General features: G+C 45.9%; 1 protein-coding gene across 2 annotated transcripts; it reads right to left on the minus strand.

The window, feature by feature from the left end:
* Positions 1-27796: 27796 nt before the first annotated feature.
* SLC22A2 (solute carrier family 22 member 2) lies at positions 27797-60185 on the minus strand. Of its 2 annotated transcripts, none has more exons than XM_058735830.1 (11): positions 59449-60182; positions 57517-57620; positions 52340-52494; positions 49784-49952; positions 45447-45561; positions 43513-43619; positions 41954-42168; positions 40963-41071; positions 40296-40408; positions 36917-37016; positions 27797-30073 (listed from the first exon to the last, which is right to left on the minus strand). In XM_058735830.1, the coding sequence occupies exons 1-11, from the start codon at positions 59857-59859 to the stop codon at positions 30007-30009; spliced, it is 1665 nt and encodes a 554-aa protein (XP_058591813.1). In that variant the 5' UTR covers positions 59860-60182; the 3' UTR covers positions 27797-30006. The 2 variants fall into 2 exon arrangements, with proteins under 2 accessions (XP_058591813.1, XP_058591814.1); XM_058735831.1 differs by lacking the exon at positions 27797-30073 and adding an exon at positions 32603-33448 and having other exon boundaries at positions 59449-60185.
* Between the last annotated feature and the right edge of the window lie 763 nt (positions 60186-60948).

The following is a 60948-nucleotide window of genomic DNA, read 5'->3' on the forward strand; positions in this document are numbered from 1 at the left end:
CGGAAGTAGTTCCCACATCTCCATCTATTGATTTTATGGCTCCTTAACCATCCGAGCATCCGTGACCTCCTGGCACCCACCTCCAGGTGGGTCCTTGGGATACAGAAGCTGCAGATCACCCAGGAACGTCACACCAGCCTCCATGCCACGTGGTCCCCACATCTGTCGTGCACGTGGGTGTCAACCATCTCCACTCCACCAGCTCACTCCCTGCATCTGCTTGTGAAGGGCAATGTGTCCTATTGTCTGTCTTACCTCTGCCTCCTCTGTGCAGCTAAAGGCTGAATGACTGATGTTTCAAGATGTCACTGGAGCAAATCAGAGACCTATTAGGCTTACTAAACAAAGACACTTTTCAAAGGCCATCCCGAGACACATTCGTAGACAGGAACTCCCTCAGTCACGGCAACATCTTAAAGCCGATATTATCATCTCCATTTCAAAGCTTCGAGAAAGCTAAATTCAGAGACGGTAAGTGGCTCGTGCTGCCGAAGCAAGGAACTGGGCCTTGTATTTAGCTCTTCTGGACCAGATCGCAGGAGAGATTACGAGCTTCCATTCTAAACATAAAAAATGAAGAGGGGGGACTATTCTAAGAGGCGTGGTCTCTTACGAATGAGTTTCTTGGTCTTAGAGACTTCCATTCCTGGCTTTTCTGATTATCCATTTGTCCCCTGCCACAGGCCTATGGGTTGAATGGAAGGACAGAGGGAAGTCCTGAACGTGCTCTGGGCAGTGGTCTTAAGGTCCTGTTCCCAGGGCCCGTTCTTCGCAGTCCCCGCTTGTTCACTGACTTCTTCAGCCTTGTGGGTGGCATTAACCTTGTTCTGGGTTCCTGTCCGAGTGAAGTGTGTTACCTTTTTCCCCCACTTGTGAGAAAGATGTGCACATTTAAACTGCATGCGTGTCACGGTTGGTTTTTGGAGATGTTGGGTCGGACTAATCCCAAATCTCTCCCTGCAGCACCTGCTGCTTTCTTGGGCAAATCTGATTTGGGGGTGAAAGAACTATGAAAATCTGGTTTCTTGGGAGTTCGGAGAAACAACAAGACTATTAAAAACTATAGTTCGGATTTATCCAGAACTTGCTCCGTACCAGGTACCATCCCAAGCATTTTTAAAATTTTTATTTATTTGAGAGAGAGAGAGAGAGAGAGAGCGCAAGTGCATGAGTAGGGGAGGGGCAGAGAGAGAGAGAGAGAGAATCCCAAACAGGCTCCATGCTGTCAGCACAGAGCGCAGCACGGGTCTTGAACACACAAACCATGAGATTATGAGCTGAGCCAAGATCAAGAGTCAGATGCTTAAAACGACTGAGCCACCCGGGTGCCTCCCATCCCAAGCATTTTATATTATCTCATGAAACCCTCACAGCACCTCCATGACACTGGGTAATATTCCCTAAGTGCAGAGAAAGGGAAATGGAGACAAAGAGAGGTTAACCAGCATGTCCAAGGTCAGTAGGTAGTAAGCGGAGGACCTGAGGTCTCTCCCCCAAATCCACATTTAAAAAAACTTTTTTTAAATGTTTATTTATTTTTGAGAGAGAGAAAGAGTGCAAGCAGGGGAGGGGCAGAGAGAGAGGGAGACGCAGAATCCGAGGCAGGCTCCAGGCCCTGAGCTGTCAGCACAGAGCCTGACGCAGGGCTCGAACCCACGAACTGCGAGATCATGATCTGAGCCGAAGTCAGACGCTTAACCGACAGAGCCACCCAGGCGCCCCTCCCAAATCCGCATTTTTAACCAGATGCTGTACTTCCTCCTGAGGTCCAGGCAATAGTAGGCTCATTAATTATTTATAGAAAACCCAGAAACAGTAAAGCCATTCTTCTGTGGGGAAGACTGAGGCCTCTCCTGGTTGGTCTGAGCTGGAAGTTCTCAGGCGCTGCTCTGGGGCCACCCCGAGAGGGGCACTGTCCTTAGAACGGCAACATTGGGCACCTCTCTGCAGCTGGGGAGTGGGTTCTCTGCGGTTCTCAGACTGCACCTTCCTGACTCTGGCCTCTTGATGTTTGAAGTTTAAAACCACCAAGAAACACACAAAATGAAAATCATGTCAAAACCCACCGCGTGACGGAATCCCGTAGAGGGAGCGTCAGCTGGTCACCCCCCACCGGGTCTCGCCCCCAGGGGGCGCGTCTCCGTCCTTCCTCTGAACCCGGGGCCACGGTGAATATGGGGCAGGCTGAGTTCTGGAGCACCGAGAACGTGCACGTCCCCCCGCTCTCCTTTCGAACCCCAACTCTGGCCACCACATGAACAGCAGCTGTTGTCCCACGCTGAGCGGTCACAGTAAAGCCAGAAAGCGGACGACGCACATCTTGGCACCGGGCGGCCCACTAGCGAGGGCAGAGATTCAGGACAGGAGAAAGGCCGTCTTCCACCCGCCGACGGGAGAGACACACGTGCCCTGGGCCGGGCAGAGACCAGGAGAAAAGCCGAGGACTCAGGTACCGGTCTTTGAGAACACGTCCTGGGCCCCAACCGTCTTCCTCTGCCCTGGCTCCCGAGGGGGTGAAGTCTGGGCGAAGTTGGCCTGTGAGTTACCAGAGTCTCCCAAATATCAGGGGCTCGGATAAGATATTTTTGTCTCATCTTCAAGAATTTCAAGGGCACCGTGCCCCAGAGCTGGTGGGGTGGCACAGGGCGGGGCCCAGGTGCCCCCCCACGGCTGTGCTAGGCAGGACTTCCCTCTGCGGCCGGGACCCCCGGTCACATCCATCCCCACCGCATGCGCCCGCACCATGGGAGACAGGGCCCAGATGAGAAGGACGGTCTTCCTTTAGGGGCACTTTCTGGACGTGGCACACGGCTCTGTGTCCCACTGGCCAGCATATCGAGAGAGAACGGGACACGGGGGGCTGTGGCCCTCACATACCACTGGGGTTCCATCACTGAGGCAGCGGTGGGACTGGATATTGGAGGACAACCAGCTGTCCGTGCTGTAGCTGGCGGGCGGCCCGACCCTTCAACACAAATCTGAGGGTCTGGGAGGAGGGCCCTGCCCCAGTGCCCCAGGGGCCACAACACCCATAGGGCACTGTCCACACCACCATGGCGTGGAGGGCTGGGCGTCGGTGGCCGACGAGGCGGCAGCCGCACAGATCCCTCGTGCGGCCGTGTGAGGAGCCCCCGACGGCTTCCCATTTGGTGAAAGGAGCGTGATGTGACTCACGTACGGCCATCGTGTCACGGGGCTGGGTGTGCACTGTCAGCTGGCCCCGCGAGGGGAGAGAGACCCTGGGAACGCCAGCAGGGACACAGGCTGACCAGTGACCGGCTCCCTCCGCACCACGACACGAAGGAGGCCTCCAGAGCCCAACGTGCCGCCCTCTAGGGAGACTGGGCAAGGGGAAAGCTTAAATCCCCCGCTTTACCTGAATTCTCCGAGAGAAACCAGAAGGGGTCAAGTCTCCCTCGACGTGGCTAGATGGAGTTTCCCACTGCCTGCCGGGGTGGGGGCTGGAGAAGACTCAGTCACAGACACACAAGGCCCCGCGTCTCGCACTTTACATTTTGCGGCCCCTGGGAACTCATGGGGACAGGCCATCCCCTTCGGGCGGCAACTCGCTTTATTGAGTTAACATTTTGTCCATTTCTGGGAACACAGATCTGACTTTTCGATAGTGGCTTCATGGTAATGAGCTGAGCCACGCACGTTATTCAAGGACCAAACACCACCTTGGGGCCTTCTGTCTCGTGTTTGTCACAATGTCGGGACCGTGCAGGACCCACTGCTGTGCCTCCAAGCATTTTGTGTAGAAGGCGTATATTCTACTCGCCAAACCAAATCCTATTTGTCTTATGAATTTATTTCATTCTCTCTCTCTCTCTACACACACACACACACACACACATACACATATATATTACATTTCACATTGGACACTGCATTACATACAAAATCATCCCAAATGTGCATGACTGCATTTGAAATCTCTCAATAGGTACATTTGCCAAACATAGGAGTTAAAAATTGTGCTCCATTTTAATTCAAGAACTCCCCTCTCCACTAGGGACTGTACTTAACCCTCAAATGCAAGAGAAAGGGTTCTTACCTTCTGCCCCTTCGGAAGCTTGAATGGAGGGGAATGGTCTGTGTCTCCAACGCTGCTGTCCCCCTGGGGAGTGACATAATTGATTCCAGGGACCGGATGGCCTTTTGTTTAGCTAATGTGCCCCACTAGGACCTTTCGGGAAGGCAGAGGTAGGAAGGGGACAAGGAAACAAAGAGCCAGTTGGCTGCCCCGATTTATGTAAAGCTCAAAGCTTCTTTCTAGATTAAGATGGGGGGACAACGGGAGATAGAAGGAGGATGTGGGAATAAGGCGCCCGTTTGGTCAGGTGAGCCCTCACAGGTCAGGTTCCCACGCCTGAGCCGTCGTGTCCTTCAGTCGCCAAGAAAGAAGTGAGGACGTGGAAGATGGACAGGTGTCCTGCGGCTGGCACAGCTCACCTGTGGCAATGGCGGGTGCGGTTGGGTGGGGTCTAGAACATCCTCTCAACAAACTGACAAAGTCCTTCACTGTGTGTCCTCCCCACACCTGAAAACAAAAGGGATCACAATAGCCACGCGGCCCCAAAGAAATTTACTGCGTGTGTGGGTGGCTCGCTGTCACACAGACCCTGGCTGGTGACATCAGATGGAGTCTTTGCTGGGCCCAGGAGGGTCATGATGGGGTCTTTGAAGAGCCAGAGGGCAGCTGGGAAGAGAAGTTAGTAAGGCATGGTCCTGTCCCCCACCCTTCACGTCAGACTCTAGTTGTGTTTCTAGTCGTGAGGCCCGGAGGGAGGGTCGGGACTATTTAGAGGACCATGCTCGGTCACCCCATTACCCTAATTTTGAGAAAGCCTGTCAGCTTGCGCCTATGCCTTGGGCACCCTCCAATCATGATGAAAATGTTACCTCTGCCTGGTCCAGATATCAGTCAGCTCTGTGTCTCCCCGCCTCCCAGCGCTGTGACTTCCTTCTCGGGTGCTGATGTCACTTCTGATTCCGAACGCCGGTGCTCACAGACACCCTCTGTGACTTACCATCCGGCTCAAAGCTCCAGGTTGTTTGGTTTCCATCTGCTCTGGTATCCCAGCCATTAATATCATTAGTACAACGTGGATCAGTCTTCTTTAAACGGCTGGTAGTCGGCCTGTGGAAAGTAAGGCTTTTGTGGTCTGATTTTTGTGTCACTTCCAATTGATACTTTCAGTCAAGTGTCTCAAAACTGCTCGTAATTTCACTCCGTGGCTGAGGCTCCCTCTGGTACCGCTCTGCCTGCTGCAAGGGCCCGTGGAGCCGTGTCATCATGCTGCAGAAGTCCAGATTTTAGTCCCTCCCTTGTAATTTGCTTAAATAAATTAATTTAATTAAATTTAGTTTTCAAAATCCGGATTCTGCCAAGGGTTGCCATGCGAGGCTTAGGAACGAGAAAATTCAAAATTCAAGAAAAGAAAGGACATTTTTTTTGGCCAAAGGCCCTCAGAATGGCTAAGGTAAGTGTTAAAAAGACAGATGGCTAGGAGCACCTGGGTGGTTCCATCAGTTTAAGCATCTGGTTCTTGACTTCAGCTCAGGTCATGATCTCACAGCTCGTGGGTTTGAGCCTTGTGTCAGGCTCCCAGCTGACAGTGCAGAGCCTACTTGGGATTCTCTTTCTCCCCCCGCCCCCCCCCCCCAATAAATAAATAAACTTAAAAAAGAAAACACGACTAAATACAGAGGATTCACACTGGCCAAACAGGGACAATTTTAACATCACGGGAACAGTAATTATGGTCCAATGGAACAGTTGGAGCCTATGAAGAGTCAGAAGTCCATAATAATAATCGAATGAAATGAATAATAGGAATTGTGCCAAGAAAAAGCACACGTGAGTTTCTAATAGAGTTTACAAGACCCTCTGTTAATTGCTGGAAACAACTAATGGGAGTTCCCTGCTCGAGGTTAGATGAACACCAAGGTTAACAGTCCTAGAAAAGAGGCAGATGGAGACAAGAGACGAAACACGCTTAAAGTATCTAATGTCCATGGTTTGATCATTTTACGTTAAAATATGTTGGCCATGCAGAATTACGGGACCTGGAAAGCAAGGTCACATCTTTCAGGAGTCAGGCTGCAGACTGGAAGGTTAGGGATAGGAAACATTGACCTGCTTGGTGCACGCAGGGGACGACGACTTGTGCGGCGTGGAGGGCAGGCAGGGGGGCCGTGGGGCCCATGGGGTGCTGCCCTCACCGTGACCCACGCTGGCAAGGAGCTGCGGCTCTGGGCCTGGCTGCCCGCCGTGCCGCCACATCGCGCCCTGGGCAGAAATCGTCACAGAACTGTTTATCGCCTTGAAACATTTTTCAGAATGATATTTCAAAATGATACACCTTCTTAATTTAAACTGAAGAATCAGAAATTATGAGAGTTCCTTCCTACCTTATCTATTCCATGCTCCACGGTAATTATATGCAAACCTTCAAATGGCACGATGAACCCAGGCCAGAACCGTCAAAAATGGAGGGATTTTTTGCAGGCGCAGGTGCTCCCCCCCTCCTCCTGCTGTTTCGGACAGGCTCTGGGGGGTGAGGATGGGTGATGGTCAGACAGCGAAGGGGCCGAGGCCCAGAGAGACCTGGAGAAGCCCTCCATGAAGGGACCACATGGCACGCCACTGAGGAAGAAGGCAAAACACTTGCCTTGATTGTTGAATTAGAAGGTCACAGTCAGATGTATGCACTTAACACTATATGAACTCTTTTTTTCTAATTTGAGGGAATCAAGTGATGATCATCTACTGATTACAGTGAGCCAGAAGCCTAGTGAAAAGATAAAAACCCTCTAACCATTGGTTGCTGGTGGGGGAAAGGGCAAAATAAGGTGAAATACCCACGAACCGAACTAAGGGCACAGAGAAATATTGTCTGGGATTTGGGAGATAAAACTTACGATCCACCGTTATTTGCAATTGGGAACTTCCAGAATATTCTTCCGTGTTCAGTGTGGTTCCTATGGACCAGCTGCTCCTAACGTGATTGTTGCTGTTCAGAGTTGGAGACATAGCCCACAGTGTCTAGCCGCTGGTATTCCAGGGCCCATACCAAAGGCTGCTTGCTCTCTTGAGACAAGGAAAATAGATTCCAGTAAAAATGAGACTATCCCACCCCAAAGACTCATGTGAAACATACAAAGGGCCCTTGCAATCTTGCTCTATGCTGGCTTTGTTCTAAAGAACAGTTGTGCAATATCGGACCACTCCTATTCATGGGAAAAGGGTGGGTATTTTGAATATTTGATGCAAGAATCCTGGTTAATTTAGTTAAAGTAGCATATTTTCTGCCAGTGCCTCTGTGGGAGCCACTGGACAGAAAGATGCAGAGACCCTAATTGATGGCAAGTTACAGGAAAATGCCGTACTTGATAATGACAAAAAATCAACACCAAGGCAATATAGTGAATGAATTAATGACTAATGGATGGTAGTATCCTGATGGAGACAGTAAAAAATACTCTTGTCTGGATATTGTTGTTGAATTATTACAGGATTCATCATCATTGTTGGGTTACACAACCAGACACCTCTCCCTCCCACCTCCTATACTTTTATTTTATCCTTGGGTAGAAGCCAAAATCAAGGGATACTATGCCTCCATCCACCGATAGATCCATTGACCCAGTTCCCCACCATTAACTCATTTAGCGAGTATTAATTGACCATCTATTACGTGCCAGCACAGGCTTAGGTACTGGGGACTCAGAGAGGAAGATAGGCAAGATTTCTTGCTCTTACAGAGCTAACATTCTAGTTGGGGGAGACAGGTGAAAACCAAACAGACGATTGAAGTAATTTCAGTACGAAATACATTCACACAGGATGATGGGATACAAAAAGACTTGAATGGATCCTACCCTCACCTCAGGGCTAATTTAGTTTAAGTAATTTCGTACTAATATTTCCTTTCTTCTCAAATAGAGAATACAACTACATTTATACATGGTTCCTGAATGAGTGTATAATCCCCTTTTCCTATTGAGGAAGAATTAATAACATATGGAAATTCTTTTCTGTGATGCTCTTTTCTTAGAGGTCTTTCTGGCTTTTGGTTACAACATCAAAACCATTTAGGGAGAGGTGTGTGTCTTACTTTAAGGCTGTGTTCTTGATCAGTAAGATTTATGGACGTTAAACCGCAGGGATGCTACGAGTGAATTTCTTTATCCAACTTCAATTTCTACCTTCTTAACTTTCAATTGTTGGAGGAGAATGGCCCTTGAAATCCCAAATTTCAACCCCAGGCACATTTTCCCATTTGTCTGCCTCTGATGAGAACAACCGCTCAGGGTCCATACCTGCTCAGAGTCTTGTGGTTTTCCAATCCCCACACAGAAGGCTGGGAGCAGTAGTAGTGAGTAGTACTGAGTAGTACTGAGATATTGTTTGGGCATTGTGTTTAATCAGGAAAAGTGAGTGGGTGGAATCCTTTACCCAACCTCAGACTCTCGATGTCAGGACATCCCATTATAAGCAAAAGAATCCAAGAGAAATCTGGCCAGAGATGGGGGTACAAATCCAGTCTCCAGCAAGTCTCAAACTAGATGGCAAAGGAAAGCTGCAGTGAGTCTAAACTATGCTAATACCCACTTGTCCGAATCCAAAAGCTTTGAAGTGTGACCCACACATTCTGTGTGTGTGTGTGTGTGTGTGTGTGTGTTCATGGATGACAGTGATAATTACCCTTCCATGTAATAGCCCCTAAGCCTTGTACAGAATCCTCATGATTCATCAAGAAACACATTCCAGGAAAGTATCTCATCTACCAATTCTGGTGGGGGGTGGGGAGTGAATGTAGATTTCACCTGAGAAAAAGGAATGAGTAGAGAAAGCAGAGCCAAACATGAAGAAGATTCGGGAATTCAAGACAAACTGACAAACTTGAGATATCCTAGCAAATATTTCCTTTTAGAAGAGCTTGCCCCCCACCACCAAAAAGGAGAAAACATAAGGAAGATCTCCAATCCATGTTCTCTCCAAGTTTGTAGAAGATGATGAGGTCATGGAAAGGGAAAACATTTGTTAATGGATATATTACTTGTAACATTGTCATTTATTTATTTACTTATTTATTTTAAAGTTTACTTTATTTATTTTGAGAGAGAGCAAGCACACGCGCAGGTGGGGGAGAGGCAGAGAGAGAGAGAGAGAGAATCCCAAGAAGGCTCTGAGCTGTCAGCACAGAGCCTGATGCGGGGCTCGATCCCATGAACACGTGAGATCATGACCTGAGCCGAAATCAAGAGTCGGTTGGTTGACTGACTGAACCACCCAGGTGCCCCATTAGTGGATATATTACTTAGAGGAAGAACACATCTGGAGAAGCAACAGGGGCGCCAAAGAACAGGCTGGAATTGACAGGAAATCGAATTAGTGAGCCAGAGGAGGAGCTTGAGGAATTGTGCGAGAACACGGAGGAGAGGGCAACGTGGACGTGCTGAGCAAAAAGACAAAAGACACGGAACGTAGACGCAGTGGGCGCACCGCGCATAGGAAAGGGTGCAGCGGGTGATTCTCAACTTCCTCTTGCGTCACCCCAGGCTTCAGGCCGCGTCCAAGTCCACAGGGCAGTGCGGAGCGCGGTGTCTGGGAACAGAACCGGAAAGGCGCAGCACTGGAGGAGGGAGGGAGGCCGGGGAGGAGCAGAGCCACCGAAGAAGCACCGTTTCACCCATCGGCCCAGACAGACCACGAAGACCCAAGATCTTGTAATCTAATCATGGCAACTTACCCCTGGCGCCTGGAGACAGCTGTGAGCGCTCACGGAGGCGGGAGAACCCAGTTTACATCAAGTACCTTCTGGTTGAATTATTTCAATGTGGAAAATAGAACCGTTTGACCTACGAGAAGCTGATAATAAATAGGTCAGCATTTGGACCTTCCGAACACAATAGCAGTTAAGAAACCATAAAGGGAACACGTACAGATTTGTTCGTTTAGGTTTAGACAAAAAAATTCTCTACGGGAAAAAGACCCGATAAAAAACTAAAAGGCCAATGACCCACAGGAAAACAATTTGAGGGTTACATGTCAGTCAAACGGTTAATATTCTTTTTTTTTTTTTTTTTTTTTCCAACGTTTTTATTTTATTTTTTGGGACAGAGAGAGACAGAGCATGAACGGGGGAGGGACAGAGAGAGAGGGAGACACAGAATTGGAAACAGGCTCCAGGCTCTGAGCCATCAGCCCAGAGCCCGACGCGGGGCTCGAACTCACGGACCGTGAGATCGTGACCTGGCTGAAGTCGGACGCTTAACCGACTGCGCCACCCAGGCGCCCCTCAAACGGTTAATATTCTTAATGCATCAAAGGCTCTTACCCATGAATAAGGGCAAGTGGAACATCCCAAAAGGGAAATGGGCAAAAGACAAAAGCAGTCCTTTGATAATAAAAAGAAAATTGCCAGTAAACAAGAAGCACGTTCAACTGCTCTCTTCACAGAGATGCCGATAAAACAGCCATGAGATACTATCTTGTGCTGACTGGTTTTGCGAAGCTGTGCGTGTGGGCAGAACACGTGTGTTTGGGGGGGGGGCTGTGTGTGTGTGGGGGGGTCTGGGTGTGACAAGGACACAGAAAAACGACATTCTAGCAGTGGGTTGTGGAATTCATTTGTAACACATTCTGAAGGACCATTTGAAGTATATAGCAGAAGTCTTAAAAGGTGCCAGTTACAGAAAAAACTCGAATCTCCACGCTGTGTCTGCTCTCAACCCCTTCTCTCTACCATCTCAGAAGCTGACCGCACCTGCAGACACAAGGTAACAGCATTAAAGACAGTTCGTCTCTCTCAGGCCTTCCTGGCATCCCTCTGGCACTTTTTTTATATGTATAATTTTTTAAAGTTTTTATTTATTTATTTTGGGAGAGAGGGAGAGAGTGGGGGTTGGGCAGAGAGAGAATTCCAAGCAGGCTTTGTGCCATCAGCACAGGGCCCCGTGCAGGACTCGAACCCCCAAACCGTGACGTCGTGACCTGAGTGGAAGTCAAGAGGTAGACCCTCAACAGACCGAGCCGCCCAGGCCCCCCTCTCTGGCCCTCTCTTACCTTTTCGCCTACTCTCTCGTTCACCACCGCACAGTGATTTACCTACTTCGTTCTGTTGAAGAACCCGTTTAATTGGCTTAATGGGCCTTCACTTCATTAGGGACACTTGGCCTTTATTAATCCCTTCTTCTCCAAGATGCTTTAGGAAGCATCTGCCTGAGCCAAATTTTAAGGAAGGGAGGGGGAATCTCTTAAGAGTTTTCCTCCAAGTTTCATTAAGAAGTTTCAGTAAGAGTTTCATTAAGTTAATTACTAATCCCTGCAGCTCTTCACATTGAACAGCATCCTCCTGTCCCTAGAACAGAGAACACCTTTATTTGAAAATGTGTTTGAGTTGGGATAATGATGTGTCAGGGTCTGACCTTGAGCAGTCGTTTCCTGCTTAGGGAAATTAGAGGCGGCCGGGCTTGCTCTTGGAGGAGTCCCCTGAAAACAGCAGTGGCTGATTTCCCCGGAAGACCCGGCACGGACGTGTTCCTGGCCTCCCAACCCGCTATGGCTAAAAGAAAAAAATGACCTGCATTGTCAGCTGCGAGAATACATTTTTGTGCATTTTATGCCACCCCATGTTGTTTAGGGCCCTAAATAGAGGGCCCGTGGGGCTGGATGGAGCATTAGGACTGTCTCTCATTAAGCCCTGAGTATGAGGAGCAGCTAGGGGACATGGGGACATGGGGACATGGGGACACAGCGATACGGGGATGTGGGGACACGGGGACACAGGGACACAAGGACACAGGGACACAAGGACATGGGGACATGGGGACATGGGGACATGGAGACATGGGGACGTGGGGATGTGGGGACATGGGGACACAGGGGCATGGGGACACAGGGACATGGGGACACAAGGACACAGGGGCATGGGGACACAGGGACACAAGGACATGGGGACACGGGGACATGGGGACATGGAGACATGGGGACATGGGGACACGGGGATGTGGGGACATGGGGACACAGGGACATGGGGACATGAGGACACGGGCATGGGGACACAGGGACACGGGGACGTGGGGACACAGGGACACGGGGATGTGGGGACACAGGGACACAGGGACACAGGGACAGGGGACACAGGGACATGGGGACACAAGGACACAGGGGCATGGGGACACAGGGACACAAGGACATGGGGACACGGGGACACAGGGACAGGGGGACATGGGGCACGTTTCCCAGGGCGGGAGCAGCCTCCCAGACAAGAGTCAGCCAACATCATGGTGCTTAGAGTCAAAATGGTTTTTGCCCAAAGATCATTGCAAAACACATATAGACAAATACTGTAAAATAAAATAATGAGCATGTTTGTGGCTTCTATGAGTATGAACAGAAAACCAAAGAAAAATATGATTTATTAAAAACAAATTTTAAGCAAAAGCCTCTGCCTTTTCTGGAGTGTGTTTCTTAATGACACAAAGTGATTCTGTATGAGGTAGGTGAGCTATCAAATAAAGAGGCTATCGCCTCAGTCACACACATGAAAACGCGCCCATCTGAGAAAGCAGAAATCTCGCGGACCGTTGGTGGGAATGTCAAACAGTGCAGCCACCGTGGAAGAAAAAATATGTGGGTCCTCAAAAGATTAAACATAGAATTAAATTGTTTTTGATGTTTTATTTTATTTTTGAGAGATGGAGAGAGGCAGAGCATGAGCAGGGGAGGAGCAGAGAGAAGGGGAAACACAGGATCTGAAGCCCCGACGGCGGCTCAAACCCACGAACCGCGAGATCATGACCTGAGCTGAAGTCAGACGTTTAACCGACTGAGCCACCCGGGCGCCCCTAATGTTTATTTATTTTTAAGAGAGGGAGAGAGAGACAGAGCCCCAGCGGAGGAAGGGTAGAGAGAGAGGAAGACAGAATCTGAAGCAGGCTCCGGGGTCCGAGCTATCAACACAGAGCCCGACGCGGGGCTCGAACCCACGAGCAGTGAGATCATGACCTGAGCTGAAGTCAATGCTTAACTGACTGAGCCACCCAGGCGCCCCAAACATAGAATTACTGTAAGATCTAGCAATGAGCTTCTGGGTATACACCCCAAAGAGCTGAAAGCAGTGTCTCGAAGAGACATTTGCACCCTCACGTCCAGAGCAGCATTGTTTACACTAGCCCAAAGTGGGGCGACTCAAGTGTCCATTGATGGATGAATGGATGAACAAAATGTGGTATAGACATGCCACGGAATATTATTCAGCCTCAAAAAGGAAAGACCTTCTGACGCCTGCTACAATATGGATGAACCTGAGGACATTATGCCAACTAAATAAAATAAACCCGGCACAAAAAGACAAATACGCTTTGATTCCACTTACACGAGGTGCTAGGGTGGTCAACTTTACAGGGATGGGAAGTAGAAGAGTGGGAGCCGGGGACGGGGTGGGGGGGGGGAAGGAAAACAGGGAGTTAGAGTTTGGTGGGTACCGAGTTTGAGTTTGGGAAGATGTAAAGTGTTCTGGAGACGGAGGGCCGTGGTGGTGACACAGCACTGGGAACGTACTCGATGCCTTTGAACTTACAAATGGCGAAGACCGTAAGCGTTTTGTGTGTCTTACCACAATTTAAAACAAAAATGTGTCCAGGAAATACACCACACTCAGCGACTTTTCCCCACATATGGCAAAACAGTCCCAAGTGAGGGATGGAGTTAGGTTGCCTTCTGCACCTTTGACTCCCGTCAGGGCATTTCTCGGTCACCCTCAGATCACCACGGAAGTCCCTCTTGGCTCCCAGACTAGATCAGGCCTCCCTGTGACGCTCGCTCCTCCTTCCGGGCTGCCGTTGGTCAAGCACATTCTCTCTACAAGTCACTGAGCTGGATGAGTGTGTTCAGTCACCATGTCAACCTGGAACCGTAACTCCCTGTTTAATGTTGTCTCTTCTCCTACAAGAACCCACGGCCCAAGAATAACATCTCCCATTCCATGTGGAATCTCCATGCCCAGTGTAGAGCATGCACACAGTAGACACTTAATAAGTGTTGGTCGAATAAACACTACTGTGAATCTCCATACAACGTCTAATACTGCTTTTAGCCTGTAGATTTTAATTTTTTTTCTCTCGTCAATTGTGATTGGCAGATGCTCTTCAAAAATTCGTACAGACAACATTGAAAGTAGCAGGCCCCAACCCAGAATCTCTTAAATTATTCACAGCAAATCCCAATTAGCCACTCTTGGTATTACCAGAATCCCCAACACACATCCTTAGCAGGCCCTGCTGTGTTTCTTCGAGGCTTCCCAGGAGCTAAATAGCAAACGACCACTGATGTCCTTCCAGATGTTTTGTTACAATATCCTTCTCCAAGGAGAGCGAAGGCTCAAACCTTGGACTGCATGATAGCCAAAGGTAGGTTGTGTTCATTTAGACTGATCTCTAGAGGGGGCCACGAAGTCTGGTGTTGCCAGACTTCCCGAAGTCCCCAGAGTTAGGCAGCACTGATGTTTCTCCCAGGGCATTTCTTTTACTTCCCTCTTGTAGCTGCTGTACCAGAGATCCCATCTGGATGACAGCTAAGTCTCCACCCACAGGGAACCCTGCAAGACATCAAATAGTTAAGGGATGTTTATCTTCGTGAGGCTTTCACCTCCACAGTCAGCTGTCACAATATTTATTAGTTTCGTTCATCAAAGCTGGCCCTTTAAAACTTCGTTGGCTAATGCTTGCTTTTTTTTAACAGTGTCTGAGGTTGGGGAGAAACATTCTTACCCTCTTGTTTAATCCCACTGGCTGGTGAGATTGCAACATATGTGCCCCATATTTCCTTTCCATTCTAAATACTAGAACGTTTGGGTTTTCGAAGGGTGTCAGAGAAATAAGATATTATTCTAAGTCACATCTTCAAGTAATTTTACCAGATTTTTTACTGTCATCATCTGGTGTGAAAGAATAAAAAAACAAATCGTCCATTTAATCTGATTGCTTTTGAATTTTTAAAGAGTATTGGGTCAAATGATTTAACATTGTTTCCTAGCACATCAAAAGAGCTTGAATCTTCAATAACCAAAGAAACCTCAAATATACCCATGTGTTTCTTTTTTCCAGATAAACACTAAGTTACCACTGTTTATTTGCTTTTTAGAACAGGAACTTGCAACATCTTTCCTTGGCTACTACCTGGCTGGATTGGTAATTAAATCATATTTTATCCTGGTTAGAAAAGTACATTTTTTCTTTAACAAAATGGAATGGTAACTACTTGCCACAGTTACTGGACCAAACATGGTCAAGAAAGACTCACCATTATGTGTAAGTGCAGTTACGAATACGCCATGAAGCGTGTAACCTGAGAAATAGTGCTTTAGGGGGTTAAGACTCCAAGTGATGAATTGTGATGGAAAGATAAACTTTGCAAATGATAGAGACACTGAACTAAAAATGAAATCGTATTCTTTTGTGTGTTCTATTTTTCTGAGCACAAATACTTGATACACAGGGAAGACGTTGGCTTTGAGCCATTTGAAATAGAGAATTAGCAAGGGAATCACAGAACGAACCCAAGTGAGAAAAATGGAGATAAACATAAGAACAGAAACTATAAATATAAAACAGAAATGAAAACAAGGTAGAGGTGCGCACAGACATACGTGACTCTGTGTGTGTGTGTGTGTGTGTGTGTGTGTGTGTGTGTTAAACGTAAAAGCCAGGAAATGAGATAGACAAAATCCAGAATAGTTGTGGACAAAAGGGAACCTTCATGCACTGTTGGTGGGGGTGTAAACTGGTGTAGCCACTATGCAAAATAGTGTGGAGGTTTCCTTTAACAATTAAAACTAGACCTACCATACCATCCGGTGATTCCACTTGTGGATATTTACCTGAAGAAAATGAAAACACCGATTCAAAGAGATATGTGCACCACTGTGTTCCCTGTATCTATTGCTGGGTGAGTGGACACAGGAGCTGTGGTATACACACACACACACACACACACACACACACACACACACATGCACACACTGGAATATTACTCAGCCACACACACAAAAAAACAAGGAAACCCTGCCATTTGTGACAACATGAGTGGACCCAGGGGGCATTATGGGAAGTGAAATCAATCAGAGAGAGAAAGACAAATGATTACACTTCAATGTGGAATCTGAAAACCAAAACAAACGAATGAAACAAAATAGAAACAGACTCACAGACACAGAAAACAAAATGTTGGTTACCAGAGTGGGGAGGGGTTGCCGGAGGGCAAAATTGGTGAAGGAGATTAAAAGGTACAAACGTCCGGTTATAAAATAAATGTCATGGGCTATAATGTACAGCATAGGAAACAACAGTCCGTAATACTGAAATAACTTTGTGTAGTACACAAACTTATTTGATAATGTGTAAAAATATTGAAACATTGTTATGTACTCCTGAAACGAATTGGATATTGTTTGTCACTTGTACTTCAATTTGAAAACAAGAAAAATCATCTCACACACAAAACAAACTTGGAAGAGTTGTTACTTTTGGTGGGATAGAGGTGGACCAGGGAATAATTAAGGAAGGAAGGCTTAGAGACAACTCACGCAATGCATCTGTGCTCTCGTGTGCATCACATATCGCCTAACAAATATATTTTATAAAATACAGTCATCACAGGGGCGCCCGGGTGGCTCAGTCAGGTAAGCGTCCGACTGTTGATTTCAGTTCAGGTCATGATCTCAACGGTTCGTGAGTTCGAGCCCTGCGTTGGGCTCTCTGCTGTCAGCACAGAACCTGCTTCAGAGCCTCTGTCCCTCTCTTTCGCTCTCTGCCCCTCCCCCGCTGGTGCTCTGCCTTTTTGAGAGAGAGACAGAGACACAGCACGAGCGGGGGAGGGGCAGAGAGAGAGGGGGAGACAACAGAATCAGAAGCAGGCTCCAGGCTCCGAGCTGTCAGCACGGAACCTGATGAGGGGCTCAAACCCGTGAACTGTGAGATCACGACCCGTGAACTGTGAACTGTGAGATCATGACCTGAGCCGAAGTTGGACGCTTAACCGACTGAGCTACCCAGGTTCCAAGCTTCTCTTGAAAATAAATATTACAAAATATATTATTAACCATCTATTTCTCTTAACCATTTTGGGTGAAACCATTTCTGAAATCTTTTTTTTTTTCCCCCTTCTGAAAGTACTTCGAATGTACTCAAAGCTGTTTGTATGAATTCGGGTTATTTTGTGTACAAAACTTACTGTATCGTGCTCGAAGTCACCGGTGGTCTCGGGACTGACAGAGCTGTCCCCGGGTGTTTGTCCCTGTGTGAAATGTCACTGCTGAGGATTTAATGAGCTTCCAGTTTGCTTGTTTTCTGTTAGACTGTTACGGGACAGTTCTTCTTGCTATACTCACTCAGATTCCTCGCTTAACCTCTGGCCCCACGTTGCATCAACCTCTTTGTTGGTTCCCTCCCTGAACCCCCTGTCAGCCACCCCCTTCTCATGCCCTTTGAGGCTCAGCCCTGGGCTGCGCCTGACCTTCTGCTGCCTGTCCCTCTCTTCCTAGCCCTCCTCCGACAAGGTCAAGGGTCCGTACACCCTCCTGCTCTTCCGGACTTTCCCCTCCTGCATGTGCAGTACCACAACCACACAGTACCTTCCAAACCTGCTACTATCTCCGCAGAGGACACCCTCCCTCCTCCGTCTGGCAAATCCGGGGAGCCAGGCCATTAATTAATTACCACGGATTCTACAATTAGCTAGAACTGTGGCTAAGCGTCAGGGAAACTTGTCCCCACCCAGTGAGCAGGAAGCAGTGACTGCGAGGCCAGCTGCTTCCTTCCTGTTTGTTCCCAGGCTCACTTTCCACACTGGGCTGCCCTTGCCTCCTCTGTCGCCCCCTGACAACAAAACCCACATCCATCTTGTTCACCTTGTCCCGATGCCTAGCGAGATGCTGGCATTATTTACTCCAGAGCCAGCACTGACTGAGTGGGGCAGGTCCCCCCGCTTGGCTCTGTGGTTAGCGGTCTGGGAGTCTTTGCACACACAGCCCAGGCCTAGTGACAGCACCTCATGGTGGCTTGTTGTGACCCATCTGTGGCCCCTGTTAGGTCGTGAGCTCCAGGGGCTCAGGGACTGGGCTTTCCTCTTCCTGGTGGCCTGACCTTAGTAGTTCTGCCTGACATGGAAATAGTCACTGAACATCTACTTTTTGGGTAGATACGTGGTGACATTCCCCAAGTAGTCCCGGGGGTGAGAGAGGGCTTAGGAAATGTACATGCAAGATACAAATACGGGCTTTTCCAGAATTCTTCTTTTCAAGATCTAAAGATAATACCATTTCAGTACTGGCAGTAAAATCTCAGGGAGAATCGCTGTCTACAAGAAACCCTCTGGACGGGTAAGTGGCGATGTCTGGAGCTGGAAGAGAGTTCTGGGCTAGAGCCACTGATGTGGGAGCCCTAGCTGGTGCCTGGTGGTGGGAGCTGTGCTCTTTTGGAGCCTCTGGGAACACAAGCACTTACGGGATTGAAGGCCCAGGGACAGGGATGGAGACCAGTAGTGACCAGAGTGCAGCCGGACTGGTTTCCAGGACCAAGGTCCTCTGCCCTCACACATGGTTCAGTGCCAGAGTCCTAAGATTCTGGGTCATAGAGCCTGTTTCTTCAGATGAGGGGCTGGAGGGGAGACTGTCTGGCTTCAAGGGACCCTGGATGAGGCAGTGGGCCTGGGCGAGGGGAGAAGGAGAGGCGAGGGCACCAGAGGACCTGGAAGGTGGGACCTCAGTTTTGCCAGGACTCGTCCTGATAGAAGCTGCATCCCATGTGCTCCACACTTGAGGAGAAGCGTTCATGGTGTAGGATTTGTTATATTCTAGGCCAGGCAGGGCGGACACGGAGTGAGGGCACGTGGGTGTCACACAACCACATCTCACACTCACATCCTACGTTGATGCCCTGTTCCACATCTTCCTGCCTTGAAGCAATTGTTGCTTGTGATGTCTGAATGTGAACTTGAGCCCAAGACTCATTTGTCTGATGACACAGAGCAGAGTAGTTGCCAGGAAGAAGTCTTTGCCAAGTCACTTTTGATTCCAGGACTTAATGGGGGTCACTGAGGCTCACATTTTCAGAGTCCTTGTTAATCATAGATGGTATGCTAAGATTGACCAAACAAGGAAAAGGGAAAAGAGTTTTATTCTTGACGTTTGCTCGGGCTGGTTATTATACACACTGTCCTACTCATGGAGGCTTGCATGAGAAAAATAAAGAAAATTCTATGTTTTGTTTGAAATGTCAGCATTGGGCTTAGGAGAAGCTTGAAACCAGCCTCTACTGAACCAGCTCACAGGATCTCCCCTCCGTGATGATGGTTAATTTTGTGTCGCACTGATTGGGCCCTGGGCGGCCCAGATTCAACGTGATTTCTGAGTGTGTCCTCGAGGGTGTTTGTGGGTGACATTAGCATGTGGAGCAGTGAACTCGGTAGACTGCCCCCTCCCCAATCTGTCAAGGCCCCGAATGGAACAAAAAGTGGAGGAAGGGAGGACCATTCCCTTCCTGCCATCCTTGCACTGGGAGTGACATCCTCGGCTCCCCTGGTTCTCGGGCCTCCAGACTTGGACTGAATGAATGACACTGGCTTTTCCGGGCCTCTTGTTTGCAGACAGCAGATGTGGGACTTCTCAGACTCCATAATGCTGTGAGCCCATATTTCCTTTTATGTACGTATATAAAATACATGATCTCTTTGGTTTATCCTGCATACACACATCCTATTAGTTCTGTTTCTCTGCAGAACCCCGACTGACACGTTTCCCTCTGTACAACCGGCTGACGAACCCTCAGCTCTGGCCAGGTGGCACATTCTAGAATGTTCACCCATCTGCACCTACCAGTTGAGTCACAAGCTGACCAAGAGTCAGTTACGTTCCTCTCTACATCTCTTTTTTCGCATTGAACTTGGTGTTGCAATGGCCTAACTTGATGACATTATGTAACCTGATGAAATAGGGGTATAAGAAATGAACTATGTTTTTATTATAGTGTGATTAAAGTAAACCAATGCCTTCTTGATATTCGATAAAAATGAGTCACCAAAAACGTCTAAATGTGGGTGAGTCAAATATAAAAGAAAGAGTATGGTAAGAATCTGGGACTTTGGATTCAGATTGTTTCCAAGTGTTTTGAGTACAGGCTCAACTTTAAAGAAATTAGAATTGCAAATTATAAACAATGCATTACAAATGTGGTCTGTGCAACAAAGAGCATGGAGGAGTCCTATCAGGAGACGTGTGTTTAAAGAAAAGGTCTTCACTCTTCATGAAAAGATATAAGTACATTCTTTTTGTTTTAAGTTAATTTTTTTTTAAATAAATGGGATATTAAGTGATGGAGATTCTACTAAGCATGTCTTAAACAATATGGATAGAGTGGTCTGCCAGTCCTCCATTCACAAGCCTCTCAGCCTGCATGGACACCCCATTTCTTTTCTTGAGTATGGGGGCCTGCTGGGGTCACCTCGCTCTCAACACACCCTGAGGTCACTGGTCCTGGGAAGGGGCAGCCCTACCCACCTCAGGGTCGTAGGGAGGATTCCACACAAGAGGCCTCATTCCCAAGAGCGCTGAGCACGGCCCACGCACAAAGGTACTCCATAAATGTTAGCTGTTCTTTCCTTTTGTAAAACAAAATTTTAATGTTTATTTATTTTTGAGAGAGAGAGGAACAGAGTGGGGGGAGGGCAGAGAGAGAGAGGGAGTCACAGAACCCGAAGCAGGCTCCAGGGTCTGAGCTGCCAGCACAGAGCCCGACGTGGGGCTCGAACCCATGGGGCATCATGACCTGAGCCCAAGTCGGACGCTTAACCGACTGAGCCACCCAGGCGCCCCTGTTCTTCTTTTTTAATTGCCACCTTTTTATCTGACTACCTGAATGCTTACCTGCCTACAGAAAATGGTGTTTAATTCCAGGCACACAGAAAAAGACATGCAAAGTTTGGAGTGTTAATAGTCTTGCCTTCTCTGTGCTCTTATTATTAATTTTTTATTTCAGTGTTCTTTCCAGCTCCCAGAGGTGGAATTCTACCCAGAGGTTGGCAAACTTTCTGCATAAAGGGCCAGGTAGTAAATGTGTTAAGATTCACGGGCCAGAGAGTATAGAAACTATTCACTCTGCTGCAGTGGTTATGAAGCAGCCATAGACAGTATAGAAATGGATGGACGTGCTTTTGTGTCAATGAAACTCTGCTTAAAAAACAGGCAGCAGGGGGCGCCTGGGTGGCGCAGTCGGTTAAGCGTCCGACTTCAGCCAGGTCACGATCTCGCGGTCCGTGAGTTCGAGCCCCGCGTCAGGCTCTGGGCTGACGGCTCGGAGCCTGGAGCCTGTTTCCGATTCTGTGTCTCCCTCTCTCTCTGCCCCTCCCCCGTTCATGCTCTGTCTCTCTCTGTCCCAAAAATAAATAAAAAACGTTGAAAAAAAAATTAAAAAAAAAAAAAAAAAAACAGGCAGCAGGTTGGATTTGGCCTATGGGCCATAGTTTGCTGAGCCTTGTGTCTATCACAAGAGTTTTTAACTGAATGAGAGATCAGTAAACCTGGAGAAGTATATGCAGATTTGGGGTATGTGTTTTTCTGGACAGAGGAGTCATGATTTTCTTCAGATTTCAAAAGCACCTCGATTAATAACTTTAAGAAACATTGCTTTAAAGAAACGGCATCGGGGCGCCTGGGTGGCGCAGTCGGTTGAGCGTCCGACTTCAGCCAGGTCACGATCTCGCGGTCCGTGAGTTCGAGCCCCGCGTCGGGCTCTGGGCTGACGGCTCGGAGCCTGGAGCCTGTTTCCGATTCTGTGTCTCCCTCTCTCTCTGCCCCTCCCCCGTTCATGCTCTGCCTCTCTCTGTCCCAAAAATAAATTAAAAAAAAAAAAAAAAAAAAAAAAAAAAACGTTGAAAAAAAAAAAAAGAAACGGCATCTTCTGAGCCCCCATGACATTTCATTTTTTTAAATATTGTAATTGTTTTGAAGGTATGTCTGTTCATGTCTTCTGCCCATTTCTTCACTGGATTATTTATTTTTGGGGTGTTGACTTTGATAAGTTCTTTATAGATTTTGGATACTAAGCCTTTATCTGATATGTCATTTGCAAATATCTTCTCCCACTTCATTGGTTGCCCTTTAGTTTTGTTGGTTGTTTCCTTCGCTGTGCAGAAGCTTTTTATCTTGATGAGGTCCCAATAGTTCATGTTTGCTTTTGTTTTCCTTGCCTCCTGTCAGAGTGGCTAAAATTAACAACTGAGGAAACAACAGATGTTGGTGAGGATGTGGAGAAAGGGGAACCATCTTACACTGTTGGTGGGAAGGCAAACTAGTACAGCCACTCTGGAAAACAGGAAAACTCAAAATGTTAAACATAGAGCTACCTTATGACCCAGCAATTGCACTACTAGGTTTTTATCCAAAGGATACAAAAATACTGATTCAAGGGAGCACACACACCCCAATGTTTATAGCAGCACTATTAGTAATAGCCAAATTATGGAAAGAGCCTAAATGTTCATGGACTGATGAGTGGATAAAGAAGATGTGGCACACACACACACACACACACACACACAGGAATATTACTCAGCCATCAAAAAGAATGAAATCTTGCCATTTGCAAAGACATGGATAGAGCTGGAAGGTATTGTGTTAAGCGAAGTAAGTCAGTCAGAGAAAGACAAATACCGTATGATTTCACTCATGTGTGGAATTTAAGATGCAAAACAGATGAACATAGGGGAAGGGAAGAAAAAATCAAATAAGGTAAAAACAGAGAGGGAGGCAAACCATAAAAGAATCTTAACTATTGAGAACAAACTGAGGGCTGATGGAGGGAGGAGGGTGGGGGTGGGCTAAATGAGTGATGGGGATTAAGGAGGGCACCTGCTGTGATGAGCACTGGGTATTATAGGTGAGTGGTGAATCATTAAATTCTACTCCTGACACCAAAAAATAATATGTAAAAATAAAAAAATAAATAAATTGCAAATTATAAGATAAAAAAATACTGCGATTTTAAAGATTTATTTTTAAAACTTTATGTTGAAATAGCTATAGATTCACAAAACGTAGTACAGAAAAGCCCTGGGTCCCATTCACTAGTTTCTCCCCATCGTTACATTTTACATAATTATAGTACGATATTAAAACCATGGCATTTGTGTGGCACCTGGGTGGCTCAGTTGGTTGGGCGTCCGACTTCAGCTCAGGTCATGATCTCACAGCCTGTGAGCTCGAGCCCCGCGTCGGGCTCTGTGCTGACAGCTCGGAGCCTGGAGCCTGCTTCGGATTCTGTGTCTCTCTCTCTCTGCCCCTCCCCTGCTTGTGCTCTCTCTCTCTCTCTGTCTCAAAAATAAATAAAAACATTAAAAAAAAAAAACTATGGCATTTGTACAATATGTGAGTATAGTTCTCCGACATTTTATAACATGTAGATTTATGTAACCACTACTGTAATCAACCACTAATCTATCTTCCATCTGTACAGATATTTTTCCTTTCATGAATGACCTTGTGAGATTTGAATTTTATAACTCTGCATGATACCCTTGAGATCCATTCAAGTCGTGTAGCATTAATTTGTTCCTTTTTCTTGCTGAGTAGCATTCCTTGGCATGGATATACCACTGCTTATTTAACCATTCACTCCTTGAGTAACATTTTGGTTATTTCCAGACTTTTGGCTGTTACATCTAAAGCTGCCATGAAAAATTGTAAGATTTTGCGTGGACATATATTTTCCTCCCTCTGGGATAAATGCCAGGAGTACAATGCTGAGTCATATGGTAATTGCATACTTAACTTTTTAAGAAAGTGCCAAACCGTTTGCCAGAGTTAATCATTTATTTTAAAAAATAGCATGAATATATGCCATGCACATGCATAGAAAACATAAAAATGCAAGCATTACTGAAAAATCTAGAATCTCCTTGTGCACTGCCCAGTCCCGGACTTCCTCCTCCTCGATCTTTAGTCAGGTGTACATCCCATTATTCCTACATTATTATTCCAAAACTCACCTTTGTCCTTTGTTGTGGGCATCTTTCTATGGAGCAGCTATAAATTTTTGTCACTCCTTTTTAACTGATGAGTAGATATACCCTAGTTTATGTAAGCATTCCTCATATTTGAAGACTGGTTATTTCCAGTTTTCACCAGCATTAAGAAATGATGAAACAAGTCTCTCTGAGATGCTTCTGTGTTTACATTTATGTGTCTCAAAAACAGCTAGGGGTGAAATTGTGACACATTTCTGATATTTATGGACACTTCCAAATTGCCTTCCTACAGAATATACCAATCAATACTCCTGCCAACAATGTATGTTTCTTCACACACACATCCACACTGGATATCAACTTTATTAATTTTTATTAACTTTATTGATTTCTCAGAGTGCAGAATATTTTATTGTTACTTGTATTTCCCTGATTAACAATGAGGCTGGGGCGCCTGGGTGGCTCAGCTGGTTAAGCATCCAACTCTTCATTTCAGCTCAGGTCACGATCTCATGATTCATGAGTTCAAGCCCCACATCAGGCTCTGCTCTGACAGTGCGGAGCCTGCTTGAGATATTCTCTCTCCCACTCTCTCTGTTCCTCCTCTGCTCACTCTCTCTCTCAGCGAAACAAAACAAAACAATGAGGTTGCACATTTCCTCTTCATGATTTAACCATTTTATTTAATTATTTTTATTTTTATTTTTATTATTTATTTATATATTTTAAAATTTACATCCAAGTTAGTTAGCATATAGTGCGACAATAATTTACCCAATAGCCCATCCCCCTCCCACAACCCCTCCAGTAACCCTCTGTCCTCCATATTTAAGAGTTTCTTATGTTTTGTCCCCCTCCTTGTTTTTATATTATTTTTGCTTCCCTTCCCTTGTGTTCATCTGTTCTGTGTCTTAAAGTCCTCATAGGAGTGAAGTCATATGATATTTGTCTTTCTCTGACTAATTTCACTTAGCATAATACCCTCCAGTTCCATCCATGTAGTTGCAAATGGCAAGATTTCATTCTTTTTGATTACCAAGTAATACTCCATTGTGTGTGTGTGTGTGTGTGTGTGTGTGTGTGTGTGTATACCACATCTTCTTTATCTCTTTATCCATTCATCCATCGATGGACATTTGGGCTCTTTCCATACTTTGGCTATTGTTGATAGTTCTGCTATAAACATTGGGGTGCATGTGCCCCTTTGAAATAGCGCACCTGTATCCTGTGGATAAATACCTAGTAGTGCAATTGCTGGGTCATAGGGTAGTTCTATTTTTAGTTTTTGAGGAACCTCCATACTGTTTTCCAGAGTGGCTGCACCCGTTTGCATTCCCAGCAACAATGCAAAAGAGATCCTCTTTCTCCGCATCCTCGCCAACATCTGTTGTTGCCTGAGTTGTTAATGTTGCCATTCTGACAGGCATGAGGTGGTATCTTATTGTGGTTTTGATTTGTATTTCCCTGATGATGAGTGATATAGAGCATTTTTCATGTGTCAGTTGGCGATCTGGATGTCTTCTTTGGAGAAGTGTCTATTCATGGTTTTTGCCCACTTCTTCACTGGATTATTTGTTTTTTGGATGTTGAGTTTGATAAGTTCTTTATACATTTTGGATACTACCCCTTTATCTGATATGCCATTTGCAAATATCTTCTCCCATTCCATCAGTTGCCTTTTAGTTTTGCTGATTGTTTCCTTCTCTGTGCAGAAGGTTTTTATTTTGATGAGGTCCCAATAGTTTACTTTTATTTTTGTTTCCTTTGCCTCTGGAGACGTGTTGAATAAGAAGTTGCTGCGGCCAAGATCAAAGAGGTTTTTGCCTGATTTCTCCTCGAGGATTTTGATGGCTTCCTGTCTTACATCTAGGTCTTTCATCCATTTTGAGTCTATTTTTGTGTAATGTTTAAGGAAGTGGTTCAGGTTCACTCTTCTGCATGTCGCTGTCCAGTTTTCCCAGAACCATTTTCTGAAGAGACTGTCTTTATTCCATTGGATATTCTTTCCTGCTTTGTCAAAGATTCGTTGGCCATATGTTTGTCCATTTCTGGGTTCTCTATTCTGTTCTGTTGATCTGAGTGTCTGTTTTTGTGCCATAATTAACCATTTTAATGTTACTTCTGTGAATAACTATTTGTATTCTTAGACCATTATTTTTTCTCTTTTACTGTCTTTTCCATATTGGACTTTTAAAAAGTAGGCTTCACATCCAGTGTGGAGCCCAACGTGGAGCTTGAACTCACAACCCTGAGATCAAGACCTGAGTTGAGATCAAGACTCAGATGCTTAACTGACTAAGCCACTCAGGTCCCCCTCTTATCAATTTTTAGTAGCTTTTTATTTCTTTTGGATATTAGCCCTTTGGAAATTTTATATACATTGCAAATATTTCCCCAGATCTGTCACTCATGTAGTGAAATTTTTTTTGGTGTGTGTGTGCGTGTGTGTGTGTGTGTGTGTACACATGTGCCTGTGCATGTGTGTGTATGTGTATTACACAGCTAGCCTTAACTAGTTTAGTCTTGTTTTGCATAGTCACATTGATTAATCTTTCATTTTATATCTCTTAGATTTTATTTTTGCCTAAGTAGCCCTCCTTATTTCAAATTATGGAAAAACTCCTTTGTATCTTCTCTAATGTTTCTGGTCTACAAACTACTGGAAAGAACACCAAGTTTTTCAGCTGGCACATTATATCTGGAATTTTGGATTAGAGCACCCGTCTCCACAAATTGGACCTGATCCAACACTGTTTCATCTTCTTGGGCCTAGCATCATTACAATTCATTCCTAAATTAATCCCTAGATTTCTGCTGATATGTTACAAAATCTTGAAATTCTTTTCATGTGTAAGCTCTTTCCCAGAAACATTTCTTCCTTTTCCCCTTGAGACATGCTGTAATCTCCTCTAGGCATATCTGGGTACAACATGAGGAAGTAGGGGGTGTTGTCTTAGGAGTCCTATCATCCCCTTTTAAGGTAAGATGAGGTCATGAAAAGTCTTCAAGCAAGGGAAAGTATGTTGTTTTTGTTTTTGTTTTCCAAAAAGGGAGAAAGGGGATGCTTCTTTTGGCCAAGGAGGTTCAGAGGTTCTGGGGGTTACAGATATTCAGATTCATTTGAATCTATAACTATAACTATAAGTGGTTCTAGTTTCCATCTTATTTCTCAGGAGTCAACTCTTTCCCACCCATTCTGTAATTTATATTTAAGAGGCATGGCTAGGCTGTGAATTCAATCTAGGATGTAACTCTTAACCCACAGGCTCAAATTTTGAGTTTGCTTGTCCGTGATACCAGCCTTGCCTCTACAAAACTCAAGAATGTCTTTTAGGGCCATTATAAGGAGCTCCCAATTTCTCTGACAATGCCTCAACTTGATATTTGAAAGCCTAAGGTTCTTATTTTCTTTTTGTAATTTCTCCAGTGGAGTCAGAATCAATCAACTCTACTCCAGAAATTCTGTGGTTATAGCTTCCACTGCAGTGATCAGATTCAACAGTCCCTTGACCTCCCAAAGTCTTGTTTTAAATAGGTACTTCATTTCAGGTAGTTGCAGCTTAAGTTTAAGGAACTGTTTTGCAACTGTCGTAAGTAGATACTATCAGTATCCCACTTTTTTCTGACAACAGTGCCATCAATGCATTTGATCCCAAACATAATTGCAGATTTTCTATCTGGGCATCTATTTCCTGGGTGTGGTCTACTCATGGTCCCAAGTAGAATATTAATTTGTGTTTAATCAGCAAAACAGAAACCGCTGCAGGTATTTCAAAGAGAAGGAATTTAATACAGGCACTCGTTTACAAAATTGTTGAACAAACAGGAGAAAGGTATGCTAGAGAGAGAAAAGGGTGTTGACGTAAGACCAGCAAACAGTGATTGCTTCTGGCTGGGGCCTGAGATCCTGTTCTTGCTGGAAGTCAGTGAGGCACTTCTGCTGCTGCTGCTGCTGTTGCCGTTAAAACTGCACCTGTGCCATCGAGAAGTGACCAGGAGCCCCATTCCTTTGGCTGAGGTCGCCAGCAGCTCTTCTTGCAGCTGCCCAAGATTCCCTCATGGTACAGGGGAAAATGGCTTCTCTCTTGTGCTTATCTTCCTATCTGGCCAATGCTGCCCATTGGGAGAGGCTTATAAGAAGCCAGGTGGCACAGGGCCAGGAACATGTCATGTGTTAGTGTCAACTCTTGATGTGACAGAGGAGAATTTAGAAGGACACGTGTGTGCTCTTTCTCAGGACAATACTGGGAGATGTGCTTCTTCAAAACGAGGGAGAAAAGTAAGGATGAGGAAGACTTTGGATCTAGCAGACAGAGGTACACAAAACAGAGGCACTGGACATGCTCAGGAGGTGGGGAAAGGAGAGCCCAGGGCAACAGCTGTGCAGTAGGGCTCAATGGCATCCAGGCTCACCGGACCAGGAGAACTGCAGGCTCCAGGTGGGAAGGCTCTCTGGAAAAAGGAGCTGTGTTTGAAAGCAATGAGATATTTATAGTTTTATCAAAGAGTTGGGGGGTGGGGAGGAAATTAATGGTGAATATATAGAAAACAGCAACAAAAACCAAGGCTCAACAGGAACAAAATGCTGTGAAAAGAGTGGAAGAGTGATCATAGTACCCTATGTGGCTCAGCTGTTGGTAATAGTTACACAGCCCAAATTATGCAAATGTTAACTATTTATTGAATAAAAATGTGATAACACAGAGTTTGAAGAGAAAAACTGTGTGTTGGATTGAGGACAGAGATGAAGAGAGCTAAATCTTCATATTTTATACCAAAAAGTCAATAGGTAATATAATATTTATTTAAATTTTTTTTTGTTTTTATTTTATTTTTGAGAGAGTGAGAGAGCGAGAGAGAGCAGGGGAGGGGCAGAGAGAGAAAGGGAGACACAGAATCCGAAGCAGGCTCCAGGCTCTGAGCTGTCAGCCCAGAGCCCAACGCAGGGCTCAAACTCATGAACCACGAGATCATGACCTGAGCCGAAGTCAGATGCTTAACTGACTGAGCCACCCAGGCACCCCAGTAATGTAATATTTAAAGTTAAAAAGGCAAGAGATATCAATATAAAGCAGGTTATTTAGATATATAAATATAAATCACAAGAGAAAGAAACAGCTGCAATAGTTGAAAATTATTCTGGAGGCATTGGTAGAGGTGGAATGGGGCAAGGAACTTTTGTTTTCATTATAGGTCTTGAAGTATTTGGCTTCTAAATATTAATTTACTATATTACCATGGTAAAATATTAATATAATTTTTTTTAAACCACAAATTTAGAGAAATTTTTATCAGGGTGAGACATTACCACATCGGTTTAGTAGGCCAAATTCAACACTGCTCCCTATCAAAGTCTTCTCCAGATTTTTTTGTGGAAAGCACACATTTGTATTCAACTCGTCTAAATGGAGAAGACTTACCGATTACTCATGTTGTATTTCTGATTCTTTATTTTAGTTTCCTTTAAAAAATCTAACCCAGAGAATAATGTATTTAAAAATTTTGTCACCCATGTCACTTGAAAGGCCAATTTAAATTTCTTGACATACATTCTGGACAACTTGATATTACTTTACATGTATCATTTCTTTAAGAAAACAGGCTCTCTGCTCTACTTAGTTTTCCAGATCTTCTCTGTTCTGTTTCCCTGGCCCACGATTCTCCTATGTGTTTTGGTTTGATATCATTGTGGAGAAAAGAATAAAATAAAATAAAGATAAAGACAATTCCTAGCACACCAATAGCATTGTCTTGGGAATGCTGGGAATGGAGTGAGCTGGTGGGGCTTGGTAGGATTTAGTCCCCTGGGTAGATTTTAATAAGTAGGACAACAAACTCTATTTGGCTATAGATTTAGGTTCGTAGGGTTCAAAAGGAGGTAAGGTTGAATTATATGGGCTTTGTGGTGGATGGAGAAATCTCTGGTCTGGACTTGTATCATCAGAGCAAGGCCATAGCAAGAGTGGTCTCTCTTCTTAGTTTAGCGGATTGTCTACTTTCTTGACTTGGAGGTAAATCATCTTTTCTTTATTTTTTCTTGGTCTGCAGTAATAAAGAAAATGGAGAGGAGATAAAGAAATAATAAGGAAGCTATAAACCAAAATAAAGTGGGCAGTAAATGAATGGGACAAAAAATTGATGTAAGTTCTGTCCAGGATTAGTTTTGCAGTGTGTTCTGAGTGATGATTCCTGAAAAGAAAATTGACGGGGCTTGGTGAACAACTAATGTGGTGGGGTGGTTCCAAAAATGCTCTTCTGGGACTGGCCTATGTTCCTTCTTTTAGGTGTTCACTTTTCTATGTAATGGAGGATGTGGGTGGTGACTTATTTAATCTTATATTGGTAAAAAATGATTATTGCAAAATCTAGACAGCTATCATTTCTTGCAAATACAATTTTAGAAACTTTTTACCAAAGCTCATTTATTTTTCAACAGTTGCACAAGTGAAAAATCAACTATAAATTTGTTCGAATTGCACATTTTCTCAGTCATCTTATCTTCATGAATACCAGGATGTTGCTGACACTCATTGTAGAGATGCTGGTTTCTTCGTTCTGCTGCTCCCAGACATGCCCTTTGATAGTAAGGCTGAAATCTGCAGTGGGGCGACCCCTGGTTCCCCCGGCTCCTTGCGGAATTTGCCCTGCTCGGGGATGCCTAGTCTTGCCTCAGCTTCTGGGCCAGTCTGAGACAGGGAGGGTAGCAGAAGCTCACCCGAATCCCCTGGCAGTGCTGGAGTTCTCTCAGACCCCAGGCATTGGGGCCCAAGGAAGTCAGCTGCACTCCCGGGGTCTCTGTGCCAACAACAGTAATGGCAAAAGCAGCGGCAGCAACAACAGAAACAACAGTGCCATCAGGAGCGGGAACACCAGCAACAACAACAGCCACACTAGCAACAGCGGCAACAGCAGCAGTGATAATAGTGACAACGGCAACAACAGGAACAACAGCAACAGCAAAAGCAACAGCAGTAACAATAGCAACAGCAGCAATAGGAACCACCACGGTAGCAATAGGAACCACAGCAGCAATAATAGCAACAACAGCAACAACAGGAAGCACAGCAGCAACAACAGCAGCCATGACAGCAGCATCAGTAGCAGCCGTGGCAACGACAGGAACGACAGCGGCAACAACGGCAGCAACAATAGTGACAGTGGCGGCAACGGCAACAGTAGGAACAACAACAATAATAGGAGCCACAGCAGCAACAATGGTAACAACAGCAACAACAGCAGCAAGAGTAACTATGGCAACAGCAGTAATAATAATGGCAAGAACAGCAGGAACGGCAGCAACGATAGTAACAATGGCAACAACAGGAACCACAGCAGCAACAATAGTAACAACAACAAGAACAAGAACCACAGCAGCAACAACAGTAACAGTAGTAACAATGGCAACAACAGCAGCCGTGACAGCAGCATCAGTAGTAGCAGCGGCAACACCAGGAACCACAGCAGCAATAACAGTAACAACGGCAACAACCACAGCGGCAACAATAGTGGCCACAACAATAATAGGAACCACAGCGACAACGATAGCAGCCGCAGGAACCGCTGCAGCAACGGTAATAATGGCAACAGCAGCTGCGATGATAGCAACAATGGCACCAACAGGAACCACGGCAGCAACAATATTAACAGCAACAGCAACAACAACAATCGTAGTAACAATGGCAACAACAGCAGCAGCAACAGTAGTGACAACAACAATAACAGGAACCACAGCAGCAACAGCAGCAACAGTAGTAACAATGGCAACGACAGCCATGACAGCAGCATCAGTAGTAGCAGTGGCGACAGCAGGAACCACGCCAGCAACAATATTAACAGCAACAGCAACAACAAGAGCAATAACAGTAACAATGACAGCCACCACAGCAGCAGCAGTAGTGACAACAACAATAACAGGAACCACAGCAGCAACAATAGCAACAACAATGAAAACCACAACGTCAGCAATAGTAACAACGGCAACAGCAGCAGCAGCAAGAGTAACGATGGCAATGACAGTAGTAATAGTGGCAAGAACAGCAACAACAGCAGCAACAATAGGAACAACGGCGACAACCACAGCAGCAACAACAGTGGCGACGGCAACAATGGGAACCACAGCGACAACGATAGTCACCGCAGGAACCTCTGCAGTAGCTGGAGTAACCACGGCAGCAACAGTAGCAACTGGAGCAACAATGGCAACAACAGCAGCCGTGACGGCAGCATCAATAATAACAGTGGCAACAACAGGAACCACAGCAGCAACTATAGTAACAATGAGAACCTCAGCATCAGCGATATAAACAACAGCAACAACGGCAGCAAGAGTAACCACGGCAGCAGCGACAGTAACGATGGCAAGAACAGCAACAACAGCAGCGATGACAGTAACAGTGGCAACAACAGGAACCACAGCAGCAACGGCAGCAGCAACAATACTAACAACAACGATAGGAACCGCAGCAGCAACGATAGTAACGAGAACAGCAACCATAGCGGCAGCAACAGTAGCCACAGCAACAAGAGCGACAACAGTAACCACGGCAACAGCAACAACCGCAGCAGCAACCGCAGCCACAATAGTAACCACGGCAACAACGACAGCAACAACAGCGACCACGGCAACAGCAGCAGGTACAGCAGCAGCGGCGGCGGCACCGCTGTGCCGACTGACTGGTGAGGAGCCCCAGCCCGCTCTGGACCCTCACTGCATTCTTCCGCTTGTGAGCCCGGCCGTCTGGGACCTGGGTGCCAGGACTAGCCTGGCTTTGTCACTTACTGGCCTCATGGACGAATCCTTCCATCTGTCTTGCCTTCATTTTTTTCAGTTGTCCAATGGGGCCAATAATAATAATGATAATACCTGTGCCATAGGGTTGGTGCCAGGATCAAAGGAGGCAACACACGGGAAGGGCTTGGAAAGCACTAGCTAAAAGCTCGGAGTAAACGTTAGCCACTGTTACCCAATTTTACAGGAAAGGAAACAAGTGTCAGGGATGAAATAAGGTGGATATTAGGAAATCCCTAGGGCCGTCTTTGTAACCAGGATGGGCTCAGGGCCCTCGGGAGCCCAGTGACTCGATGGGGGTGGAGGGAGTCCCGCCCTACCCTGTTCGTGCGCCTCTCCCGCAGTGTCTGGGACACCGGACCTGGGTCGGCTCTCCTGACGGAGGCAGCCTGCCTGCCCCCCAGGGCCAGCGTGGGGTGCCCCTACTCCCGGCCATCTACGCGTCCTGTGGGCGGCCCCTGCTTGTCTTTCCCCACAGGGGGGCCCTTTGTCCAGCCCTGCCTCGGCGTCCACGTCCTCACTCCCTTGTGCAGCCCTCAAGCCTCACACAGTTCTGCCTTCCTTCTTCGAAAGGTGAGCCGGAGGACGTAATACAGAAAGCAGAAAAGCGCAAACCTTCGCAGACGTATTTGTGGGTCACGTGAAGAGAAGGCGTGTAAAGCAACAGCAGGAATGATCTCCGCGATCCCCCTTTAGCCTGACCAACCGGCCTGACGAAAACGAAAGCCTCCTTCGAGGGGATGTGGATGTGTACGTCGCTGGGCTGAACTTCCCTGCCTCAACACCGTTCCGAATATATTTTAAAATTTGATCCCCAGTCAGTGATCTAGGTACATATTTACGTATTTTATAGAAGAGCCATGGAAACTTCTGTGAACGATATCGGTGGTTATTGGGCATCCACAAAGGGCCAGCCTCTTTACATGCATGTATCTCGTCACAAAAATCCAATGAGTAGAAACTGTTGTCCCCATTTACAGATGAAGACACTGAGGCTTAGAAGAGTTAAGGCCACACGGTAGGAAATGTCAAGACCTCGCCTATCAGACTCCACAGCCCCTGTCCTCCCCCACCACATATCCTTCCCACCTCTGGAGCTGGCTGGGAGAGCCTGGAGAAACCACAGTCAGAGATGCTCTAGAAGGAACTCAGCATGGGTCCCACAGCTATTTGGCGGGCACCCGCTCTGTGTGTGTGCCAGGTACTGTGCTAAGCTCTAGGGCTGTGGCAGTCAATGGGGTACGATCTGTCTTCAAGGGGACAGTCGTGTGCATGGGAAGCTTCACTGAGACGGGGGTACAGAGGGGACAGTTGGTCTAGATCAGGGACCTCGACTCAAATGTCTGCATGTACCAGGCAGAAGATACAAATGTAGCGGGCACAGGACAGTCGGGCCTGCTGGCACCGTGGCCTACACCAGCGGGCGTGCCCTTCAAAATGCCGAGCTGTCTCTCAGCTCCGACGAATCATCGACAAGAGGAAATGCCTGCTCCGTGTTACCAAATCCTCTGAATTTGTTTTCTTGAACAGATCCTGGGAATCCACTTTATGTGGAATTTCCCACTTAAAAAATACCCACGTGGGCCAAGCAAAGCACTCGAGACCCTAGTGTCCTGTTGGCTGCCAGTGTGTGACCTCTGCTCAATTCAAAGGCCTCTTCTAATGCTGGCCTTCAAGCTCGGGGGATAGCCTCCGACCACGGTGATTTCTTCTGCAGCAACATCTGCATAAGTACTGAACGTGTTAAAAGGGAACATCGTGGAGAATGGATAAAATTCTGTTCAGTTCTCGGCATCAGCGGGCCAAAACTGTACTACAAATAAAATGCGTAAGAACATCTAAGCACACTGCATAAACAAACCTGTGGGGAGTGTGTCCTATGTTTATCTTTATTAGATTTTCTTGTTTTTTTTTTTTTAAGTTTATTTATTTTTCTCGAGAGAGATAGAGAGTGAGTAGGGGAGGGGCAGAGAGAGAGAGAGGGAGACAGAAGCCCAAGCAGGCTCCGTGCTGTCGGCACAGAACCGGATGTGGGGTTTGAACTCACAAACTGTGAGATCGTGACCTGAGCCAAAATCAAGAGTCAGATGCTTAACCAACGGAGCCACCCAGGCGCCCCTCTTTATTAGGTTTTCTTAAGTTTACTTTTTGAATAGGTTCATGTGGTTCAAAATTCAGAAAGTACAAAAAGGTATGCGTTGAAAATCCCTCCCGGGGCTCCTGGGTGGCTCAGTTGGTTAAGTGCTCAATTCTTGGTTTCAGCTCAGGTCATGATCTCGTGGTTCGTGAGTTCGAGCCCCGTGTCAGGCTGTGTTGACCGTGTGGAGCCTGCTTGGGATTCTCTCTCTCCCCTCTCTGTTCCTACCCTCTGCTCACACTCTCTCTCTCTCTCTCTCTCTCTCTCAGAATGGGTACATAAAAACTTAAAAAAAAAAAAGAAAATCTCTCCCACCTACGTTCTCCGCCCACCAATTCCACAGATGGCCAATGTTACAGCTTTTCCATCTTCTTTCAGAGATACAGTAAATACACATATATATGTATATGTATATAGATATTTAACATGGATATGTATTTATTCATTCTTTTTTTAAAATGTGTATTTATTTTTGAAAGAGAGAGAGAGAGAGAGACAGAGCATGAGAGGGGGAGAGGCAGAGAGAGAGGGAGACACAGAATCCGAAGCAGGTTCCGGGTGCTGAGCTGTCAGCACAGAGCCCGACGTGGGACTCGAACTCATGAACCGTGAGATCATGACCTGAGCCGACGTCGGACACTTAACCGACTGAGCCACCTGGGTGCCCCTATTTGTTCATTCTTTTTACAGAAATGGTAGAATATTTACTTTCTATATTTCCCTTTTTAAAATTAATAATATATCTGAGAGAACTTTCCTTACCAGTGCATGTAAAGCTGCCTCATTCTTTTTATTTTTATTTTTAAAAAAAAAATTTTAATCTTTATTTATTTTTGAGAGAGAGAGAGAGAGAGAGAGAGAGAGAGAGAGAGAAGCAGAGCTCCAGCGGGGGTGGAACAGAGAGAGAGGGAGACACAGAATCCGAAGCAGGCTCCAGGCTCCGAGGTGTCAGCACAGAGCCCGACGCGGGGCTTGAACTCACGAGCTGTGAGTTCATGACCTGAGCCGAAGTCAGACACCTAAACGACTGAGCCATCCAGGTGCCCCTGCCTCATTCTTTTTAATGGCTGCAGAGTATTTTATTGAATGACCTACCATAATTTATATAATCAGTGGGCATTTAGGCTGTTTCCAATCTTTTCTTACATAAAACACTGTCTTAAATAGTAATCCTATGCCCCCCTAATCTTGTACATATATTCTCCTAGAAGGGTGGAAATTTCCGGGTAAAAAGAAATGCACATTTTTGATACTATTGCCATCACAGAGAGTTCAGGTTTCTACTCCCACTGACAACACAGGGTGCCTTTTCCCCACGGTCCTTCCCAACATGATACGTTAACGAGCAGTTTAATCTTCGACAACCTCAGCTGTGAGTAGTGTGGTGTTCCTTTATACCTGTCTTACTATGGGAGATCTGAGCATATTTTCATACCTTTAAGAGCTGCTTTTCTTTTCTTTTCCCTGAACTACCTATTCAAGTCCTTAGCCCATTTTTTTTTTTTTTTCATTTTGGGTGGTTCCTCTAATGGATTTGTCAGAGCCCTTTATATAGTGGGAAAACCAGCCCCTTGTCGAGGAGTAAATATTTTCTCCACATTTGTTATTATTATTTTTTAGATGATGTTGGTTTTTCAATGCAGAATTCTTTATTCAGAAAGGCACACTTACTGATCTTCTTTTCAAAGGGATCTGGATTTTTTGCCCTACTTACAGAGACCTTCCCCGTTCTGAAAGTATCAGGGTATCTCCTAGCGTGTGTTCATTATTTTACTGTTTCTTTGTGTTTTATTTTGTTTTGCTTTGCTTTGTTTTGTTTTTACTCTTCAGTCTTTGATTTCGTGTGACTTGATCTCAACGTACGGCATGAGCTATAAATTCAACCTCCTCTTTTTTTTCCACCTGGCCTCAGAACTGGCCCAGACACGCACACACAGAAGAATTTCAGCTCCTTCCTTACCTCTGCATGTTCTCGGCTTCATCTATAGTCTCAGGCAAAGCCTTCCCTTTGGTCTCCGGAAGCAGCAACACCAGTACCCCAGCAACCAAGCCAATCACAGCTAAAGGTCAAACAGATGCAAATCACATTAAGAACTAAAACGCACAGGTTGGTTGTTTTTGCTGTTGGCCAGGAGCCTGACGTGGGGCTCGATCCCACGAACCGCGAGATCATGACCTGAGCTGAAATCAAGAGTCAGATGCTCAACCAACTAAACTCCTCAGGGGCCCCAAACATTCAGGTTTTATAATTAGAACTCCACTAATTTCTTCAAAAAAACGTTTGTGTGTGATTTTCTATAGTTACGGGTTTCTTTGCTCTCTCTGACTGTCCTATAAATATTTTGCTGATTCCAAACTCCGTTGGATTGTAATTCCTTATAGGGAGATGAAATACTTAACATTTTGAGTCAAGGTTATTCTAGGCTAGAGAACATTGCCACGATATTAAGATACATGGGAGTTAGAAAATAACTCTGAAAAAAAAATCAACTCCGAGGAAAGGAAGAACATAACCCTGCCAACATAAAGCACTTAGTAATGAAAATGAGTCAGAAACTTGGACCACTGTGAGCAGAGGTAATGAATCATGTACTACTGTATCGCAGTATGAAAAAGTATAGCCAGGCCTATGCTTTTAGTTTTAATTCGGGGGGTTGATAGAGTCTTTTTGTCGTTCCTTTTTCCCTTGTCTCTAGCTCTAATTTTTTGCACACGCTAGGGGGTAATCGTAAACATTAGGGTGTTTATGCTTCCTTAAATCCCTGCTAACATTTTGGGATTCTAAGGTCACATTTTATGGTTTGCTACAGTAGACTGCAGGAAGTAGGTGGGGGTTCTTCGCTGGTTTGGAGTTTCAAAAGAAGGGCACACTGGACTCCGTTTTGACATCTTTGCAAAATGGCAGGAGTAGAGGCCACCACGGTTCAGGACGCCAGCTGTAGCTTCGGGTCCCTGGGCTCCACTTGGGAGCCTCCACTCACTGGTCTCAGAGCCCTGGGAAGTTCTGTTCTGAACCTCAGCCATGAAGTGGGGTGACATCTCCACATCACATGCTTGTTGTGTGACTCAAGTGGCTTCCTGCCTGTTAAGTGGCTGTGCCCGCCACAGCGTATGAACGAGGTAGCTCTCCCCTCGGAGTCTCACCAAACCACGAACGATTCACTTGGTTGTAACTCGTGCAAGCAATAAACATATTCCGCGGGCTTTGATCCTCTGAAGTAAGTGAATTATGTAGAGAATATAATAGATGGCTCAAATTGTCATCCCTTTAGCATTTTATATTTGCAAAGATAGGCTTAATGAACCAGATTATTGCTTTTAAAAAAATTTTTTTTTTTTAATTTATTTTTGAGCGGGGGGAATGAGAGAGAGAGGGAGTGAGAGAAAATCCCAAGCAGGCTCTAAACTGCCAGCACAGAGCCCGGTGTGGGGATCGAACTCACAAACCATGAGCTCGTGACCTGAGCTGAAATCAAGAGTTGTGTGCTTAACCGACTGAGCCACCCAGGCGCCCCTGAACCAGGTTATTTCTTAAATCAGTTTTTTTTTCCCAGTGCTCTTCCAGTTGGGGTTTTCCCAGCTTTGGATGTGTTGAGTTTCAGGCTTCTGGAGAATCGCTTCCGGCGATTTCAAGACCACAGTTGGCGCACCATTAATGTGTGCAAAAGAAACGCAAAGGAATAAAAATGTCAAAGTGTTAGTTTCGCTTCCCAATAAAAATGGGAGTTGTCTTCGAGTTTACTGGAAACGGTGACATGCAGCTAAAATCCTTTATCTTTTCAAGGGGAAGGTGAATCCTGAGGGAGGGTTAACAGAGGCTCCTCTAGGTCTGGACCTTACGTTGCTCTGGTAAATGAAGTCTCTGTTCTTGACCCACAAATGTCTCGCTGACCCATAGTCACTCACTGCCCACCTAAGGGAGGGGCCGAGATTGAGGCGGTTCCACCTTCCTCCCTGGAAGGAAGGAGTCCACAGGGGCTTCTGGGACTCCTCTAAGTCGGAAAGTAGGCTCCGTGCGGATCCCTCAACTGGTGTGGGGAGAGGAAGGCGCCTGGGGCATGTAGGCCCCATAGGTAAGTGGTACCAGCCACTCTGTGGCCAAATCATGCTTATCTCAGGGTAAAGAGCTCGTGTTCTCGCAACTTTGGCCATCTTGCTGTTATTACGTTGCAACATAGAAGACTTCTTTGGGTCTATTCCGAGGGGAAGTTCTATTAGCGGCGTGGGGCATTTGCCGGCAGATGCACAGCAGTGGAAAACCCCCCTCCCCCCTTCCCGGATCCCTTGAGAAGAGGCAGGAGCGGAGATGTTTGTGTGCAACAATGCGCAGCATTAGGGGAAAAGCCATTTGGGTGTTCGTCCAATGTGCAGAGGGTCTTGTCCTCCCTCCCTCCAGTTAAGTGAGTGTTGGAGGCCCATGGGGGAAAATGTTACATTTTTTGTCAGATTAAAAGTGGTTCCCAATGGGTCTAAAAGAAGATGAAAATGAGTGCATTGAGGCCTCCTGGCTAATGTGAGAAGGTGAATGCTGTGTGCGTGAATCTGGACACCTCTCTGCGTGGTGCCCAGGAGAGGGTCGGTCTCACAGTCCCCAGCTGCGGGGAAGGGCAATGGCCATGAGTGAACGGAAGTGCCCAGGATTCCCAGAGCCCTTTGATATCCTGAAGACCTTCAACACTGGTCACTGTGTGCGAATTGCTGATAATTAGATTTGTCTCTGTCACTTTCCAGGCTGCAGGCTGGTCGGGGAGGGGAAGGCTCAGCACTGGTGCATTCCTTCAGTGTTGGAAGGAAGCACTGAGCCAATCCTCCTTAACTCTAACTGTCCAAGGAATCCGAAGAAGGGGTGCCCGCCACCAGCACACGTGCACCGTTAAGCCAACGCATTTCCTTAATGGTGGTCTTTGTTTCCCCTGTATTTTGAAAACACTCTTTGCAAAACCATAACTGCCTTTCTTTGAAGTAATGTAGCGAAGAGTTGTGTATCTTCTCACATGTGGCCACAGAGGAGGCAGAGTGAGCTCTTTGACAAAGAGACCCAAGGAGGGGTGGAAATCGGTGACGAGAGTTAGGGGTTTTCTTCAGGCAAATGTCTTTCCATCTTACTCCCTCTTGAACTTTGTACCACAAAGGCCGTGAGTCCTAGTGGGCTCCCATGCCTGGGTCTTAGTAGCTACTAATAGTATTACCAATACTAGTCTTATTAACGCTAAGAGTAGTCCTAATTACTAGCTGTATTTAGTAGTTGCTGGTAGGCATGATACCTATTTTGAGATAGAAAAATGGCGGATGCTAGGAAAATAGGGTTTCATTCAAAGACACGTCTGAGGATCTCTTACCAAAAACCAGCAGTGGGAGCTCATGCCAGACGTCGGTGAGCCGGTAGACCAGGAACGGTGTGATAATGCCACCGATGTCGCACATGGAGGAGCAGACAAGGACACCAAGATTCCTGAAATGCAGGAAACGGATTGAACTTTTAGCTTCTCGCCGGATGGTAGTTATCCCCCACCGCCTCCACATAAATACTTCCCTACATCACTAAAATGTCTGTGAACTGGAAGAAAAAAATTCACATTATTATATGTGTGTGTTCACATTATTTTCAACACACACAAATGGTGTGATACACAGTTCCATCCCTATTCTGTTGTGCTTATGTCATGTTAGCTTTTTTGAAGATTTTTAATGGGGGGGTGGGCGATTTTACTCTTATCACCTGTCTTCTCTATGCTGTTCTGTGGTCCTGTGTGTGCTGTTTCTGACCACGCTTTCCCAGGGCCATTTGGTCATTGCTCTCTTGCAGTCAATACGCTGTATTTCACCCTAGCCGTAAGTGTGAGATGTGGCCTCGTTACTGCCGTCACATGTTCCAATCTTCTCTTACCCGTGTTTTGGAAAGGAAGGCGTCCTCTGAAAAGGTGTCCCCCACTGGCACTTGTGGTAGGTCTAGCCAACAACCAAATGTCCCGACCACCCTCTTCACGTTGAGGAAAGCGTGCTCACCTGATGAACGTGGGGTACAGTTCCGCGTTGACCAGGCAAACCATTTCGTAGGCCATCGTAATCCCCATCCTACCCAAGCACGCGACTGTAACTCTTAGCCACTGCAGATCTGAGGGGCGAACACACACCAGTTACCCACGCTGCACTGGGTAGCAGCCTCCAAACCCTGGTCTGCAAACAGTGCTCCAGAGGCATGCAAAGGGAAAGTCCGCATTCCAGAATGGATTGAGAACGCAAAATGCTTCTTCTATAAACTCCAAGTCTTGAGCAAGATTGCCCACATCTGTTAGTTTTAACTTGGACACAGTTCTAACAGTCTCTTTAGACCCCAGTCATGAATGATGACAGAATTATACCAGTTTTCAAAGCTGGGCCAACTCTAGTCTATAGAGGTCGCCCACAAGGAACGGTAAAATATGGGAATATTTTAAGTAATTGCTAATAACTGAAGGATGCAAACAAAGCTCCTAGTTGCTAAGAGGATTCTATCGTAAAGGTTCTCACTCTCCTTCATTGAGAACGTATTTTAAAAAGAAGGAAAGGAACTGAATAAGTGTTCATTTGTTGCATTTACCTAAACTTCCTTATTTGTTCTGCAGAATGATGCAGGGAGGCCAAGGGAGTTGTCTAGATAGTGTCTGGGAAACACTAAAATAAGACTTTAACCCTGGGCCTGCTCTACCCCTGCAAAGCCCATGTTTTCTTTTCTGGGCCAGGCCAATGGTCTGTAGCATGAGTCCCCTTAGCCTTTCTTGTTCTAGTACATTAGAGAACAATCAGATGTGATTGTATTATGTCAGGCAACCTTTGGGTACAATTGTTCTTAAAGACAGGGTGGCTATATGGTTTGCTCAGGGAGGTCCCAGATACTGTGTTCACTCTTTCCAAATTGATTTGGATGACAAATTACATAGTCCTACTCTCAGAAGGCTATGACCTCCCTCTTCTCAGGGCCTTAGAAGACAAGACCCCAGCTTGGCCTGACACTTACCATCAGGGATAAAAACCGAGGCTAGGCAGGCTACCCCTGCCACCATATTTGATGCAGCCCATGGATAGCGGCGACCTAAACGGTCAATGGTGAGGATGATGAGGAGGGCAGCTGGAAACTCCACCAGGGCAGAGTAGAAGAAATCCAAGTAGAAATTGCTCCCTGCAAGGCCCATGTGCATGATGAGGCCCTGATAGAGAACAGAGCTCGTGAACCTGAGCAAAGAGGAGAGCTCAGGTCAAGTCAAGCACCAAAAGCAAATCATCGAGAAGGAGCGGCTTCTGGAAATGAGAGTGGATTGTGGGTCACCTTTCTTTGTCATCTTAGTGCTATTCCCTCTCTTCCACTGCTTTTGCATCATCTGACCCACTGTGGTGGCTGGTTGCGGCCCCAGAACCAGGAAAGCAGAAGAAATTAAGATAGCATTCCCTGGCCAAACTGAAAGGCAAGAAGAAATTTCTTTCTAGAGTGATTTATTTGGTAAAACTCTATCAGTTTATTAGTGGCTGTTAATTATTATCTCTTTGTGGTTTTCTGATGGAATCAGGATCAAAAGGCTTGGCTACTTAATTCAAATTTTAGGAGACCAGAGACCCAAATGGGTACCAAATTCCCAAATGGATACGGCCTCACTTCTTGAGGATTTCTCTTCTGACACCATCCAGATAGCATTTTGATGATGTTTTTTTTGCTTTGTTTTGTCGACTGAAAGTGTTTGTTATCTGTAATGGAAACTAGGAAGACCCCTGGCAAGAGCCACAATTATTCAGAAAAGGAAAGAAGGCTAACAAAGCCACATTTCACTGCTTCGTGTCACGTGCAGTACTGTAAAGGGTGCCAGATTAATTCCTGGTGAGCCTTGCTTCTGCCAGTGGTTACAAATCTCCGTTTGGCCGGTGTCAGTCCAATCACACTGAAAGGAAAGTTCACTGGATTAAGGAAGGCTTGGTGCAGGGTGAGGGCTCAGAGCTCCAGGAGAAGCCTGCAGACAGTGAAAACAATCACGTTTCAGCCACGGATTGTGGAGTTAGTGGATTACTCTTTGTGGCTTGTTCTCATTCGTAAGTTTATTTTTTTCTCCAATAGGCAAGAAAAGGAAAAGACCCTTCCCTTGCTAGCCCTGTACAATAAGGAGAGATCTACACTCATCATAAATATAGAACCAGGAGTTGTCCATTTTGGCTAAATACCGGAATCATCTGGAGAATGTTAAAATATCAGTGCCTTGGACCTTCCCTCAGCCAATTAAATCAGTATTTTCAGGGGGGCAGTGTGGGGAGTCTGGGCTTGGTATTTTATAACCTCCCAGGAGATTCTAAGGCAATGCCGAAGTTCAGAACGTGCTTATCTATGCTTTGGGACTGTAAGCCGATTTCAACCTCTGCCCCCCCAAAAAATGATACCAGGAAAGCCTGCAATAAGTGAGTCCCCTCACCATCCACGGTCAATACCGATACTGGAACTAGGCTATGTAACGGTGCTCTTGGTCCCTCCCTTAATGTGGATGATGGGGCTTTAAAAAAATGTGGTGAGGTTTTGAAGTGAAAAACATTCCTTACCAGTTGTACATCAGGATCAAAGTGTGTTTCCTGATCTGAGGGGTTCTGACCAAATCAAGAAATGAAGGATTCAGCTTCTCGTCAGCTTCCTCATCAGGTCTGAGGCTCTAGGAATAGAAATCGTAGGAACAGCTTTGTGTGGTTACAGACAGTGTCCCTGTATGTATGGAAACCGATTTGACAATAAATCTCATACGTCAAAAAAAAAAAAAAAAAAAAAAAAGCCAGGGGAACAAAGGCATTGTCAGACCTGCAAGTCAAAAAAAAAAAGACAGTGTCCCTGTGTAGTACAGGGAATCACAACAGTAAGTGACACTTGCTGGGGGCTCATAGTGAGCCTTTCATATGTACTAGCTCGGTTAATCTGGACTATCCTGGAAGTTAGTGTCCACTTTTTTTCACCCCTTTCACAGAAGAGAAAGCTGGGATTTGGGGGAGTTGGGTAACTCATGTGCCTCTGTCAAGGGGCCCTTGGAGGTAAAGCACAGGGGGGCAGGAGGAGGCCTGGCTCAGTGGCCCTGTGGGCTGAGGGCATGGGGAGCCCTCTCTGCAGGACCGGCTGGGACCCCGCAGTCAGGAAGCTCTGCTCTGGGACCCTTGCGCTGGGAGCAGCTCTTTATCGCCTAGAGCTTGTTAGAATGAAAGACCTGGGCCCCCATCCAGACAGACTGAATCGGAATCTGCATTTCCACAAGGTCCCCAGGTGCACCCTGTGCACAAGTATTAATGCTCCAGAAGCTCGGCTTTAGAAGAAAATAGTAGGTGGTGGAGTTGAGACCCAGTCTCCAGGGTTTTAGGAAGCAGAATGTTCGCAAAAACCACTCCTTCCGAAAGCAACACTGGACGGGTGCTAAAAGCCCGAGGACAAGAGGAAGAACCTCCAGCGGACTTACCGCTCTTCCGTGAACCTGAACTTTGGCCAGAGTGACTCACGTGCTTTAATCCCTGACCAATTTCTGAAATGGCCTAAAACTTAATCAGTGCTTGACTGGTCATCAGCAGAAAAGACTGTCTACCCAACCACCAGAAACCAGAGAAGAAGTGGAAAAAAAAAAAAAAAGGCTCTCAGGGGGGCCCGGGTGACTCAATCAGTTAAGCGTCTGACTCTTGATTTTGGCTGAGATCATGGTCTCATGGTTCATGAGTTTGAGCCCTGCGACAGGTTCTGCGAGACAGCACGGAACCTGCTTGTGATTCTCTCTCTCCCTCTCTCTCTGCCCCTCCCTCACACACTCTCAAAATAATACATAAAGAAACTTAAAAAAAAAAAAAGCCTCTGAGTCCCCAAATGCTCAACTCTAAAGTCATATAAATCGCAAATGCTTACAGGGAACCTAGCTTAGATCCTCACACAGAGATGATTTACTCTTATTTTGACAGTTTTCCAATCAGCTTGATTTTCTCTGTTCTATCCCACCAGATAAAAAGGCTTAAGTTAAAGGTGATGAGGTCTCCTAGAGGCAAAACACGAAATGCAGAGAAAATGGGCACCCCAGCCACTTGTTTGTTTGTTTGTTTTTTTCCAGAAGGCAGGAGAGTGCTCACGATGTTTTGGGACAATTTCTATCCAAAATGTTTAAAATTCTAAGAAATTATTTGTGTTTGAAGACTCTTGCCTCTGTGAGCCCCTCCCCCCTCCCCGATCTGGTAAGGAAGACATTGAGTAGTTGGGTACAAGTGGCCCACACAGCCTTGGGTGGCACATGATAGAAACTCCTCATTTGCCTTTCAGTGATTTTCAGTTTCCTTTTCCTTTTCTGCTTTGGATCTATTTAGAATCCAATACATTACCGGGGACCATGAATCCGAGTACCACGGAAACATCCTGTTGCATATGGTGGGCCCCTTCTATGACTCCCCATTGAGAACACACGGCTTTACCAGATTCTCCTTCGTCACCGTTCCATCATTTGATAGTTCAGCGGCTGGCTCACCTGAAGGGAGGTTGGCAGAGATTTTCCATTTTTCTTTGCGATGTGCTTAATGATCCTCATGGCTTTAGCATTTTTATTCTGGGAGATCAGCCACCTTGGAGACTCAGGGATGCACCTAGGGAATAGCATAAGTGTTATCAGAGCTGTTCAGTGGGGGATGGGTGGAGGTCTTACTGAACCTTCTTCCCGCAGTGGTCACAGTCAAGTGTCTGCAAGTGAGGTTGGGTTGGATCTACAAAGGAAATAAAACTGTGCAGGGGCGGCACAGCAAAGGAAATCGACAAAAACAGAAAGCAGCCTACTGAATGGGAGAAAGCATTTGCAAATCATGTGCCAGGTTAAGAGGTTCATACCCCAAATATATAAAGAACTCATACAACTCAGTAGCAAAAACCCAAAAAATCTGATTTGGAAAATGGGCAGAGGATCCTAATAGACATTTTTCCAGAGAAGACATACAAATGGCCAACAGGTACATGAAAAGATGCTCAACATCACTAATCACCAGGGAAATAGAAATCAAAACCACGAGGGGATATCACTTCACATCTGTTAGGATGGCTAGTCTCAAAAAGACAAGCAATAAGCACTGACAAGGGTGTGGAGAAAGGGAAACCCTTATGCACTGTTGGTAGGAACATAAACTGGAGCAGCCACTATGGAAGAGAGTGTGGAGTTCCTCAAAAAATTAAAAATAGAAAGCACAACATGGTCTAGCCATTCCACTTCTGGATATTTATTAGAAGGAAACAAAAATACTAATTCAAAAAGATATATGCACTCCTGTGTTTACTTCAGCAAGTCATGGAAACACCCTAAGTGCCCGGGGATGGATGAATGAATGGCTGAAGATGTGGTGTATATTACACAATGAAATAGTATTCAGCCATAAATAAGAATGAAGTCTTGCCATCTGACAACATGGGTGGGCCTAGAAGGTATTACGCTAAGTGAAATAAGTCAGAGAAAGACAAACACCACATGATCTCACTTATATGTAGAATCCAAAACAAACAGACCGAGCTCATAGATACAGAGCACAGATGGGTGGTTGCTGGCGGAGGAAGTGGACAACATGGGGGCAGAGGGTCAGAAGGCACAAACTTCCAGTTACAAAACAATTAGAAGCCCTGAGAATGCGACATATGGTGCGGTGACTACAGTTAATAGAACTGTATTGCATATTTGAAAGTTGCTGAGACAAGCAGTCTTCAAAGTTCTCTCACAAGAAAAGAATTTTTTAAAATTTTGCAGAGGCTATGTGGGTTTTTCCTCCCTCACATGCTGACTTGTGTTCAGCCTTGTGCAGGAGACTTTTGGGGCATCCTCTTCAGGGTCCCCGGTGGTCAACCGGATGCCCAGGCAGCCCCTGTGCTAGAGGGAGGAGAGGCGGGTCAGCTGGGCTTTGCGAGTGCTGAGATCTGCCGGGTATGGGGACAGCAGAATGCAGTTCCCTCACGGGGGAAACCAAGTATTTTACATATGTTATTCTGAGAGCTGATTTCTCAAAGGAAGGAGGTAAGAGTTTGAGATAAGATGGTAACAGAGCTTAAAAGCCAGATTGCTGGATCTGGCAGGACACGGGGTGGGTGGCCCTGTACCTCCTGGAGCAGGACTCTAGCCACCTGGATCTGTGTTTGAAGAGTGTTCTTGGAGTAGCTGGTTCAGGGTCGATGGGAGGAAGAGGGTCTGGCAGGAAGGAGGTACAAGGACCGCCCTGGTGGGAGTTCTGGCATAGAGTCCGGAAGGCCCCATGTCGGGGCCTCACCCTGGGGGAGAAAGTTGCTCTGAGAGGGCCCAAAAGGAACTCGGGATGGATGTTTGTGGGAGTGCCATGGAGAGAGGAATCAAGTCCAATTCCTCAGTTAAGGCTCGACATCAGGAACAGAAATGTGGTGCTCGGCGGCGGCCAATCCACAGCTCACGGTGAGCATCCTTTCTGCCGTGATGCCGTAGCATGATTTTCCTAGATCACATTTGATGATCTAGCCCAGTCGCTCACACCCCAAGAAGCAGAGTCAGCCAAGCCAGGTGTCAAGCGAGCCGAAGGGTCAAGGAGGACCTGGGAGCCACGTCAGAGAAGACAGGAACCAGAAATGGCTAGCCTCCCAGTGGAAAGTCTGGATGGATCCTCGGAGGCATATCCAGATAGGTACAGAGCTGCCCGGTAGAATAGAAATTAATTTTTTGAAGCTCTCAGTGCAGAATTAGGAACCCTGGGTAAACATGCCGGGAAGGTAAATTCCGGATCAATGAGAAGTCTCTTGAAGACGAGCTTTGGGTTCTGCAGTGAAGTCGCTTGCTTGATGACAGAGTAAGAGCGAGAACAGTTTTCAAGCAGAGGCTGAATAATGATCCTCTGGGGGCATTGCTCTGGGGCTCCAGCCCTGGACAGGAAGATGTGCCAGAGGGCTTCTAATGTCACCTCACCTCTAAGAGCTGACAGCTACTGGGACACACATGCCAGTCTCACAGTGTCAGGTGAACAGCTGATCCCAAAAAGCAGTGAAACGTGAAGGTTACAGAGACATGAGAGAAATGCCACTGGGCAGGGGACAGGGTCCCCCACTGGCCTTGGTCAGCCTGCATGGAGTCCCTCCTCTGGTGACCATCGCATCCCCTCCACCCCTGTAGCCCACCCCCCACCCCTTCTAGCCATGGCACTGCCTCTGTCTTCTGTCCTGGCTCCTTGTCCTCAGCTAGGCTTTCAGAATTTAGTATATATATTTTTTGTGTGTTCTGCCCCATTCGCTTCCTCTCCGGGCTCTGCTCCTTTCCTCTGAGGAACTGCCTCTATCCCCTACCCACCAACAGGGGGATTTTTCTTGAATTCCTGATCCTCAGGTTCAACCACCCCTGGCCGTGTACGCGTTGATGTCCTTTCCAGATGGATCTCAGATTCGGCATGTCCAAAGCTCGCCCTCATCATCCCTCCTTTCAAACCCACCCCTCCTCCTGTGCTCCTTATCTCAGCACGTGCAGACACAGAAGCCTCCACTCCACCCACGAGGCACCTCCTCTCTCTAAACCTTCCCATTCGGTCTCCACCAAATGGGTGGAGATGCTCGCTGATGAAACTTATTTCCGTTTTTCTCCTCTTCATAGGCCACCACTTGTCTTAACTCAGGCTCTGTCTCTCTTGCAAGGATTACGACAATAGTCCCTTACCTAACCTCTTTGCCTCCACTCTTCCCCCTAAACACCTGTTTTCTACTCTATATCTCCACTGATTTTCGATGATGTAGTCCCATCACGGAGGTCGTAGAATTGGAAGTAAATTAAATTTGATTCTATTGAGTAAAAATGGCAAAAAGCAACACATCAGAGGTGATCAGAACTTGGATGAGAGGTGCACCTTTTCTGTGATGCTAAAGCATCAGGAAAACAAAACCGTTGAAAGCTTTTTAGGCAGGAAGGGAACACGGTGGAACTAATTTTAGAAATGGAGTGTGAAACATGCATTGGAGGATATGGAAGAGCGAATGTCAAAGAAACCAGGGTGAGTCTATCGTGGGGGTGGCTTCAGAGATATAAAGGAGATAGAATGGATATGGGAGGGAGGTAAGGGTCCCTCTCAGAGTTTGACCGGATTTTGGAGGAGAGCCAGGCTTTCTGGAAAGGGTTGAGATGCTTAATTCTTAGACAGAATGACTCTGGGAGGAAGAGGTGACTACGTCCAGAAAGTGGTTTGTTGCTTGAGAGAAGGATTTGCACGATAACCTAGCATCCCTCTTGTTTTATTTCAGGTAAACTTGCATTAGGAATTTCTGATAGTTTCTGCTGTTTCCACAGTTTCCCCGGCAGGTGTGACAAACAAGTTTCACATGTCCTGGCGACTCTGACTGACATGGTCTGCCTGATCTGGGATAAAGACTGCTGGATTGATTGGAGATATGTGCCTTGGGCAGGGATGTGTTTAAGTGGTAACATTTGTACGCTAAAGTCTCCTCTGAGCAGGGATGGAATGAGAATAGTAATATTGTCAACCTCTGCCAAGGGCATTACAGCCACTAAAAGTTAATTTAAACACCACATTAATAATGTAAAAAGATGTGAGTTATAAAACTCTTAAGCCCGAAGCAAAAGGACATTTGATTTCCAGAGGGCAAGACACGTTGAAGTTCATGGGTTTTTTTTTGTTGTTGTTTTTGTTTTGTTTTGTTTTGTTTTGTTTTGTTTTGTTTTTATCCCTGAAACACTGACCTGGGCTTTCCATGAAGGAAAAGAGTGAAGGACACCTTGGAATACAGAAGGATGGTGTGCATTAAGGAGAGGTAGCCTTTTCAGGAAAACAAAATAGTTCAAGTTATTTCCTTTTTTGTTCCAAATGGACTTACCAGTAATAGAGCAAGAAGAAGACGTTGGGCAGGGAAACAGTGAGCTGGAGCCACCTCCAGTGAGGAAGCACATATGCCACCCCCACCAGTGCCAGGAGCCCAACGGTGAAGGCCACTTGGTAAACGATGCCCACTGTTCTCCGATAGCTCAGCCCGACAAACTCCGTAACTGCAGAGAGAATCCAAACGGTCAACGCAAGTCAGTAGGACAGGGAGTTGGCCATCCAACTTCGGGGAAACTAGAGTGCCAGCCTCAAAGAAGAGTCCAAGTTCTAGAATGTTGTATACAACTTTCTGAATAATTTTAAGTGTTCTTTGGGACTGATTTTGTTATAATTTTGCTGTTGTATTAATATAAGATGTTGTAATTCCACATTGGGTGGGGGGGAAAGGCCTGCCAGTGTGAGCAAAATGTTTGATCGATAGAATAATTTCCAGGGAAAATGTGACTGGATTTCAGATACATGCAAAAAAAAATGTTTTTTTGAAGCAATCCAAAGTTTTTATTTTTTTAAGTTGTGTTTGCTTTTTTTTTAAACATTTTTTTTAAAGTTTATTTATTTTTAAGAGAGAGACAGAACATGAGCTGGGGAGGGGCAGAGAGAGAGAGGGACACAGAATCCGAAGCAGACTCCAGGCTCTGAGCCATCAGCACAGAGCCTGATGCGGGGCTGGAACTCACAAACCCCGAGATCATGACCTGAGCCGAAGTCAGATGCTTAACTGACTGAGCCACCCAGGTGCCCCAAGTGATTGCTTTTTTTTTTTTTTTTTTTTATGTAAGCCAGTTGTTTCTAATTGCAAAAGTTTGATTTAGAGTAGTAAGGCAGGGGTAATTAACGATGTGAATAAATGGATCAAGCACTGAATTGAGATTGTAAAGGATTCTTATGTAAATGAACATCTCTTATATGAGTTAAGTATTTTCTTGCCAATCCTAATAATGCATGTAAATGTCTTGGAAACCTAGCAGTGGGTTTCCCAACTGATTGGAGTCTGCTAGCATTGGCTTGCACGAACTGCTTTATAAATTTTCAGGGATTTTGCAACTTGGTCATTAAACCCATTAACCTCAGTCATGGTGGGAGTATTTACAACTTAGATATCAGACAACTCCACAAATCACGGCTCTTTATTTTCCAAGAGCCAGGATGGCAGCATAGCTCTGCATGTGGCATACAAATCAGCTTTACCCCATTCCATGGCTCCACCCTGACAGCCGTATGAAGTCTGCAGGACGTGGACTTAGGGGATAGTCATTTTGTTATCGCAAACACTCTAGAACTTCAATTCCAGATATTCCACGAGCCACAGACCTTTTGCTTTAATTGTTTAGTAATCGTGTTCAAGACGTCAACTATTTATAAACCAAATATAAATGCGCCCCCAAAATGTTTCTAGAAATTACTGCGAATTATCAAAAAGTATTTATAACAGAGTTAAACAAAAGTCTGTAAGTGCTCAATAAATAGAAATATCTGTCTTTCAAAGTGGTTGCGGCCACGGAGAGGTCTCAGGGTGGTGGGGAGGGAAGAGGTCAAGCAGCAAGGTGTACCTCAAGGACATTCAGAAGGACTGGAGAAGAGATTAATGGGCAGAAGGCTGAAATTTAAATTTATACAATGAAATTACACATATTTCTACATATCATGTGTTCTAAAAACCAATTACTGGTTGAATAACTGTACATTGATGAATTCTTTTGTTGCCTGGGAATATGTTAGGGAGGTGCCTACCAAGACAGTAGCCTTCTGCATCTCACAGAGTTCCCCAAATTAACTTTACCAGGTGAAATTCTAAGCACACATACTCCAGCTCTTCATATTCTAGTTCTCATGGGTAATGAGAGTTTTATGATGGAGATGGTTTAGATTTCAAAGCGCCCATTTCCCTTTGTATGGATGCTCTTTGAATGTAGCCAGGGGCAAGTAATGGCGTTAATCCCCCAGATCTAATTATGGTGCTAATTTTTCTCACTATGGCTTTAAAGGCGTTATGCTATTTATTGGGATTCAAGTATTCTCCCGGACTCCGTGGAGTTTAAGCATAACTGGCTACCAGTGTGTGGGATGAAGTGATATTCCTGGTCAGACAAATGGCTGTCGAATCTAGATTGCCCACAGGGCTTATATTCTCCCTTTTCTTGTCTATAAATTGAGGAGAACAGTGGTTTGCAAGAATCCATTTATGCAAAGCAGTGAAGTCCCTCATAAAGCTGACGTACGTCTCACCATTGAATTTTCTTTATGTATAGACCTGGAGGGCTAGATTTTTCTCCGTATGTAACACCCCCGGGTATAGAAAGCTTTTTCCTAAAAAGTTATATTAGAATCTGGATGGTATGTGTACCCTCATTTCTGCCTTCATTGTTTTCTTTATAGAAAGAATGTAGACTGAGCGCTGAAAAGATTTTAGAAATACTTTTGATAGAGAAAAAAAAATCTCTAAACATTTTCTTGAAGCGGGGTCCGTTTTGGGGCCCAGCCCTTCCCTTCTCCTATGGATTTTGGCACAATGTCACTTAATTCTCCAAGCAGCAGCCACAAACATTCTTACTCAGGATGTAGCCTATAAGCCAGCCTGCCTTGCTGACAAGCCCCTGGATCAAACGGAAAATTAACACCCAGGTATAGTTTGGGGAAACGGCCAGCAGGAGTCCTGATGCAGCATTTATGAGGATCGTAACCAGTAGGCAGAGCTTACGGCCAAACCTGCAAGGAGAGACAATAGAATTAGATTAGATTCATGAAGGCTGTAGAAAATGCACAGAAGTTATGGAGTCTCAAGAGGAGGTCGGCTCTGAATTAGGCAAACTCAGGAGACGCGGATTGATGCCCACCTAGGGAGAATCCCTGACTTCAGGTCAGTTCACTTTAGTACTTTTCCCCAGGGCACTCTGTGAAAATTCTATGCCTCATTCACCCCAGGGCCCCAGAACCTTCTCAGTCTCACACTGTGGAGGGTCTTCAGGCAGGGGGTGACTCTTCCAGGCCACCCAGGGGCCCATCTGGGTCTTCCTTCATCCTATAAGCTGGGGCCTCTGCACCAACAGTCTCCATCAACTGCCCACCCCAGAGAGTTTTTCTTTCGGAAAAACAAAAATTTCAGTACTGCCTTTGGACTTTGTGGTATTTGCATGTCTCCCCGGAAATGGTCTCTGGTGTCAGCTGCGGGGGTGGAGGGCCTTTGTCATGGAGTACCCCAGGTTAGCCTCTTCACATTCTATCTGAGAGCCTTGGGTTTTCATCAGCTTAGGGACCTGGAGAGGGTCCCAGGACACAGAGGAGGGGAAAACTTAGAAACCTGGTTGAATCTTGGCCTTACCAATTACTCCGATGTCTGTGTTAGTCAACCTTTCTGTTTCCTCAGCTGGAAAAGACCTGTCCTACCCAGTCGACAAGAGGGTTAAGTGAGATATTACACGGAAAGAGCTAGAGACACTGGCTTCCTTTCCGCCCATGTCTTTCCTTCTGTGTGTCAAGCAGGCTGTCTGAGAGTTGACTTTGGGGCAGAGCACTGCTAATTCATGTTGTCATCGCGTCCGCCTTGTTTTGTTCTAAGAGTCGTCCTAGTTGGCCGTTAATGGGTATTTTAAAGATTCTTCATAGAAGGCAATGTTTTAGTCAGTCTTTGCTTATCCACTGCAAACTCAAGTCACGGACTGTTTTATGTCATTCCTTTGCACATTTCATGGTGGCTGAATATTTTTTAATAGTTACTTTGCTCCTAGGCTGCTACGTCCTAGCGACCATTTCAATACCAGCTGGCCGTTTGAAAATAATCCACAACATCCTTAACAATTATCGGGGAATGTTAATGTTTTAAATAGGAAATTGAAAGATCAAGCATTCTCATGAGTAATAAATGTAAACCGCTGAACTTCTTTCTTTTTTTTTGTATGGTTATTTATTTATTTTGAGAGTGACAGAGCACGATCGTGCATGAGCTGGGGACGGGCAGAGAGGGAGAGAGGGTGAGGGAAAATCCCAAGCAGGCTCCATGCTGCCAGCGCAGAGCCCAACTTGGGGCTCAGTGTCACAAACGGTGAGATCATGACCTGAGCTGAAATCAAGAGTTGGACGCTTAACCGAATGAACCACTCAGGTGCCCCTAAACTGCTAAACTTCTTAAGACACTGTTTGGACCATTGATTTCTTAATTCTCAGCCAATGGTTCCCCACCGTAAATATCTGCCTCTTTGGCCTTTTATTCAAAGTCTTCCAAAATCCCATCTTGACAAAATGTTTTAGCCTTTCATCTCCCGTGTCCTCCTACCCACACCCCTTCCTTTACCCTGAAAGAGTCTTTAAACATTTGTTCAGGTGATAGCTCTTTAGCTTCCAAAGTTGACCTGGGCCTCCCATACTAGTCACGCTCCTGTAGATGGACAAAATCCTGTGGCTCCCAAGAGAGAATATTTGCTATTGGAAACTGAGAGCATGAAAACCTTCAGAAAATCAAATCTGTGATGCAGAAAAACTTCAGCGGGGGACACGTGCCAAATAAAGTCACGACGCCGAGCCTCAGGTTCCTCATCTGCAGACTGGGAATAACAAAATCATGTTTAAAAGGCTGTGATGAGTCTAAATGATCTATAACACATCAGTGTGCCCAGTACAGCGCCTGGCACATGGTCAGTAGCGGAGGACTTGTTTTGGAAGATTTCACAGAGCTGGGTAAGTTTGACTATGACCCGTCCAGACTCCGATTCTGCTCTGATCTACTTCCATCACGAAATATAGAGGAATGGGGGCTGGCTCTTGGTAGTTGGTCATTAGGATCTCAGAAAATTTGCAAGCTAATTGTTAAACACAGCCGCTGTTAGAAATTAAATCCTACACTTAAAATTAAGGAAATGAGATTAAAAACAAGTGTAATAAATATGCAAAACATTGCTTCCTAATTACTCTACTGTGTTCGGCCATTATCTATGCTCATGAGATTATTTACCTCCGTCTGCTGTATCCGTACAGTGGAAATACCATACAATGGTGCCTATTTCCGGCCAACCCTGTGTCTAGTGACCTCACTTTGGTGGCTTGAAATGGACCACTGTGGGAGTACTTACACCAGGGAAATCAGCAAATTCTACACACCAGGCCTTTATCCCTCAGAAAGCCAGTCATTAAACATTTACAGGCATGCCACTAAATACAGAACTTACAATTACCCATCAGTAGAGTAAAAAATCTGGAATTGGTGAGAGATTACTCCTTTTTTTTTTTTTTTGCATCAGGTGATACTAAAAAATGTTCTTTAGGAGGTTTGAATGATGACATAAGTTAGACATATTATTAAGGGCTTGTTTTCAAATTCTCTAACACACACCCTTCCTTCCTTCCTCCCTTCCATCAGCAAAGCTGACTTCCAGAAAGTTGACATGGTGTAAAACTCAGTATTCTTATTTGTAACCTTTTCATAATATCCTCCTGGTTTTCTTCTAAAAGATACCCTCATCAGCTGTTGGTTCATATCTTTAAAAAGCATCACAGAAGGCAATCAATTTTAGTAATGTTAGTTTAATCCGTAGCACGAAATGATTTTCCATGAGATTTTGTACCATTGTATAAAATCTGAGTATTGTTCAGAAAAAAGCATTAATTATGCAAAAGATAACTTGCTTTTTCTTTTTAATCCAATGTCTGTTGTGACTCTCACCCGCATATGCAAGTAGAACAGAAGAGGCAATAAACAACAGAAATTCAGACAATTTGAGAAACATAAATGGGGGCACCCAGCGGCTCAGTCGATTGGGTGTCTGACTCTTGATTTCAGCTCAGGTCATGATCTCAGGGTCATGAGACTGAGCCCCGCGTCGTTGGGTTCTTCACTGAGCATGGAGCCTCCTTCAGATCCTCTCCCTCTCTCTCCCTCTTGCCCTCCCCAGCTTGTACTCTCTCTCTCTGTCTCTCTTTCAAGAAAAAAAAAGGAAAAGAAATGAAAATTTGTATATAGCTTTTTGGGGAAGAATAATGAGTAATCAACTTTACATAGAAGATTTCAACAATGGGAGCAAAATAATGAGATGAGGTCATCCAAGAAGGTGGATAATTGACTCAGGATTATAAATCAGGAATGCACTGTCAGTGTGGGGAATTATAACCTGTCTCCTTCTCTGTGAGTGGGATGAGAATAATTAACTCATTTATTTAACCAGCCGAGAGGCTCAGTCACCTATTTGCTCACTTCTGTCCTGGCAGCTGAGTGTTAGTATCCCCACCTTATGGGAGGGAGGGAGTGGAGAGGGGGGCAAGGAGGCAGGGGGCCGGACAGCCACACACTCTAGACCGTCCCTTGCCTGCAGCTCTCCTGACTTAAGGGCTCATCTCCAAACCATCGACCTATTGGTTGTGGGGCAATGAAAATAAAAGCAAATGACCTTCCTTTTTACCTCACAAGCCTCCCACACAAAGTCCCAGGAAGAACCTTTGAAGGAGGGCAGAGCAGACAGTTGCTGAAGTGGAGCGATGGATGGACTGCCCTGTGGCTCAGCGGCCTCGACTGCCATCCCCTCTCCCTCCCGCCACCACAGTGGGCCCGGGCTGTGAACGCGCAGATACCCCTGGGAGGGGATGGATTAACTATTGTTACCAATCTTTAACTCATTTGCAAGTTTCCATCCAGCCTGACCATATAGCATCATCAAAGAAAATATTCTGTTTACATTTAATATAATCCAGGTTTGGGTTTATCTCTACCACAGATCTAGTTGGGGAAAGCAATAAGCATAAAGCGTGTTTACCTAGATTATATGTATTTATTACACAGTTGCATAGCACTGGCTCTGGTTATTCGTGAGAATGATACTGTTCAAACACTGCAGCACAGTGCCTGGCACATGGAGAACACCCAATAAATAGTTGGTATTTCGAGTGCTCAAGTATCAAGTATAAAGCAAATTTTTCTGGTCCTTTCTCTTTTGAGGACTCCGAAAAATATCTAATTGGCCATCAACCGAGTAAAAATGCATGTTAAAAGGCACTTTCAGCACAGTAAATCTGGGAGTGCAAAGTGATGAACATACAAAAGATACAGGCAGAGCTGGATTAGTGCGACTCACTGAAAACTAGCTCCCTGAACCGGACCTCCTCAGAGGACCATTTGCTGTGTGCTCCACACACACAGGTCTTCCCTCGTCTCTCTCCGGGAACACTGACATTGGATAGTGGATATTTACCTCTGTCAGGGTAGACGGCCCCTGTGTCCCTTTTACCAGATTATAACCTAGGTTCCGTACCTACAATTACATCTGTCCCCAGGATCCCTATCAGGAATTCTGTGACCCAGTGGGCTAGGCAAGGACAGCTGCAGGGCAGGTCTACACTGGCTTTGGGTCTATGAGAAGCAGGCAGAGGAGGGAGAGCTTAGGAGCCCTGATGGCTCATGAATGGGGACCTAGTGATGAGGCCAATGAACTGGGAATCACAAAAGGGATCAAATCATTTATTACTCTCCCTTCTAACCCTAGGCTTCTGGATAGTCCATGCGGAAAAACTGCTGCCCAATATAGAACATTCCTCTGTGACCCCAGGGAATTAGAAAACAGACACATCGGTCATGGTTATCAAAGCAGTGGAAGACATCTCAAATTGTCAAGACGGTTGCCATGAGGCCAGGAAACTGTGGTCTGTGTGCTTTGGGAAAGGATGTTATTCAAGCAGGGGCAGGTGAATCCAAGTGTTTTCCGGACCTGCGGGACTATTTAAATTCCACCACATTTGTGTGACACCTACCTGTCTGCTATGTAGCCGATACCCACAGAACCGATAAAAAATCCTACATTCACAGCCGACTGAAACAGGTCCAGCATCCAGGAACTGGCACACACTAGGTTAAACTGCCGAGGGGCAAGAGGTTTCCCGGGTCAGGAGAGAAAACAAAATCCTGTTAGACACAGCTCAGCCCAGGGAACTCCTCGAATATTCCTTGCCTTGAGCTGATGTGGATGAATGGCAATAAACCAACTGTTTTTTTTTTTTTTTTTTTTTTGCTTATGTGAATTTTCCTTATACAACCAAGAGATTTGTCCCACGATCTATTTAGCCTTCCACCTAGAAGCATGTCATTAAGCCAAAATCTGTTGTTGGCGAAACCAGCTGAAATCAGGTAAGTGCTCCATTTTCCCTTTCTAATGTTGATACGCAAGAGCAAATGGGTGTGTAAGCTGGATGCCAACGCTGGCCCGAGGGAGCTGGGGTATTCAGCGTCTCTTTGCTGTCTCTTTAACAGTAGGGGAATCGGGGTCGGGGGGTGTCTGAGTCGGTTAAGCTTCCGACTCTTGATCAGCTCAGGCCATGATCTCGCGGTTGGTGAGATCGAGCCCCGCATCGGGCTCCTTCTGACAGTATGGAGCCTGCTTGGGATTCTCTCTCCCCTGCCCCTGCTCATGCTCTCTCCCTCTCTCTCACAAAAATAGATAAATACACATTTAAAAAAATAGTAAGGGAATCTGGAATGTTTTCACAGCCTGCTACATTCGCTCTCATTTGGAACAAGAGGCAATGTTGAAGGAACAGGTGGAAATTTGGTTTCTAGAGTGAACTGTTAACTCTGTGGCCTTGGGCAAAATTTTTCTCTGTTCTGGGCCTCAGTTTTCTCATCTCTGTATGAAGGGATGAGATTAGCAACGTTGTAAAGCCTCTTGAAATTGTATGATGTTATATCTGTGATCTCTATCTACGGTTTCATGTAAGCATCAGACCATTTAAGAAAAGCTCCTATACTGGGGAGCCTGGGTGCCTCAGTCTGTTGGGCCTCTGACTTCAGCTCAGGTCATGATCTCTTGGTCTGTGAGTTCGAGCCCCGCGTCGGGCTCTGTGCTGACAGCTCAGAGCCTGGAGCCTGCTTCGGATTCTGTGTCTCCCTCTCTCTGCCCCTCCCCTGCGCATGCCTCTGTCTCTGTCTCTCTCTCTCTCTCCCAAAAGCAAATAAACATTAAAGAAAATTTTTTTAATAAAAAAAAAAAAAGAAAAGCTCCAGTACCTAAATGTCTGTTTATACAAAATGTCTTCACGTTACCCAAGCAGTCATTTTAAATTAAGCCAGGCAGCTGGCTTTCTCTGTATTTTCAGAATAAATGCACTCTCCCATTTTGGTTTGCCTCCAATAAAAGCAGGTCCCCATTTTTTTTTGTTTTCTCTGTATTTATTAAAAGGAGGCTTCGCAATTAGATATTAATGTTGACTGTAGTTTTTAATAAAACAATAGCGCCATAGCAGAAACATCAACCCCAGATGGTTTTTATGCAAACATTTTGAGCAAATCCAAGAGAAAAAAGTAGCTATCAAGAGAAAAATGTATCGTATCATGGTAAGGCACCGTTCAGGTGAGTTCCATGAACTTTCAGGCTCCAGAAAAAGGCTTAAAAATTTTCCTTTTCCTGGAATTATGTCCAAGAATTCGGCTATGCTTTTCCTTGTTTCTTACCCCTGAAACTTACATAAACTGGAATCATTATTGCCAGAATTTGACGAAGTTTTAACTAATTCACTCATCCTCCAGACAAATAAGAGGCTCCATGTTCTTGTCGGAAATGAGGATTTTATAAGATCCTTGGAGCCCCCAAATCACGTCCAGACAGCGTAAGAACCAGGCCTTACTGGCTTCTCCCTTAAGAAAAACCAGTGTATTGGCTCTCGCCTGCCCTGCGTCCTGCACTCACTCACCTCGGTCACGATGGACGAGCCGGGCGTTTCGTACACCCAGCCGTGCCGACAGGGGCCCAGCGGCAGGTGGCTCCTGTTGGCCGCCAGGCCGGCCAGGGGGTCCGCGCAGCTGAGGGCGCTCTGGTTCCAGTCCACCTCGTAGCGGCGGCACTGGTGAGGGGACGCCTCGCCCGCGGCCCCCGGGCCCGGCGCTGTGTAGTTCAGCTCCTCTGCCAGGCTCCAGCCGCATCTCCGGCTCAGCTCGGCCACCCCGGGGCTCAGGCAGCGGTGATCCGGGGTGAAGGCCAGGAAGACGATGCCCACGTAGATGGGGGTGAACGCGGCCGAGAGCAGAGCTAAGAGAAAGAACGTCTGCTTCTGGAAGAAGTTAAATTCCCCTATGTGCTCTAGGATGTCATCCACAGTTGGCATTATTATCGGAGGCAGGAGTCCTGATGCTCTTCCCCGGGCTGGTGCGAGTGGCCCCGAGTGAGGCCGTGGCCGGCTCAGTTCAGCTCTTATCCAAAAGTCAGAGGGTTGGAGGGAGTTTACTTTAGAACGAGACCAACCTTTGATCCAGACCTTTACTTGGTCAGGCTAATTTCCAACTGTGCCCTCCTCCAGCGGACATGTGTCCTGCCGCTCCCCCGAGGTGCCCTGCGCAAGAAACAGGGCCAGATGTTGTGTGTGTGGTAAGATCACTCCCCAAGAGCTTGCCTTACCTCACCCCACCCCCACAAACAAGCCCTCCTCTGTATCACCCAGGGAGAAATCGGAGAGCCTTCACCTATCACGGGCCTGTTAATCTTTCCCCGGTAGGCTAAGTGTCCGGGAAATTAATATATTCGTATCTCACCCACGCAGCCAACCTCCTCTCTAAGGTGCTACAGAGAACGCACACGCATTTGGCTTTGCTCGTCAGTGGGATGTGAATCATGGTCTTGGGTCAGAGCTCTTGTCTGGATTCAGAGCGGTTTGCAGTTTCTGCCACCGGCCTCAGTCTACAAACAACAGCGAGCGCACTGGGGATACACGCTTGTTTTAATCCCCCCCCCCCCCACCTAGATTTTATAATTCTGCTTTTCAAAGAATGCCAACCTGACATTCTTGTGTTTCAACCCTGAAGTGTCCTTCCCTTGACCCGTTTGTGGGGAAAGAATAAAATGTTCACCACACATACAGGTCACGTGTAAATGCAGGCAGAGAGGAATGTTTTTATTTTTCTTCTTTCGTCCGAGAGATTTCTGCCCGCGGTCAAGGATGCCTCTTTAGGTTGGTGTTGGGCTCATCCAAACACCAGTCAGTCCGTCTTTCCTGGTGTGCAAAAGGATCCTTCATACAGCGGGAAGCTGCCCCATGGAGAAGGTGGCCTGTTGATACATCTGCATATGAAAACACCAGAAATTTAATCTCGCTTTCTTTCTTCCTTTTCTTCTGTTGACTAGTCAGTGGGTATGATAATGGTCCTAAAAGTAGTGGCTCATGAGGATCCTCCTCCCTCCTGCAGTTTTGAGCGTCTTG

Source organism: Neofelis nebulosa, chromosome 6 (genome assembly GCF_028018385.1).
Source record: "Neofelis nebulosa isolate mNeoNeb1 chromosome 6, mNeoNeb1.pri, whole genome shotgun sequence".
Taxonomy (NCBI): domain Eukaryota; kingdom Metazoa; phylum Chordata; class Mammalia; order Carnivora; family Felidae; genus Neofelis; species Neofelis nebulosa.

Excerpts from the sequence above, each read along its gene's own strand:
- SLC22A2 (XM_058735831.1), bottom strand. The coding sequence starts at position 59,859 with ATGCCAACTGTGGATGACATCCTAGAGCACATAGGGGAATTTAACTTC. Across the intron at positions 45,562-49,783 it reads TTCTTCTTGCTCTATTACTG|GTGCATCCCTGAGTCTCCAA; the intron begins GTAAGTCCATTT and ends GCTATTCCCTAG. Across the intron at positions 33,449-36,916 it reads GAAGCCGAGAACATGCAGAG|ATACGTCTGCGAAGGTTTGC; the intron begins GTAAGGAAGGAG and ends CGTGACCCACAA.